This window comes from Vicia villosa, linkage group LG6, assembly GCF_029867415.1.
Source record: "Vicia villosa cultivar HV-30 ecotype Madison, WI linkage group LG6, Vvil1.0, whole genome shotgun sequence".
Classification (NCBI taxonomy): domain Eukaryota; kingdom Viridiplantae; phylum Streptophyta; class Magnoliopsida; order Fabales; family Fabaceae; genus Vicia; species Vicia villosa.
The window spans coordinates 129816379-129888467 of NC_081185.1; the positions used below are offsets into that span (position 1 = coordinate 129816379).

A 72089-nucleotide genomic window follows, 5' to 3' on the forward strand; every position below is an offset into this window, starting at 1 on the left:
GGAGAGACCACCTCAAATGATTGGCATGGAGTTTCGATGAATTCGTCCTCCAACTCGACATATTTGGAATTGCTTAGGTGACTAACCACATATTCCTCTTCGCCATAGACTGTGACAATCTTTCCTTTTACTGGATATTTTAACTTCTGATGCAGGGTAGAAGTTACAGCGTTTGCCCCATGTATCCAAGGGCGTCCAAGTAAACAGGAGTAGGCTGGGTGAATTTCCATTACGTAAAAGATAGAATCAAAGATTTGAGAACCCACTCTGATTGGGAGATTCACTTTTCCGTATACCGTTCTGGTTGATCCGTCAAAGGCTCTTACCACAACATCACTTGGTTGTAACACAATTCCTTCGAAGTCAAGCTTTTCTAGTACTGTTTTTGGTAACACGTTCAGAGAAGAACCGTTATCTACTAGCACATAAGATAGAGTGGTGCCATTACATTCAATGGAGATATGTAAGGCTTTGTTGTGATTTTTTCCAGCAGGGGTTAAATCCACATCAGAGAAACCGAGACCATTGCTCACGGTTAGATTGGCAACACAATTCTCAAATTGGTCGACTGAGATTTCTTGAGGCACATGCGCAGCTTTCAGAAACTTCATCAGAGCTTTGGCGTGAGCTTCTGAATATTTTAGCAGAGATAGCATTGAGATTTTGGAAGCGGTGTGCCCCAGTTGCTCAACAATATTGTAATCACTCTTGCAGATGATTTTCAATATTTCCTCCATTTCTTGCTTTGACGGATCCTCAGCAGTGATCTCCACCGGGGTTTGAACTTGTTCAGCTTGTGGCTTTTTGCCTCGAGCGTTGACATTTTGATTAGGAATTGGGACTCGGACTGGACCAGCAGCAACATTTGGAGAAATTTCTGGTGAAAAGATTCTTCCACTTCTCGTGATCTTGCTGGTACCCACAATATTACTCACAGTTGGAGTAGTTAACTTTGCGCTCTCTTCAGTCGAGGTACCCTGCTTAACTCCATGAACGTAAACATTAGTGTCATATCCCCATGGGACAGCTTTGTCTGAGGAGTATGGAAATGGAGTTGGACTAGCAATGACTACTGATGCCACTTTGAGTGTAGCAGAAATTTTGAATGGAGCTTTGGCAGAGATTTTGAATGGTAAGCTGGAGATTACTGAGGCATCTTCTATTTTTACCCCGTTTGCAAAGACTTCGCATAGTACGTCCATAGAAGGTAGCCTCTCAAACATAATGATACGACGATCCATCCATTTTTGAATTCCTATCCTCAGATTTTCACAACCATTGGGCAGGCAAGAGCAGTAAAAGCAGTCGGGGTCACATCCTGGGAAGTAACCAGCTCGGATTAGCTTTCCTTTGACTTCGCAGAGTGGAGTTGATAATTCGTTCACATCATAGATGTAAACAGTGTCCAGGATAGCGTTAACAGTTTTGTCATGCTTTGGCATAGGTGCAGTGATGACATTTGGAGTTTCTGGAGGATCGAACTCAATTTCACCAGCATCTATCATATCTTGTATTTTATTTTTCAGGGCCCAGCAGTGATCTGCGTCATGTCCTGGAAAGTTTGAGTGATAGGCACATGTCGCATCAGGGCGATAATTCGGAGAGGAAGTGTTGACATTCTTTGGAGGACCTCTTAAGGTGATTAGATCTGCTTTTAGCAAGTGCTGCAATGCCTGAGAGATTGGCATGTTGATTTTGGTGAAATTTCTTCTTGGTGCATCTGGTCGATGCGTATATTTTGGCTGTTGATCTTTTGGAGGTGTAGATGCGGAGATCAGAACTGCCCCTACAGATTGATGCTGCTCACTTTTGCGACTTTTCTGAATTTGTGTTGCATTGACCTCATTTCTCCCACTGATGGGCCTTTTTGTAGTACCAGAGAAGGAACCTATTTGAATTTTTCCATTTTGAATGCCACTTTCGACACGTTCTCCGGTCAGTATCAGGTCAGTGAAACCTGATGATGAGCTTCCCAGCAAATGGCTATAGAAAGGGCCAGTTAAAGTGCCCATGAACATGTCAACTAGTTCGCGATCAGATAAGGGTGGTTGAACCCTTCCAGCCATATCTCTCCACTTTTGTGCATATCCTTTGAAACTTTCTTTTGGTCCCATAGACATGCCCCTTAGTTGAGTACGGGTTGGTGCAAGATCAGCATTGTATTGGTACTGTTTGTAAAAAGCAGCAGCTAATTCTTCCCAAGTATGAACCTTGGTATTTTCCAGCTGATAGTACCACTCGAGTTGTGTACCCGACAGACTTTCTTGGAAGAAGTGAATCCACAATTTGTTATCCGTGGTATGAGGTTGTATCTTCCTCACATAGGATCTCAGATGTAGTTTCGGGCAAGAAACTCCATCATATTTTGCAAAGACTGGAACTTTGAATTTTGGAGGGATAACAACATCCGAGATGAGCCCCAGATCATTGAAATCTAAGCCAGGTATTTTTTGTATCTCCATAGCTTTCATACGGTCTTCCAGCTGTTGGTATTTTTCATCATCCGGTTCGTCCCCAGAATGATCATTTTCCTCATTTGAAGAGAGAGAGGGTTTAGCAGAACCCTGGTTGCTTTGATTGTCTTCTTGTTCATCATCACCGACTGTTTCAGGGATCGGTGGCTTTGTGAACTTTTTGACTGGAATTTTGATCTTTCTTCTTAGGTGACTCACACCTACAGATCCTTTGGGCTTCTTTTTCTTCTTGATTATCAGGGCTTTCAGTTCTTGCTGCCCCTTTGCCAGTTCCAGAATTGCCACTTGAACTTGGGCATTCTGTGCTTCGAGATTCTTGATACTTGCCTCGGATTCCATCTCTTCTGACTGAAATAAACAGCGAGGAGATGAGAAATCCGTCATGAGAACCTGTTATGAAATGTGTATGACTGGATGCCATGTGTATGCAATGTATGAAATGCAAATGTATATGAATGCAATGTATGAAATGTATATGCAATGCATGAAGTGAAATGTGTGTGCAATGTTTCAAGGATCTTAGAGTTTAGATTTGTTAAAGAAGAAACAAACGTTAGTTAATCAATTTATTTCTCTTTTCTTTTCTTCTTTTTTTTTTTGCTTCTTTTTTCTTTGCCTCATTTGGGCTTACAAGACAGAAATAAAAGAAATGAATGATCCTTCAGGTCTCCCGTGGACGCTTTCTCTTTGCCCCCAGGAATGTGTTGATCTGTTGCTCTTCTTGAAGCTGTCCGGTGAGCTCCAATATCCTTCTCTCATAGTCTTGACAGTATGATTTGAAGGTGTCTCTTTCCTCTTTGAGTTGAACCCAAGATTTTTGCAACTCTTCTAGGTCAGTTGGCATGTCCGGGTGTAGAATAACTTGAGGTTCATATCCCTCGACCTCTGGTTCAATAGTCACAGGTAGAACAGCAGGATATGGCATAAGGAGTTTCTGAGCATGAGTGCGGACCCATCTGAGGTAGGGTTCCATAGGAATAGAATTCCATTGCCCTAGAGTGTTGCTTTCTATTCTATAGACACTGCCCCATGCATGTATGAACCTTCGTCGGTGTCTATGAGAATCATTCTCGTAATCAAACACAATGCCATGGATAATCATGTCATGAGGACCGTTGCTCCTTGCATATCCGAATTGGCGTAGAGCTAAAGAGGGATTGTAAGTGATGCCTCCTTTGATGCCAAGGAGTGGCACATTAGGGTACTCTCCACAATGATCAATGATAGTAATGTCTCTTTGAAAGAAGTTGTTCCACCGGATATCTGAATGAGACAAAGACATAATCCTGTGAGACCATTGCATTCTTTGTTCATTTCTCAACACTGATCGGGGAAGATGGAATGTAAACCACCTAGCCAGTAGTGGTATACAGCACATGAGAGTTCCTCGTTTCTTCATGGTACGAGTGTGTAGAGAATGTAGAATGTCTCCCAGCAAGGTTGGTACCGGGTTACGGATTAGGAAAAGGTTGATGATGTGTACACTTATGAACTGGTCGGGATTAGGGAATAAAACCAACCCATAGATCAAAAGTGCCATAACTTCCTCAAAAGCTGGATAACTTTTGTTTTCTAGCAGTAATCGAGCCTTTTCCAACAAGAACTTGGCAAGTAAACCCTTAACTCCACTCTTTGTTTCCCAATTGGACTCGATTTCTGATTTCCGCAAATGTAAAGCAGCAGCAATGACTTCAGGTTTTGGAATCCTTTCTAAACCATTGAAAGGTAATTGATTTCGAACAGGCAATCCCATTAGTTCAGAGAATTCTTCCAAAGTGGGTACCAACTGGTAATCCGGAAAGGTAAAGCAATGATGTTCAGGGTCAAAGAACTGGAACAGGACCCGTATCATGTCTTCTTCAAATTTTGAGGTAACCAAATGGAGTAGGTGACCATGCTTTTCAGTGAATTGAACATTCCTGGGGAATTCTGACACTAAGTCTTTTAGTTCAGATGGTACCGTTGAGATGTTGATTCGGATGTAATCTTTGGTGGCGGGAGCCATTACCTGCAAAAACAAAGGTAAACTCTTTGATCCTTGAAGTGTTTGGTGCAAAAAATGATATGCTTATGATGCAAACATGTGGCACACAAAAACAAATCAAACAAAAGCCTTAGGTTTAAAGGCTTGCATTAAGCTGATAGGTGATACCCTCCCCACTGAAGTTGAGTTGGTTAAAACCTGTCCTAGAATTGGATTCGGGTTCTATGATCCTTGGAAGTAACATCTCAATACGGCGCTCGAGCGGCCGATCAAAATATTCCTCGAGGATAACTAACTTCGATCAATTTCAAAGCTAGCCACTTAATAGGCCACAAGTCAAGTTCAACTAAAAGGTTCTAAGACAAATTAGTGTTTAATGACATTTCGGAAGCCTAATATACTCCTTGATCGTTTTCAAGGGACATCAGTATAAACCAAAGTGTCACACTAACGATGACTACCAGATCAACCGTATCGGTACATGCCGTACAGTTTCCTTGGTCTAATGTCATATACTTAAGGTATCTCGAGATTCGGGTTAGAATCTTTCACACAAGCAAAATACCCAAGCAAACCTTTGAAAAATAAAGCAATCAAATCAATCAATTGAAAACATCGACCTATTCTCTTAAGGTAACCCCTTTTGAAAACATTTTGTTTTTGAAAGTAAATCCCCAGCAGAGTCGCCAGTTCTGTGGACCTCCGATTTTTTTAATTCCGGGCCATACCTCTGATCTGTAGAGATACGTGAACTGACTCTTTTTTTTTATCGCTTAATGCTTTCGCATTTCTGAAAATATCACAGAGTCGCCACCGACCTTTTATTTTATCCAATTAAGGAAAGGTTTATAAAAGACACAGAAAAAAGACCTTTAAGAAATTCTGGGTAAGGGGGTAGGTTATACAAAGGGAAGGTGTTAGCACCCTTTGTATCCATGGTTATCCATGGGCTCTTAAGTTTGCTTAGCTCAATTGTTTGTCGATCATTTTTTCAATTGCTCTGAAATTGCTCATATGTGGTTCCCAAATACTTTTGTAAATTGAATTTTGTAATGACCCCGTGTGTGGATGTATACAAAATGCTTTGTTTATCTTTCGAAAGATATTTTGAAAAGAACGTTAACTTTGTAATAATCCGTGTTTGGACGTATACAAAGTATTGTCTTTTTTAGAGTTTTGTTTTGAAAAACAACAGTGTATGAGAATTTTGTTTGTTTTGATTTGAGCAAGCAAACTAGGAGGTCTACCCTGAGTTGTAAGGTCTTTATCCTATTTCCTTTAAAAATCTATCCTTTCACCGGATATAAAAGCAAGGTTCGATTTTGTACTCAAAACAGTAGAATTTTGACTTTGATTTTGAAAGATTGTGAAAAAGGATTACCTGAAGAGGTGCAAATGTGATTGTGATTGGATTCAGATATTTATCTTTGAAGTTAGTGATCTAACGGTTCAATTTTATCTTGGACATACACGCAGTTTATATGTGCTGGAAATTAAAATGCGGAAATGTAAAGTGCGGAAAGTAAATCTACGCTATTACATCGATTGTGCAGGAAACGTAAACTAGCCTATTTACATGAATTTGACATCCTATACATTTATCTAGGAATTTAAATTGCAAAAAAAATAAAAGGCATGTTTTTGGATTTTTTATGATTTATTTTAATTATAATTAATGCATAATTAATTAAATTAAAATAAAGAAAAAAGATGAAAATAGATTTAAACCTAGAAATTAAGTTTAAAAATATGTACAAAATATTAATTAATTAATTTTAAAACAAAACTAATTTTTTTGGAATTTTTGGAAATTGATTTAAAATTGATTTAAGCTAATTAAAACATAATTATACATATAATTATACAAATAATTAAAACTTAAAGATAAAATTATTCAAAATATGTACAAAATTAGTTTATAATATATAAACAATATTTAATATAAAGAACAATTTTTTTTATGATTTTTTGATTGGTTAGAATAATTAAAAAGCAAATATATAAATATATACTAATTAATTATGTAAAATATTGAAATTTTGAAGAAAAATAAAATATTTTTATTTCATAAAATAATATATTATTTTAGAAGTCTAAAAATATTTTTTGTGTATTTTTTGGATTTTTAAAACTATTTTTAATTAATTTAACAAAGAAATTAAATTAAATAGAAAATAAAATAGAAAATAAAAGGATACTGATCCTGTATGAAATTTAAATGAGGGAGTATGATATGCATGCGTATTCTGAGGCGTTGGATGAGCTGATGGATGGATCAGAAGGCCCAGATGGTGAGGGATCATAGCACGTGGCGCCACGCATCATCTTCAACCTTCAGATGGGTTTTTACACCGTTCATTTGCAGGTGGTGTAAAAAACCCAATCTTTTACACCTGGTAATAATAGCGAATACAAGCAAACGTGAGTATAAATTTGGCGCGATGGTATGGTTGAGTTCGTATTGTTCATGCGAACTCAATGGTGCTATTCAGAACCTGTAATTTTGCCTAATTTGGAAAACCCTAATTTTGGGATGAAGAACCCTAAAATGGTGGTTTCGTGTATACGCATCTAAAACTTAATTAAAGCTCCAGAAATGATCTACACACCACACCAAGTGCAAATATATGTCTACATCGTGTTAGATATGCTTAGGTTATGAGACACGAGTCAATTTTAGTTTGGATGAATCGAGACCTGTAGCATTCGATTCAAGGAGTTTCAGAGCTTGCAAATGATCTGGATATGTTCAGTGAAGCTCAAGGAACGTGTTTGAGTGTTTAGTTTGAATGGAAAGTGACTTAAATTTGGATTTCGAATTTCAAAATTCTTTGAATATTTTGAGAGATTACAAGTGTGTTACAAGCAAGAGTTTTTCTCTCTATTTCTGTCTCTTATTGTTACTGAAGTGCTATAGCCTATTTATAAGCATTAGAGTGCTTAGAAACTAAGCCAAAAGCATTGATGAGTTTTTTTGGAATCTTGACTTTTTCAACATTGGTAGCTTTGTCTTTAAGCCACCATGGCTTGATTTTCTTCTTCTCCTCTGCTGTACTTTGCTTTGGGACAGAGTTGAATGAGTCTTGCTTGGAATACAAGCTATTCTTTATCCATTTCATTTTCTTTTTAATTTTAATCTTAAAATAAGATAAAAATTATGCCAAAAATAGATAAAAAATGATGTGGGCTTAGTCTTGGTCGTGGGAGGCCCATAGTAACATGGAAATGATGTTTGAATGCTGAAAACTTGGCCCCATTTGGAAAAAATGCAATTTTGAACAATGTTGGTTTCATGCATTTTCCAAAATTTAGCCAACTTTAACAAGGTGTAAATCCCTCAATTTTTGTCATATGAAGTAGATCTTGCACTTTTTGGAAACCTCAAAGAGTCCTCTAACCAATGCCTTTGGTCTCATGTCAAAATGATTTTTGAAGCTCCTTGTGTGTCCTTTTAAAAAAAGTGTCTTTTTGTTGACTTTGAAAATGACCTGTAATGTCTTTGATCATATTTTTCAAATGGTGAATCCAATGACCATGGGATCAATGGCATTTGAAAGATAATTGAATTTCCTTCAAAACAAGCTTTGGTTTGAATTTTTTGGATGAAGGATGAGAGAGTTATGATCAGTCAAAGTTGAGTTGACTTTTCAGGCAAAAACCCTAATTTTGAATCTTAGAGTTTTGTTGATTTTTGATCTTTCCTTGATGAATTATGATCATCCAATGATCAAATGATGAATCCTTTGACAAAATATGGATTTTGACAAAAAAAATCATTTTTGACTGTCTGTTGACTTTTTGGTCAAACGGGTCGTCTGTTGACTGTTTGAGCTGCTGACGGTGCGTCTGAGTGAATTGAAGTTTGAAAATTTGTCTGATGGTACTTTGAGATATATGGATGTATATGAAATCCATTTGAGCTCTCAAAAACTTGTTGCTCCTGTAAAAACAAGAAAAACCCTGATTAGGGACTGTTTGTGTAGGAGACAGTTAAGCGTACCTGATTTTTGTGTAGTGTTGAGTCTCTGCTAATCGCGTGATATTCAGAAGACTTCTAGCACAAAAGATCTTGGAATTTTGAATTGTGAAAGATTGATTTGATTGATGGTACAAAACACTGAGAATTGTACTGCCAGCAGTTTGGCTGTCAACTGACTGTCCTGGTATTGAAACAGCAGTTAGAAGTGAAAAATCAACAGTCAAAGTTAATTTTCTTTTTGTTGTTTTTGTTTTATGTTTTATGTGAAAAATGATAGTTTATTTACATGACTTGTTAGAAAAACACAGACATAATAAATAACTAATATTTACTGTTACCAGTACAGTCTGAGTTTCCTGATTCTGCGCCTGCAAAAGATTTAACTCTGCACCAATTGTGTCAGTACTATTTATCTGTAAATAAATAAATAGCATGTGTGAAGTAATAAACAGTATTTGGCGTTTGCGTAAGAATAAATTCAACTGCAAGCCAAATTACTGTATAAGAAAAATTCTAAAAACTAAGTATTTCATATGTCAGGATATTTGTTGAAATAAAAATCCATGATTATATGAGACCCTTAATTTTCAGATTGGAGTTTTCTTGAAAAATATGTGGGCAAATTTTGGGGTATAACACCAAGGATGGGTCGTCATGCCTTTGAATGCCTGCAAGTTTGTTCCCCTCATATGTCCACAAGTTTTTTTTCTTTAGGCTCATCTTCTCGAACAGCTCTAAGAACATTATTTCACAAGATCGCCCATCGTCAAAGTGGCCTACGGTGGTACTTATGACCAAAAGGAAAATATCACTTTGGTTTCTGATCCGGTGTCGCACACGGGTCAAAAACAAGTAACTTTTGAAAATATAGTAATGGTAACGACAACTCGAGTATCGTATCGCAAGGATTCTTGATTATATTAACTAACTGAAAACTGATTTGGGGGGTTGGTTTAAGTTTATATTAAGAAAATAGTGCAAATCAGTGATTATCAAAATAAGTTGAAACGATTAATCTACTATTTTGGCTTCCTAACTTATCATCGACCAAAAAAATTCCCAATTCATAAACGGATTCTATTACTTTTTCGATTATAATAACAACCATACAAGCGCAATTGATATTATATTATGTATGATCCTAATTTCTGAGTTAAGCAAATGGATTAGATATAGCAATCGTGAATTAAGCAAACACGATAAACATACGTGGATTAAGCAAACGCAATTAAAGTATAGGAACATGCAATCATCGAAATAAATCAATCTAACCTTGGATAATATCGAATTAACAAAAAAAACATATCAAAGATCAGAATTGATAGGAAATAGATTAATTGGAAAATATAAGAACATGGAAGTATCGGCGGAAATCGGTTGCAATAGATTAATATGTCGAGTTTAGTTCTCCATAACAATTCATACCAAGCTCCGAAAAAATATTTCATGAATAGTAAAAAAAACGTGATGAACAGTAGCGGCCACCAGCCCTTTCAACAGAATAAGGGTTATAATTACAATACGAATTGGGTCGGAAAATACAAACCAGTCCCATAAAATAATGACCCAAAAACAAATTATTCTACTGGCTGAAACTTCAACGCAATTCTGGAAATTAGGGATGGCAATGAACCAAACTAACTCGAAAATAGTTCAAAACTCGATTCGAAAATTAAATCGTTAAACTAGGTTCATGAACCAAATGAGCTGAGTATGAGATAAAAACTAAGTTCGTTAACTAAATGAGCTGAATTTAAACTATACATAGTTCGACTCGTTAGGTTCATGAGTCAACTCGATTATATATGAGATAGATTATATTGTCTTTAAGAGTAGGTTTAAATATTTGCTCTAAATCTTAGTATCATATTTTATTTTAATCTAACACTTTTAATTGATAATTTATATTCTCTAGTGAGCAAAATATTTCTACAAATAATTATACAAATAAAATTAACATCGTATAAATTCCAATCTTATAACTTTTATTTAAAAAATATTAATTTAAAATGTCAAATATATATGTAAAAAAAAATACTTTAAAAAGGTCTGTGAAATAAGCGAGTTGAACCTAACAAGATAAACCTAACGAGCTGAATCGGGATGTTCGTGAACTTCTAACAAGTCAAGTTTAACCTAAAAAAAAGTTTGAGATAAACTCGAACTCAAACTCGTCCAATTCTTAACGAGTCGAGTTTGAGCTGAAAAAAGTTCATCATGAACTCAAACTCGGACAATTCTTAACGAGTCAAACTGAGCTGAGGCGAGTTTGACTCGACTCGACTCAATTCTAGCCCTACTAGAAACTATGCACTCCGAATTTACCTTTGACTCCAACATGAAAATAGTAGCTCTTTCTCTTAGCTTTATGGTGAATACTAGAATGCATCGATTCGATTCTCGTAGCTCCAGTTATGAATTTTTTATTGAAGGTGCAAATTCTGAAAATTAAATATGAAAATAAAATAAAGGCAAAAAAAATATGAAAACACAATAAACTAACTGGAAATCGATTTGAGGGTTTGGTTTAAGTTTAGATTAAGAAAAATAGTGCAAATAAGTGATTATTAAAATAAGCTGAAATGATTATTCTACTGTTTTGGCTTCCCAACTTATCTTCGACCCAAATAATCCCCAATTCCTAAATGGATTCTATTCCCTTTTCGATTATAATAGCGATCATACAACCGTAATTGATATTATATGATGTATGTTCCTAATTTTTGAATTAAGCAAACGGATTAGATATAGCAATCGTGAATTAAGCAAACACAATAAACATATGTGGATTAAGCAAACGCGATTAAAGTATAGGAACATGCAATCATCGAAATAAATCAATCTAACCTTGGATAATATCGAATCAAGCAAAAAACTTATCAAAGATGAGAATTGAAAGAAAATAGATTAATTGGAAAATATAAGAACCTCAAAGTATCAGAGGAAATCGGTTACAGCAGATTAATATGTGGAGTTTAGATCTCCATAAAAATTCGAAGCTCCGAAAAAATATTTCGTGAATAGTGAAAAAATGTGATGAACAGTAGCGGCCACCATCCCTTTTAACAGAATAAGGGTTACAATTACAATACGAACCGGGTCAGAAAATACAAACAAGCGTCGACCTGATTCTCGTAGCTCCAGTTATGAATTTTTTATTGAAAGCTGCAAATTCTGAAAGTTAAATAAAGACAAAAGTAAAATAAAATATGAAAACACAATAAAATAAAAAAAATAAGCAAGACAACCCATAGAAATGCCTAAGTACAAACATAGAGGAATGTACATTAAAATGCACTGATCAAATTCCCACACACTTGGACTTTTGCACTCCGAGCAAAATAAAATCAAAACTCATGAAACACAACAACACTCAGATACTCATTCTAGGCTACCAACTCTTCTTCGGTTAAGATTGCATCGATAGATATTGATATTGCACACTAAGGATATCGTAAGAACACTACTCCGTAATTGTGCAATCATAAGCCTCCTTCCTATTCAAATCAATTTGAATCATGTTATTATGCCTAAGCCTAACTTATTCATCCTCCTTTTCGCTCTCTTTCATTCTGGCGCAATCACATTAAGCACTTTTCTATTCATACACATGGTAAATAAGCCTGTTAGTAACTATGATCCATATCTTGTCATTCAAAATTAATCACTTTAGCAACAAAAAAATTTTCTTGAAGGTTTCGCAACTGTTAGGCTAAGTGACCGGGTGAGGGTCACCTAACTTAGAAGGAAAGATTCCTATTCAAAATTTTTTTCTTATTAAGCACATGATCGTTCACTTATTTGCATCAGATTAATTACTTAGTGTGTGATTTCTAGATGGTGTCGACTGCTAAATAAACTACTCAAGAGCTATTAAAGGATGAGAACTCAAGCCTATGTCATAACAAGTATTCACATTGATTTCCATACTCAAGAGACTTACGGTGTTAAGACGATACCGATCTTGTGAATTTTTCCAAAGTCTCCACAACTAACCTCAAATTAGTCTATAGCCTAAAACTTTCAAAGAGACACATTTTTTAAAAGAACCGAATATAAAACAAAACAAAGAACAAAGGCAAAGAAAATAAATGATTCCCTCAACCACACTTAAAACAAGCATTATCCTCAATAGAAGGACATAAATATAAAATAGGCTAAATTACCTCCAGTGTCCTTTAAGTTATTTAATTGTAATGATTCAGTCCTTTATGTTTTTTATGTTACATGTGGGTCCTTTATGTTAATTAACGCATGCACTGTTGACCTATTTCTACTTTATTTTGTTCTATTACTTTTATTTTAACTTCTAAAATTCATATTAAATTCGTTTTTGGTCCAAAAATTATGAAAAAATTTCTAAAAATATTACTTCTCATTTTACACTTTGTGTAATTTTATGATAATTTTATTTTTTGTTTTACTATTTTTCTTTAATTTTTTATTTTGCATGCATTTTAATTAGTTTAAAAATACTTTTATGCACTAAAAAATTCTGAAAAATTTTATTATATGATCCAATGATGCTCTATGACTTATGTTATGTGACATATCAGTACCATTAATGTTTCTTCAGCTTTTTTAGAAAGGATTTTGAGAAAAACGTCAACACTGCAAACGTTAGTTAACATAAAGGACTAACATGTAGCGAAAAAGGACTAACTTGTTACAATTAAAACATAAATGACTAATTTGTTACAATTAAATAACTTAAAAGACCCAGGAGGTAATTTAGCCTATAAAATAAGAGTGAGAGAGAGGGAAGAGCACACCCGAATAGTCAAGGATGATAAGTGATCACATAACTAACCTTTCACAAAAAGAGATCTTCTACATTCTCTTCTTCCAGAGTGGGGCTTTCATAAAGTAGCTTTGGGTGATGTCCATTGAACTTGAAAATTTTATTAGTGTCTTCGCCTTTTATTTCAGGATCAAAGAAGAATCTTTAATAAGTAAAAGTGTCGAATGGGCACGTGATCTTCTTTTCCACAACATCAGAGATCAAAAGATTTAGGGGTTTCCTCACTACTTTTGTTTCATCTTCCCCTTCAATTGAGACCCTATGCAAAATCATAGATGGGCTAATAACGGGTATTTCGGTCAAAATCCACCCAATCGCCTTTCTATGCTTCTTCACAACCTGCAAAAGCTTATTTTCTATATTAAAATCAAGGTTAGAAGAAATTATAACCGATAGCTTTTCATTCATCTCTAAATAAGCATATTTAAGATTTTCAGGAATTGGTTTCAACTCTTGGGAATGTGGTTGTTCGATGGATGGTTTGTTCAGGGCAACCGGGATGTCGAGAGCTTCAACTACATAAACAACTTCAATGGCAACCTCATCTGCAGTAAGAATATCAACTTGCAAGGCAACCTCAATTTCAGCACAAACAAAGTAAATTTTAGTGTCTATACAAACATCACAAGAGTAAACATCCTCAAAACCAAACAATGGACGAAAATCAGCTGCAAATAAATCAGTACAAGTATCATCAACAGTTTCTGAAAGCAACTCTATTTGAAAAACATATTGCTCTTCCAAGGGTTGTTGGTTTGATCCTTGAGCTTGCTTCATGGCATTCATCAAAACGGCAAGTTGTCCAATCTGTGTTTGCAAAGTCTGAAGAGTAAAATCTATTTGTTGTTGAAACTTGAGATTATATGATGCCATTTGTTTGACAATATCCTCTAGTGAAGGTTCAGAAGGTGGAGAGCACACAACCTGGAATTCATTCAGATGCTTATGCGGATCCTCACCTGCAAAACCATTAAACCTAGGAAACAAATGAATTAAACCAGATTTCAATTTGAAAGGTACATCAACATCAGGATACTCAATGCATAAAACATTATAGTTCGCATCACGGGAAGCCAACTACCTTAAAGTTCTTTGGCCAACCATGTTATCAAAAACTGTTTCAGAAATACCAAATATGTCCCAAATAGGCAGAAACAAATAGAAAGAAGAAATACGATTAAAATAAATTCAGAAAAATATAAAACCACATAATTTCATCTAATTAGACGAAATACAAATTATGGAAAAAAAATTGGATTTTTTCGAAACTGCAAAAATAGTACAAAATTAATTAGAAATAGAAAAAAGAGGAATTTGGCAATTTGGGGTCGAAATCCCTTAACTTTTCTAGAGTATTGATCGCACGAATTTTCTGCTCACAGTAGGTAAAAAAGTTTTACAATCGGACAAAATTTTCCAAAAACCCAATTTTTTTTTACTCTAAACACGAATTGGCCAAAACCGCGAGGAACCTAGGGCCGAACCGAGAGATCACTAAACCTATGACTCTAATACCAATTAATAACGACAAGAATCCCCAACAAAAACTCAATTTGATCCTCCGTCGAACACGGATAAAAAACGAGTAACTTTTGAAAATATAATAACGGTAACGACAACTCAAGTATCGTATCGCGAGGATTCTTGATTATATTAACTAACTGAAAATCAATTTGGGGGGTTGGTTTAATTTTCGATTAAGAAAATTGTGCAAATAAGTGATTATCATAATAAGATGAAACGATTAATCTACTGTTTTGGCTTCCCAACTTATCATCGACCAAAAAAATTCCCAATTCATAAACGGATTCTATTCCCTTTTCGATTATAATAACGATCATAGAAGTGCAGTTGATATTATATGATGTATGATCCTAATTTTTGAATTAAGCAAACGGAATAGATATAGCAAATGTAAATTAAGCAAACACGATAAACATACGAGGATTAAGCAAACGCGATTAAAGTATAGGAACATGCAATCATCGAAATAAATTAATCTAACCTTGGATAAATATCGAATTAAGCAAACAACATATCAAAGATCAGAATTAAAAGGAAATAGATTAAATGGAAATTATAAGAACCTCAAAATATCGGCGGAAAACGGTTACAGTAGATTATTCTGTGGAGTTTACTTCTCCATAACAATTTGTACGAAGCTCCGAAAAAATATTTCGTGAATAGTAAAAAAACGTGATGAACAGTAGCGGCCACCAGCCCTTTTAACAGAATAAGGGTTACAATTACAATACGAATCAGGTCTGAAAATACAATCCAGACCCATAAAATAATGACCCAAAAATAAATTATTCTAATGGCTGAAACTTCTATTATTCGTATTCAATTGCACGTTTGGCTCTACGAGCGTGCACTCCGCACTACCCTAACTCGTTTCAAGCTTAATGCATAATTGCATCGGCCTACAGTAAATCACATTATTACCAAAATATATTGATGATACTAAAATCACCAACAAAAAATTGTGGCCTATAGAAAACGTTTCATCATTCAGATACCTATGCGAATAATGCGTGAATGATTCTCCTGTTTTAGAATACATATATATATATATATATATATATATATATATATATATATATATATATATATATATATATATATATATATATATATATATATATGGAGCATATCAAGTGAGAGCATTTTTAAATGAGAGATGAGAGGAATAAATATCTACCATTAGATCCATCAAGAGAGAGAATGTTAATACATTATTGTGGCTATAACATTCTCTCTCTTGATGGATCCAATGGTTGATATTTATTCCTCTCATCTCTCATTTAAAAATGCTCTCACTTGATATGCTCCCTATATATATATATATATATATATATATATATATATATATATATATATATATATATATATATATATATTCAAGTTACTATTTTTTTTTCAACGTGTTTGATTGACACTATCCTTATGTGCACAACTTTTTCAGTCCATTGTTTCACAATCTACATCCTCTTTGGTTAGTGAAGCTATTGGCACAAAATATGGTCATAAAGTCAAATTATTATGTTCTCAATAATGTGCTTTGACTATGTCTAGAGTATATGGAGAAATATTAAAATAAATTAAAAAGACTAATAAAATAATAATCGTAACAGGTAGTAGAAGCACAAATTAAAACGATATGACTGATATACATGAGGAAAATATAGATTTGAAAACTTATGAGAAAGTAATGTGTGAATTGCTTTACATATACATAGATTCTAACCGGAAAAAAATCCAATAGTCACAAAACAATATAAAGGATATGGAAAGGTCAATTCAAGCAATACTAACTAGATAACTTACATTACACTAATATTTTCACTTGTGTCTTTGCAGAAGTTATTTGATTTTGTGGAACCATTCTTCAGTAAGGTTGTTGAATTTTCCCCTATCAAATTATTGGAATACTCATACGAAGTTTGTAATGATAGCATTTCAGGAGAATATAAGAAAGGTTTTGGAGGATATGCTATCGACTCAAGTGGTCCTTGTAGCATTTCTATTACTCTATTCATCGATGGTCTATCAGATGGATTTGTTTGAATGCACCATAGACTAATCATAGTAATCTTTCTTATCAAATCCCTTTCTTCCTCTGAGTATGCTAAACCGTTCACAAGGTTATTGCTTAACTGAAGATCCTTATAAATCCAATCTGCAAAGTACATTTCAGAAGTACATGATCCAACAGTGTCATAATTTTTTCTTCCACCAATAATTTCTAGAATCAACATACCATAACTATATACATCAGACTTGTGAGAAATTGCACCAAATGTTCGACTAAATACTTCAGGAGCTATATATCCTATAGTTCCCCGTGTGCCAAGTATGGACACAATACTATCATTCCTTCGACAAATTTGAGCTAGTCCAAAATCAGAAATTTTTGGACAAAAATCTTCATCTAAAAGAATATTCTGAGGTTTGATATCAAGATGCAAAATTCTTGAAATACATCCTTGATGCAAGTAGTCTAGCCCTCGAGCGATTCCTACTGCAATTTGGTACATTGTATTCCAATCCAAATTACAAATAGCATCCGGAAATCCATTTTTGAAGATATACTTGTCTAGTGAACCATTGGGCATGAACTCATATATGAGTGCTCTTTTATTCCCATAACAAAAACCCACTAGTGAGACAATGTTCACATGTGAAGTTCGACTAATGCTAGCAACTTCGTTTATGAATTCTTCTCCATTTCCCTTTGACTCGTTTATCATTTTCACTGCCACTTGACGACCATCAGGTAAACTTGCTTTGTACACAATACCATATCCTCCTCGACCTAATTGATCTTTGAAAGAATTTGTCATTCTTTTCACTTCTGCGTATCTATATTGCTTAATTGGTACCGACAAGTTATAAGTTTGTATAAAATCCTCCACATTGTAGTCTATAGATTTCCTTGTACTTCTGAAGATCAACCTCTTTACTGTAATGGAATACCTCTTACGTTTACAAATAATCACAATAAATATTACAATTCCAACACTGAACATTGATGCCCCTGCATGCCATAAACAATAATGATTTTATTGTGTTATCACAAAAGTAAAAATATTTTTTATAATGGATAAACATACATACCTGCAATCCAAAGAGGTCTAAACCCTGCTGTTTTTGATGTGCCTCCGCCTCGTCCAAGCAAAGTATTGCCTGTGGTAATTAACTTCACCTTGGATGAAAATTCGGGAACTCGTCCAGATAGATTATTATCAGAAACATCAAGAAGTCGGAGTTGAGTCAAAGTTGCAAGACTATGTGGTATTGAACCTGTCAAATTATTGCCACCAAGATTCAAGTTCACTAAACTTGTTAAATTGGAAAATGCCATAGAGATAGTTCCTGTTAAACTCTGATTCCTCAAATCAACGCTCACGATTTTTCCGCTTTGACACATAAACAATGATCCTTCTGAACAAGCATGGTTTACTTCACTTGAAAGATAAGCAGGATATCCAAAAGCTTCAAAAATTTGAAGCAAAATCGTGACCCGTGGATCACATGGTCCAACGCAAAAGTTGTTATCTTCCCAAGTTGCTTTAATATTCTTAGGAAACACAGGCACCGGTCCCTGAAGCAAATTATCATCTATTGAGATATTTTTCAAGGTAGAGAGAGGGAACAAAGAAGGTATAACCAAACCAGTTAAGATATTTGAGTGAAGTTGCAAATCAAACAAATATTTGGAGTTAGACAAGTTAGGAATTGGACCGGTGAAGGCGTTGTTGTGAAGCCATGCTTGAGACAAGAACTTCATTGACGATATCACATCAATGGAACCTGAGAACCGGTCCATCTTCCCTCCTTGGTTGTTGAACCGTAAATACCTTACGGCAGATTTCCCAAGAGACACCGGGAGTGTTCCAGTCATGTTGTTGTGAGAAAGAAAAACAGTATGCAGACTTGGAAACCAATCGAACATTTCTGATGGCAAGGTTGCTAGGATATTTGTAGCTTCGAGATCGAGGGTTTGCATCAATGATGAATCTCTTAAATTCTTAGGGAATAACCATGGTACGAGTTTCAAGTTATTACTGAGGTTTAGCGTTCTGAGATGTGGTAGCCCGCGAAAGCAATCCTCTGGAATGGAGGTGAACTTATTGTGACCAAAGGATGCAGTTTGGAGAAGGGAGAGACCAAACAAATTAGGGAACTGACCTGTGAGTGAGTTGTTGTGGAGATCGATGTGGGCGAGATCAATAAGAGAGTCGAGATCGGGAGGGAGTATTCCAGTGAGGTTGGATGATGGGAGTGTGATGGCACTAACTCGACCTGACATGCAAACAACGCCGTTCCATTTGCAAAAGTGAGTTTTGTTAGACCAACCTGTTGGAGTTGGGGTGAGAGCTTTCAAAAGTTGAGACATGTAATCATCACCTTCATCTGCATTAGCAACAGCAACCACAACCGGAATGATGAATAAGAGGATGGATAAAAAAAGATAACGTAATGTATTCATGGTTGATTTAGAATGCATAAGTTTCTTCTTAAGAGTCAAAAATAACACCAGTATTTAGTTGAATCAATGTACTAATAGACAGCAAGAATCAATTACTAAAATTTTATATAAAATTGCGTCCGCGTTAATCTCGATTGAACTGCAGTCAACGAAGGTGAGCCACTGTGTTAAAATATTACCTCTCAACATAGGCGTGGCCAAATATATATTCATATTTCAGTGGGTATACTTTACTTGGCCAACCATGTTATAAGCTTTTTGTCTCAGTCCAAAATATATATATAAACAACACACATTAATGACCAATCTACCTCATCCCCTTTTGTCAATTATATATATATATATATATATATATATATATATATATATATATATATATATATATATATATGTATAAAAGGGTGATGATTCATAAACTCGATTTAAGTGTTAAGCAAATTAATTTTTTTTCTCATATTTTACTTATTTGGTATGAAGCTCCGACACACCAATCAGAAGGTGTGTACCTGCATCGGATACGTATCGGACAATGACAAACGTACGACGCGTATCAGACACTTTTTTGAACTGTCCAATAGAAATTGGCACATACATCAGTTAGATGTCAAAAATGTATTCCTTCATAGTGAACTTCAAGAAGATGTATATATGGTTATTCCTCCTGGCATAAAAACTTCAAAACTAAACCAAGTTTGCGAACTCAAAAAGTCCCTTTATAAACTCAAACAAGCAAATAAAAAGTAGTATGAAAAGCTAACGTCTACTGTCATTCACAATGAGTTCATTCAAGCTAATGAAGACAACTCATTATTCATCAAGAAATACATTAAATCACTCACCTACTTCTAGTTTATTTATGGACATCATATTTGTTGATAATTCTTTGAATGAATTTGACAAGATCAAATCAGTCCTACACCATCAGTTCTAGATGAGAAACCTTGGCTAACTCAAATACTTTCTTGGATTAGAAGTAGTTCAATTCAAGAAAGGCATCTCTTTTTAACAAGGAAAGTATTGTTTTAACCTTTTATCTGACTCGAGATTAATTGGTTCCAAATATGACAACACACCTAGATACCCATCAATGAAACTACTAAGTGATAACAATCCTTCTCACATGAATATTTCAAGTTATAGAAGGTTAATTGGGCGCCTCCTCTATTTAACCACAAGAAAAAAAATTGAGTTAACTTTTAAAAATAAAACCAAATCAAACCAAACTAATGCGATTTGGATTTGTTCGATTTTTTACGGAAAAAAAAAATATTGAGTCATACATACACATATAAAGGAAAATATAATTTTGTGTCTAGTCGTTCATACATTACCATAAAAAATTTATAATTGTCAAAATAAATTTATAATTTGATACATAAAAATGCATCTTATAATTTTATCTGAGGTCTAAAGAATGATATACATAAAATTGCATTCGTAAATAAATATTATACAAAGAATATGATAAAATATATTTTGGCAAAATAGTATACATAAATGAATAATATTTTATTTTTTATTATATATAAATTAAAATAAATATCATACACGTAATACTATTCTCAAAAAATTTAAGAAATATGTATTAGTAAGATTTTGTAACATAATGCGATTTATTTTGGTTTGATTCGGTTTGCAAAATACAAACCGAAAACCGAATAGCACGGTTCTGTTAGAAAACGACTCAAACACATCCGAACTAAATGCAGTTTTTCAGGATTTTGGTTCGATTTTGTGGTTTTTCATTGGGTCGGTTTGATTTTGAACAACCCTACATATTACAGGTTTTCCTGATGTTGATTGAGCATGGTGTATTGATACTCGAGGATTTATCTCTGGTCAATGCTTCTTCTTAGATGTGAGAGAGAGAGAGAGAGAGAGAGAGAGAGAGAGAGAGAGAGAGAGAGAGAGTTTAAGGGGGAAATAAAAAGAAATAGAGAAGATAGAAGTGTTGTATATTTAAAAAATATTATAATGTCCTAATGAAAAAGGTCATTTTTAATTAAATTAATTTAATTCTTTTAAATTTAATTAATTAATTAATTCTACTATTTATTTTTAATAGAATAAATTAAATAAGTAAATATTGTACAATTTTAATATGAGTTTAAATATAGTGCACTGCCAGTGTAAACTAATTTTACACCATCATCCAATAGAATTATAATATTATGTCACGTCATATCATTATTTTTAAATTAAAAGTGTGACTTGATTAAATACATGTCTCTGATTAGTTGACAACATAAACATATTTTACACTATCAGTACATACTCTTTTTTCTCTTTTAATATTGTAAAAGGTTACTTAATTAATTAATTTTTTATTTTAAAATTGAGTTGTAAATTGTAATGAAAAACATTAAGATTATTGGAATACATTCACTAGTGTTTATACTTTTCTTTTCACAATGTGATATAAGTTCAACACATCAGTGAAGATTGTGGTGGGGGTTGATAAGCTTTGATGTGGTGAGGAGTATTTAACAAATACAAAAAAAAATTATTGGATGAGAAGATACAAATGGAATATCTCTTTTATCTTCTCTTTTCTTTACATTAAGAAAAGAATTTGAAAATATGTGGGTCCCCCACGCTTTTATTCTCTCTTCACTAATTCTCTCCTATGCCAAATTCACTAGTGCAAAAATGACAATACAATTTATAAATTTACACCTATTATACTAAAAACGGGTGTAAATAAGACACAAGATGGCAAATTTGTAAATAAAGTCTCATTTTTAGTATTGACAAGTAATTATAGACACCCTATTTTTAAAAAACGGGTGTAAATTAAAAAAAATTATAATTAAGTATTTATTTACTCCCTTTTTTTCGATAACGGGCGTAAATAAAAAAAGTAAAATAAATTTAATTTTTATTTGTAAAATAGTATAAGTTAATATTTGTATTTCTCTTTCTGCTTTCATTGAACCCTAATTACCATTCTTATGCTCTTAATTTCACCGTGTCAACTTCAAATGTTTCAAACCCCAATTTCACATCCACCATGAATCATTCTTCACAACCCGAAACACCTTCACCCTCTGATTCCATCACCTCGTCACAACCTGAACCGCCACCACCGTCTGATTCCGCCGCCAATCCATCATTTCCCGAACCATCGCCACCGTCCTATTCGACTACACTATCCGAACCACAGTCTTCGTTGTTCCATTCCTCAAATTTTCTATCATGCTTTCGTAGTTTGAGAATTGAGATGCTAACTTCCACTCCGATTCTCTTCATCTTCGACTCGGAGCCACCAACCAACACTGAAACCATCATGTAACAAAAAACGACACCGTTTCGATCAATGGTTAAGGGTTTGCACAGCCAAAATCTCCCCGCCGATGTAGCACATGTCATCGATCAGCTAGAGCGCCACTGCTTGGCTCCCGATGGATCTCTCATCTCCAAGCCTCTCTACAACAATCTACAACTCGTAATCCTTTCTCTAAACAATGCTCTCTATGTGTTTGTTGAATTTCCTCACACAATTGGAAAATGGGTGCTTCATTTTATCATTAAAAACTCGACCCATTTTGTTAAATGTCTAATAAATTGAATAAAAGTTTGGTGGGTACTGAAATTTGCTGTTTGATTTGCAGGATAGAGAGGAAATGTGCAGGGAACGACTTCTCGAAGCCATGGTATGTGAATGTTATCTTTGTTATGAAGCCATGGTATTTTTCCAAACATAAATCATTTTAACTTCAACTCACTTTCAGACAGAATCAATGTACTCAATTAATTTTCTTCACTGCAGAACCAAACATACGATTAGGCTTTTAGTTTATTGCATTGCTTGCTTGTATTTAGTTGCATTTCTGGAAAATCTTCTTGTTGACTGTTTAAACTCACAGGATATTGCAGATTTTATTCACATTGGATGATGGGCTGGTCACTATTCTTTTTTTCTTTTCACATTTATTCTTTCAATAAAAAAAATTCTTTCCATTTCTGTTTTCCATTAAATATGCTATTCTTTGATTTACCTTCATAATAACAAGCCGTGTAGATTTTGGGTCGGCATCTCCTGCTTTGCAATGGCCTGGGTGGATTGTAGTCAAATTGTACAGTAGAGTTTAGATTGTACATTTTGGTAGAAGAAGTTGCATTTACAGTAGAGTTTAGATTGTACATTTAGGTAGAAGAAGTTGCATTTACAGTAGAGTTTAGATTCCGCAAGTGTTCAAACCTAAGTCGTTTATATCCCGGAAAGTTAGAGAATTGAACAGGGAAGGAGCTGGGAAGGGGACTGTTTGCTTTGGGCTGGCATTGTGTGTGGGCAAGACCTTTGTGGGTTGGAGTCTATATGGATTTCATTGCTTAGGTTGATTTAGGTAAGTTGAAAAGCTTGACACTGACTGATATTCATAGCTTATGGCCTTTTGGTTAGTACTCAATCTAATATTTGTTACAAATGGAAATTCAGTAAGTTCTAGTTTTGGAACTCCATAATAGATAAGTTTCTTAACGATTTTTCAGTTTGATTGGGAGCAAGAGGCCAATTAGATCTCTTTTATACTATTCATCATCAAATGTTAATGTTCAAAAACAACTACTCATTTAATATCATACACGGCTTATAGAAGAAAAAACTATATATATATATATTTTTGCAGTATCTCCATGCCTCTTTTGAAGAGGAATCTGGATTTCTTCAGTTTGGAACATCATTAACATCAAACGATGCTAAGGAAATACAGAAATTTCTTGACCAAGCTGTGAGTGAAAGGTCAGTATCAACTCTTCTAGTTTAATTTAAAATGATGTAGGTAAAAACTCTGTCCCCACTTAGTGGAATAAGGCATGGTTGTTGTTGATAGAAACTTCGTGATTTGCGTTTAAATTATATGGTCCATTTCAACACAATTTAGTATACTCTTTATTTGTTTGTTTCTGTTACACTATTGTTAAAAGCATTTGATAGGCGTAAGAAGACATAAGTTTAATTCACTGTATATCTAACTTTCCTTGGTCTTCCAACTTTGGTTTCTCTTGCAATGATTTAACTTATCTCTTGATTTTCAGTTGTGAAGGATTAATTTTTAAACCATTGAGTAAAGGTGCTATATATGTAACTTCCCAGAAGTCGCGCATCTGGCTAAAACTGAAGACTATCAGAATAAGTAGATACTGTTCTCTTTCCCCTTAGTTTATTTGTGTACTGGCTGAGTTCCTTGTATTAATTGGCTCTAGTTCTGCTGCTGACTGTCATCTACAGTAAAGAGTAAAAGGTCATGTTTGCTTGATTTAAAACAAAAGCTCAGTGGCTAATAATGATTTTGAAGTATTACTTTTCACCCAAAAAAAAAATCAAAATTCAGCAGTGCAGACCCAAGTCTTTCAAATCAGCCCTTGGGAGCCCATTTCAGTTCACTGGGAGCTTAATTCAACTCATATTCAAAGATATTAGTTATCATGAGTTTGAATGTAAGCCTCGTCATCTAGTTTAAATCGACATTTATTTAAATCCCGTTGATGGATATGCTATCCATTAGTGAGAGCTAAAGTGTGTATTGTTCTGGTTGTAACTTCTTTCGCCATAGGATATAGAGTTTCAGTGTAGTTTAAGGTAGGTTGTTGATGAAACTAACAATTAACAGTGCTGAAACTTTGCAAAGCTTGTTGAGCTTGATAGGAAACAATTCTATTCTCATACAAAGGGTCACCGTAGTAAGGATGATGGAGCATAATAATACTTATTTTCTCAATAGAGAAGTCTAAACATTAAATGTTAGCTTTGTGGACTATTTACTCATTAGTGCTTCTCATCATAGTTAACTAGTTCAAATTTTAAACGACATATATCTGTTTATCTCCACTAGTCACTGTCTAACCATTTGTTTTGTTTCAGTTGACATATATGTTTTGGATTCTGGGATATAAACTCAATGAAGCTAATGCACTACTTCTGGTAAGTCTACTCAGTACATCTTTTTTATTGTTTGACATTCTAGTATATGTTTATTGAGGCTATTGGTAATTTGGTAGATAATATATTGTACGGCTTAATTGCTTGAATCAAACAGAAGTGACTCTTTCCATTTTTTCTCAAATTGATCTTACAACATTTATAATTTCTATACATAATGATTGGGTAGCAATTATCAATGCTGTAACAGTTATAGTTGTGTCATTATCAGATTGTTCACAACTTACTTATTGGTGAATTATGGAGCAGGATATTTAACCAACTGATAGACTTAGTTGTTTTCCCTCATTGTTTGATAGTATATTTTCCGCAGTTGTTTTACTAAAATACTGGAAGTTTAGTAATTATTTATTATTTAATATCATTTTCCGTTTCTTTACGGCTTAGAATTCTCATTCCTGTAGTTTGATGATCATAATTTTTCTGAACCCGTTTCTTTTGCAATTGGTCAAAAGAGGGAAATGAGATTGAGTTATTGTTGAGTTCTCTTGGGTTTTTTAATTTTTGCAGAGCAAAAGATCCTGCTTTCCAAAACTGGATGCCATAAAAAGTGCAACGGCCAATATTGTGAGTCAATTTATTTTTTATATGTTTATTTGTCTATGCTCTATTGTTTTTTAACTAAAGTTTTTTTTTCCTTTCTTTTCTATCATTCTCATTTATAGCGTGCCAACCATTGTAGTCATAACTTATGAAGGCCAACACATTCATCCAAGTCCAGCTATGTCCCGTTCCGCTTTCGCCGGAGTTCAAATACCACCACCGACCGCTGTTTCCGGTGGGTTTCCTACTAACTTTGGTTCAGTTTTGCAAGGGAACTACTTATCACAGTATCAGCAGCAACAGCACCATCATCAACATAAACAGCTATTGGTTAATACATTGTCCTCTTTGAGTAACCCTTATAATTACAATTCTTCTGCTTTTACTCAAGAGAGGAAGCTTTGTAATCCAGGGACAACTACTTCCTTTCTTAGGGACCATGGTCTTCTTCAAGATGTTGTTCCTTCACATATGTTAAAGGAAGAGTAAATATATGATTTGATAAATAGCTTCATTATTACTTTCTATGTTAGTATTTCTTTCTTTTTTAGTATATTTTCTTGCTGACTTTTTCTATAAGACTTAGGTAACAACTATGTAACTTTTCTTTCTGATATGACTGATAGGTGGTGAGGGTGATATATTACTATAAATTAGTGATGAATGATAATGATCATCTTGTAAAGACCACTATATCTTTATTGCATATAGCCCACATCATGATTATTATGATCTATAAAATTTAGATATCAAATATTCATGAAATAATACATTACTAATTTAATGTATTTCTAATCATATGTAAGTGTTTAAAATCCTAGTGATGGTTCATATCATTCATATCCGCCTCATCTGGTTCATGCAACCTAGACATAATTAAGTTCAATTACACCCGATTTTTATTAAAATAGGATGTAATTAAAACGTAATTAAGCCCAATTACACCCGATTTTTATTAAAATAGGGTGTAATTAAAATGTAATTAAGCCCAATTACACCCGATTTTTATTAAAACAGGGTGTAATTAAAACGTAATTACCCTCAATTACACCCGATTTTTATTAAAACAGAGTGTAATTAAAAACGTAATTACGCCCAATTACACCCGATTTTTATTAAAACAGGGTGTAATTAAAAACGTAATTACGCTCAATTACACCCGATTTTTGATAAAACAAGGTGTAATTAAAAACGTAATTACGCCTAATTACACCCGATTTTTGTTAAAAATAACGGGTGTAAATTCGTTAGACATTTCTCACCCTGTGGATATACACCCGATTTTTATTAAAAATAATGGGTGTAAATTTAAAAAAAAAACAGGTGTAAATTAACATTTTTGTACTAGTGATTGGGGAAATGTCATGTCTTTTTTTCTACTTCTCTAGTTTTTCTCTTGCACCTTCTTCACTTATTCTAAATGAATCATTAGTATTTAATGTTGTAGGAGCCAAACAAATCTACTTATTATTGTCGGTCCAAACAAAATAGTTAAACATCATGTATAAATCAAATTATTGCCCTGCTCTGCCTTTAGTACATTATTTTGCAAGATATCATGTATAAATCTTTAGGTTTAAAAGTATTTTAAAATTGATTTGTTGCTTTTTAACTATGTAGTTGAGATATCATGTTAACATTTTAAAATTTAGTTACTTTTATAAACATGAATTGGACCTCATCCTACAAAATATTAAAGCATATGTATACTAATAGTAATATTCTAACATTTCTCACTTCGCCACTGCAGACCGCCCTCTTCGCTACCAATAGTTCTTTAGGCTCTTCAGTCACCTTTTTAGTGTTTCTAGATGATTTCCTCACATCCTGTACTACATGAACAATGTCATCAACATAATCATCCGTATCTTCACTAACCGCTTCAATCTTCTTAATGATATTTACATCGTTACTAACATTATTTTGGACATTTTCACTAACAATTTTTTCAGCATCATCATTCTCTTCAATGACACCTTCAATGTCATTGACATTAGTACTAACATGCTGACTAGCTTCAATATTTTCATCTTCATTGCTATCAACACTATCATTTTTAATGATTTCTTTACAGACGTCGTTACTAACATTCTTATCAACATCTTGATTTTCCTCCACATTGTCATTAACATCATTAATGACATCTATATTGTATTCTTTACTAACTTCACCATTTACATGCTCATTGTCAGCCACATCTATATTTTTATTAACATCGTCAATAACATCCTTACTAGCATCTTCGTTGACATTTTCATAAACTTTAGGATCAACAACAATGGAGGTATCATGCATGGGGTCGCTAGGACCGGTTTCAACATTTGTGATTTTGTCTATAGAATTATCACTAGGTGGATTATCACAATCATTAATAGTGTCAATGGTTTGAATTAGGTTATCCATTTCATCAATCACATCATTTTTTTACCTCTCTCTGCTCAATTACATCTTGATCCACATTGCTAGCATTCGTAACATCATTAGGGATCATAAGATTGGAAGACTTACCATGGTAAATATTTGAAAGCACTGTAATGAGAAAAGTAATGTTAAGTGGAACTTCATAATGGAATCTCTCAACTAAGAGAATCTTCTCAAGATCTTTGGCAGCTTTAATGTTCTTATGAGAAACAGAATTATCACTGGTTAGGTCAGACATGGAGAGGGGAGCGTGATTAACAAATTTCTTTAACTTCCTATGCTTGAACTCCCTTGTCTTTACAATAGGAGAAATACCTTCAAACTTATCATCAGATTTCTCTCCAATCATAATTCCTTTCATGTGAACACCATGAACATTCATGACAACTTTCATCCTTTTTTGGTAATTTTTTTCTTTATGGTCTTCTTGTCCTTACCTGAAGTATTGTTATCTTTCCTAATTTCAACCTTAGTGTCAGAGCAATTCACAATGTCAGAGGGAGATGAAAGGTTAGTGAGAGAGTTGAAGCACAAAAATGAATGAACAAAAACTTCACTTTTTTAATATTAATAAATTAAAACTGTTGTGAAATTTTCGATTAAGAAAATAGTGCAAATAAGTGATTATCAAAATAAGTTGAAACGATTAATCTACTGTTTTGGCTTCCCAACTTATCATCGACCAAAAAAATTCCCAATTCATAAACGGATTATATTCCTTTTTCGATTATAATAACGATCATACAAGCGCAATTGATATTATATGATGTATGATCCTAATTTTTGAATTAAGCAAACGGAATAGATATAGCAAATGTAAATTAAGCAAACACGATAAACATACGCGGATGGAGCAAACATGATTAAAGTATAGGAACATGCAATCCTAGAAATAAATTAATCTAACCTTGGATAATATCGAATTAAGCAAACAACATATCAGAGATCATAATTAAAAGGAAATAGATTAATTGGAATTATAAGAACCTCAAAATATCGGCGAAAACCTGTTACAGCAGATTAATCTGTGGAGTTTAGTTCTCCATAACAATTTGTACCAAGCTCCGAAAAAATATTTTGTGAAAAGTAAAAAAACGTGATGAACTGTAGCGGCCACCAGCCCTTTTAACAGAATAAGGGTAACAATTACAATACGAACTAGGTCGGAAAATACAAACCAGAGCAATAAAATAATGATCCAAAAACAAATTATTCTAATGGCTAAAACTTCAACGCAATTCTGGGAACTATGCACTCTAAATTTGCCTTTGACTCCAACATGAAAGTTTTATCTCTTTCCCTTAGCTTTCCGGCGTTTACTAGAACGCGTCGATTCGATTTCCGTAGCTCCAGTTATAACTTTTTTATTGAAAGCTGCAAATGCTGAAAATTAAATACGAAAACTAAATAAAGGCAAAAATAAAATAAAATATGAAAACACAATAAAAGCGAAAAATAAGCAAGACAAACCATGGAAATTCCTAAGTACAAACATGGAGGAATATGCATCAAAATGCACTAATAAATTTCCCCTGAATTTTTTTCTATCCCAAAAACCAAGCTCTTGGTTGAGGTGTTTTCACCTTTCTTATCGATGAACATTAACTATTTGATCTTCCTCTTAACTATCCTATTAGAAAGAGCATTGTTTCGGGGAGCAGCTCCCGTAATGGCCGCAATGTGTTGGTTCATCCTATTATGTGTCCCCTCTTATTCACTACTCGCCTCTTTACCATTAGTCGTGGCATCAATTGACTTGGTTGAAGGCTTGCTTTTCGGCGAATCTTCTCGATCCCTCTTGTTACCTTTGGTGTATTTAGGTAGGAAACCTATCTTTATCAGACCTTTGATCACGTCCTTTAGTTAGATGTTGTTATTGGTAGTGTGGCCGCAACTTTTGTGAAAGTGAAAATACATCGTCTTATTTGTCTAGGAGAATTCTCTAACCGAAAAAAGGGTTTTTGATCCTTGTATTCTAGAATTTGGTCTTAACACACTCTTGGTAGATATTATCCCAAGAAGTGTCGATGGGAGTGTAGTTGTCATACCATTCATAGGTCCCGCAGTCAAATTTCTTCCTTCGTTAGTTGGATTCCTTCTCGGATGATTAACAACTTGCATATGTAGTCACTAGGTTGTTTCCCCAGGAAATAAATTATTCTTCAAGATTGATAAAGTATTTTTCCCTGTTCAGCAGCTCTTTCAGAATGTGGGCTTCCTTGCGCCCTACTTTATCCTTAAAGGAGTTATCCTGATTCAAACTATTCTCAAAAATCAAGCATTTGAGGCTTTCGTCGAAGCTTCACACAATGAGTTTTTTTTTCAAATGATTGCTCTAAGGAAGAGTTGTGCAGCGCAATTGTGGGCTCCTTAACTAGGCAAAGAACGTTAAGTATGAGCTTAAGATGTAACAAAATAATGCATTAAAATATAATAAGGTAAAGAAGATAAAGTATATAAAATAACTTGATTGATTGTATGCGTAAAAAATTTACTAGTAATATTTAAAGAGGAAATTATCCTACTGATCATAAAATTGTGGCCTATAGAAAACGTTTCATCATTCAGATACCTATGCGAATAGTGCGTGAATGATTCTCTTGTTTTAGAATACATATATCTATATTCGAGTTACTATTTCTTTTTTTTTCAACGTGTTTGATTGACTCTATCCTTATGTGCACAACTTTTTCAGTCCATAGTTTCACAATCTACATCCTCTTTGGTTAGTGAAGCTATTGGCCAAAATATGGTCATAAAGTCAAATTATTATGTCTCAATAATGTGCTTTGACTAAAGAGTATATGGAGAAATATTAAAATAAATTAGAAAGATTAATAAAATAATAATCGTAACTGGTAGTAGAAGCACAAATTAATACGATATGACTGATATACGTGAGGAAAATATAGAATTGAAAACTTATGAGAAAGTAATGTGTGAATTGCTTTACATATACATAGATTCTAACCGGAAAAAAATCCAATAGTCACAACACAATATAAAGGATATGGAAATGTCTATTCAAGCAATACTAACAAGATAACTTACATTACACTAATATTTTCACTTGTGTCTTTGCAGAAGTTATTTGATTTTGTGGAACCATTCTTCAGTAAGGTTGTTGAATTTTCCCCTATCAAATTATTGGAATACTCATACGAAGTTTGTAATGATAGCATTTCAGGAGAATATAAGAAAGGTTTTGGAGGATATGCTATCGACTCAAGTGGTCCTTGTAGCATTTCTATTACTCTATTCATCGATGGTCTATCTGATGGATTTGTTTGAATGCACCATAGACTAATCATAGTAATCTTTCTTATCAATTCCCTTTCCTCCTCTGAGTATGCTAAACCGTTCACAAGGTTATTATGTAACTAAAGATCCTTATAAATCCAATCTGGAAAGTACATTTCAGAAGTACATGATCCACCAGTGTCATGATTTTTTCTTCCACCAATTATTTCCAGAATCAACATACCATAACTGTATACATCAGACTTGTGAGAAATTGCACCAAATGTTCGACTAAATACTTCGGGAGCTATATATCCTATGGTTCCTCTTGTGCCAAGTATGGACACAATATTATCATTCTTTCGACAAATTTGAGCAAGTCCAAAATCAGAAATTTTTGGACAAAAATCTTCATCCAAAAGAATATTTTGAGGTTTGATATCTAGATGCAAAATTCTTGAAATACATCCTTGATGCAAGTAATCTAGCCCTCGAGCAATTCCTACTGCAATTTGGTACAATGTATTCCAATCCAAGTTACAAATAGCATCCGGAAATCCATTCTTAAAGATATACTTGTCTAGTGAACCGTTGGGCATGAATTCATATATGAGTGCTCTTTTATTCTCATAACAAAAACCCACTAGAGAGACGATGTTCACATGTGAAGTTCTACTAATGCTAGCAACTTCGTTTATGAATTCTTCTCCATTTCCCTTTGACTGGTTTATCATTTTCACGGCCACTTGACGACCATCGGGTAAACTTGCTTTGTACACAATACCATATCCTCCTCGACCTAATTGATCTCTGAAAGAATTTGTCATTCTTTTCACTTCTGAGTATCTATATTGCTTAATTGGTACTGACAAGTTATAAGTTTGTATAAAATCCTCCACATTGGAGTCAATAGATTTCCTTGTACTTCTGAAGATCAACCTCTTTACTGTAATAGAATATCTCTTACGTTTACAAATAATCATAATAAATATTACAATTCCTACACTAAACATTGATGCCCCTGCATGCCATAAACAATAATGGTTTTATTGTGTTGTCAACAAAAGTAAAATTATATTTTATAATGGATAAACATACATACCTGCAATCCAAAGAGGTCTAAACCCTGCTGTTTTAGATGAACCTCCATGATGAGAATCAGTTGCATTTTCTCCTCCACCTCGGCCAAGCAAAGTATTGCCTGTGGTAATTAACTTCACCTTGGATGAAAATTCGGGAACTCGTCCAGATAGATTATTATCAGAAACATCAAGAAGCCGGAGTTGAGGCAAAGTTGCAAGACTATGTGGTATTGAACCTGTCAAATTATTGCCACCAAGATTCAGGTTCACTAAACTTGTTAAATTGGAAAATGCCATAGAGACAGTTCCTGTTAAACTCTGATTCGTCAAATCAATGCTCACAATTTTTCCGCTTTGACACATAAACAATGATCCTTCTGAACAAGCATCGTTTGCTACACTTGAAAGATAAGCAGGAAATCCAAAAGCTTCAAAAATCTGAAGCAAAATCGTGACCTGTGGATCACAAGGTCCAACACAAAAGTTGTTATGTTCCCAAGTTGCTTTAATATTCTTAGGAAACACAGGCACCGGTCCCTGAAGCAAATTATCATCTATTGAGATATTTTTCAAGGTAGAGAGAGGGAACAAAGAAGGTGAAACCAAACCAGTTAAGATATTTGAGTGAAGTTGCAAATCAAACAAATATTTGGAATTAGACAAGTTAGGAATTGGACCGGTGAAGGCGTTGTTGTGAAGCCATGCTTGAGACAAGAACTTCATTGATGATATCACATCAATGGAACCTGAGAACCGATTCATCTTCCCTCCTTGATTGTTGAACCGTAAATACCTTACTACAGATCTCCCAAGAGACCCCGGGAGTGTTCCAGCGATGTTGTTGTGAGAAAGAAAAACAGTATGCAGACTCGGAAACCAATCAAACATTTCTGATGGCAAGGTAGTTAGGAGATTTGTAGCTTCAAGATCGAGGGATTGCATTAACGATGAATCTCCTAAATTCATAGGAAATAGCCATGGTAAGAGATTCAAGTTATTGCTGAGGTTTAGGGTTCTTAGATCTGGTAGCCCGCGAAGGCAGTCCTCTGGGATGGAGGTGAAGTTATTGTGACCAAAGGACGCAGTTTGGAGAAGGGAGAGACGAAACAAATAAGGCAAAGGACCGGTGAGTGAGTTGTTGTGGAGATCGATGTGGGTGAGATCAGTAAGAGAGAGTTCGGGAGGGAGTGTTCCAGTGAGGTTGCTTGATGGGAGTGTGATGGCACCAACTCGACCAGACATGCAAACAATGCCATTCCATTTGCAAAAGTGAGTCTTGTTAGACCAGCCTGTTGGAGTTGGGGTGAGAGCTTTCAACAGTTGAGACATGTAATCAGCATCTTCATCTGCATTAGCAATGGCAACAACAACAACAGGAATGATGAATAAGAGGATGGATAATAAAAGATAACGTAATGTATTCATGGTTGATATGATGCATGAATTTCGTATTAAGAGTTAAGACTAGATGAAACTCCAGAGCCAGTGTTGAGTTGAATCAATGTACTAAAATTGTATATAAAATTGCATCCGCGTTAACCTCGATGAAGTATTGAACTGCAGTCAACGAAGGTGAGCCACTGTGTTAAAATATTACCTCTCAACATAGGCGTGGCCAAATATATATTCATATTTCAGTGGGTATACTTTACTTGGCCAACCATGTTATAAGCTTTTTGTCTCAGTCCAAAAAATATATATAAACAAGACACATTAATGACCAATCTACCTCATCTCCTTTTGTCATATATATATATATATATATATATATATATATATATATATATATATATATATATATATATATATATATATATATATATATAAACTCAATTTAAGTGTTAAGCTAATTAACTTTTTTTCTCATATTTTAATTATTTGGTATGAAGCTCTAACACGCCAATCAGAAAGCGTGTACCTGCACCGGACACGTATCGGACACTGACACGCGTACGACACGTATCAGACGTTTTTGTAAAGTGTCCAACATAAATTGACACATACATCAGTTAGATGTCAAAAATGCATTCCTTCGTGGTGAGCTTCAAGATGTATACATGATTATCCCTCCTGTCATAAAAACTGCAAAACCAAACCAAGTTTGCGAACTCAAAAAATCCCTTTATGGAATCAAGCAAGCAAATAAAAAGTGCTATGAAAAGCTAATTTCCACTCTCAATCACAATGAGTTCATTCAAGCTAATGAAGACCACTCATTATTCATCAAGAAATACATTAAATCACTCACCATACTTCTAGTTTATGTTAATGACATCATTGTTGTTGGTAATTCTTTGGATGAATTTGACAAGATCAAATCAGTCCTACACCATCAATTCCAAATGAAAATTTTTGGCTAGCTCAAATACTTTCTTGAATTAGAAGTAGCTCATTCTAGGAAAGTCATCTCTTTTGACAAGGAAAGCATTGTCTTAACTTCTTATCTAACTTAGGATTAATTGGTTCAAAACCTGACAACACACCTGCAGGCCCATCAATCAAATTATTCAATGATAATAATCCACCTCACATGGATATTTCAAGTTATAGAAGATTAATTGGGCGCCTCCTCTACTTAACCACAACGAGGCAGACATTACTTTCGTCACACAACAACTAAGTCAATTCCGTCACACAAGAGTCCTTCGATTCCTGAAACAAAGTCTTGCCCAAGGCCTCTTCTTTCCTCGTGACTCATCTATACATATTACAGGTTTTCCTGATGTTTAGTGGCGGAGCCAAGGCCCGACTAGCCTGGGCACCTGCCCGGGCTCTTCCTCCGTTCACCATGTCAACCATGAGGTTTCACTCACCGATCATCATCCTATCTCCTCTAACAAATGCACTGTGGAAATTCTCACCAAAGCTTCCCCGAATCACTCTCTCACTATCTGTCGCGGCAGAGTGGTTTGGGACCCTCAGATCCCTTATATCAGCATCAGTTTTGATTCGAGCTTGCTCTGCAATTTGGTCAAGACAGTTCATAATTTCTATGGTTGCTAGCAAAGTTTGAGGTTTTGTTCCTTGTTTTGCGTTTTTGGTTTTTTACGGTAAGCTATAGTTTTGAGTTGTGATATAGTCTGCTTGTGATTCGATTTTGGTGCGAATTTTGGATTGAATTAAATAAACAGCAAGCAAACAACATTATAGCGATAAATGGGATGAGCAAATGCCGATAAAAATGAAGAAAATGGTGATCCCGTCTTCGCTTGCAAGGTGCTCGATAAAATGCCACAACCAGTTTTCTTGATTCTTTTGCTTGTTTCGATTATGCTTCTTGCTTATCATTTCAGTTCAGATTTTTGGTTTGTTTTGGTAGTTCAATAAAAAATCTTTTTTTGTTCTATGGCAAGTTTGGGATTAGCTTAAGTGATTATTCTAATAAGTTATTATTGCTTGCTATGCCTAATTAAATTCCAATTTAATTCTAATGTTAACACTATGTTAAGGATGCTAATGTTGATTTTCATGTTGCTACTTGAATTTGGTTTTTTGTGTTCTAAGTTAAGTGCTTTTTCTAATTAAGTTATTCTAAAACAGTGGCATAAATTAGGTTCTACCACATGCATTCAACACACATCATTCACACTAGCAATATACATGGCAATGACATGAAAAGAAGAAAGATAATGGCTTACCACTGTTCAATGTTGCAAAGTGTTGACAAATTCTCTCTTATATACTATTTTTCAAGGATCGTGATGCATAATATATCACAATTTTATAACTGAAAATTTCATCTTTAGAATTATCAATTTGTTTAAATTATTGGAGAATTTGGTCTTTTTGCAATTTATTTGTTTTGAACATGAAAGTAAGTAGTTGTAGACAACTGAGGTTATGTTTTTCTGCATTTTTTTGCAACATTTTGTCCGCGCAGACTTATAGAATTGGAATGTGCTGTTTATTTCTACCAACTTGTTACTACCGGCTAATGGCTGCTACTTTGTAATCTTAATGGTCATTTACTTGGGAAAATGTGCTAGCTTTTTTGTTTGAAAATAAAAATCAAATGGAAAGGATCCTTTATTATATATGCTAATGGAGAAAGTTGGAGAAAGTTGGAGAATATGGTTGAAAAAAATAACCAAATATGGGAATCCAAATTGACATGGAAAGGATCACTCCTGAATAAAAAATGGGAATCCAACTTGCAGTTTTTAAATTTTTGCCCACGCTTCATAATTTTTCTGGCTTCGCCTTTGCTGATGTTGATTGAGCATGGTGTATTGATACTAGATGATTTATTTCCGATCAAATGTTTCTTCTTAGATGAATGAGAGAGAGAGAGAGAGAGAGAGAGAGAGAGAGAGAGAGAGAGAGAGAGAGAGAGAGAGAGAGAGAGAGAGAGAGAGAGAGAGAGAGAGAGAGAGAGAGAGAGAGAGAGAGAGAGAGAGAGAGAGAGAGAGTATTTGAGGTAATGAAGGTTTAAGGGAAAATAAAAAGAAATAGAGAGAGAGAGAGAGAGAGAGAGAGAGAGTAGATTAGATTTGAGGTAATGAAGGTTTAAGGGAAAATAAAATGAAATAGACAAGATAGAAGTCTTAGTATATTTTAAAAAATACTATAATGTCCTTATAAAAAATAACATGTTTAATTAAATTAATTTAATTATTTTTAAATTCAATTAATTAATTATTTCTACTGTTAAAAAATAAATAGAATAAATTAAATAAGAAAATATTGTACAATTTTAATATTGTAAAAGATTAGTTAATTAATTGATTTTTTATTTTAAAATTGAGTTGTAAATTATAATGAAAAACATTTTTATTTTAAAATTGAGTTGTAAATTATAATGAAAAACATTAAGATTATTGGAATACATTCCTCCGTGGTTATACTTTTCTTTTCACAATGTGATATAAGTCCAACACATATGTGAAGATTTTGGTGGTGGTAGAAAAGTTTGGATGTGGTGAGGAGTATTTAACAAGAGCTATGTTATTCTTACAATTTTTTCCTACACCTACGTATCTTACACCGTATATATCAGCAACTTTACATGGTTTTGCACAGAAATCAAGATAAATAAATTATTAATAAACAAATTTAGTATGTATTATGTATAGAAATAGGGTGTAGGTGTTAAAAGTGGTGTAAGTTTATCATTTCTCATTTAACAAACACAAAAAATTCATTGGATAAGAAGATACAAATGGAATATCTCTTTGATCTTCTCCTTCCTTTGCATTAGGAAGAGAATTTGAAAATATGTGGGTCCCCCACGCTTTTATTCTCTCTTCACTAATTCTCTCCTATGCCAAACGGGAGAAATGTCATGTCTCTTTTCTACTTCTCTCTTAGTTTTTTCTCTTGCATCTTCTTCACTTATTTCAAACAAAATCCTTAGTATTAATCAGGGGTGGCAAAACGGGTTGCCCGCCGCCCGTCCCGCCTTAAGACCGTTAAAAAACGAACGGGGCGAGCATGCCCGTCAAGTGAAATGGGCATAAAAATCATGCCCATTTAATTAAAAGTTTTTAATTAAAATTTTTACCTAATTTTTAAAACAATTTTTTATAAAACCAACTTTTTAACAAATTTTACTTAAAAAAATATTACATATATTTACAAATAAATATATAAATTAAACCATCAAAATTTCGAATTACTAGATTTAACTAAAAAAGAGAGAATTTTGGAAGAGGGGCGGGCTTTGGCAGGCGACCAGGGCCGGCCCAAGCCCTAGGCAAACGAGGCTATCGCCTTAGGCCTCAAATTTTCGGGCCTTTTAATAGGCCTCAAATGCAGTAAAATAAGACCTTAACTTCTATATAATAAATAAGCGGTTCACAAGAAACAACGGAAAACACAAAGGCTTAGTGGTGAATGATCTTTACAATTTTGTTTTGGAACACGAGTTCCAATCTTATTGTGGCTATTAAAACAATTTTTATAAATATTTATATAAATAATATTAATAAATAATAATAATAATAAAATCTATACTATTTATATATAGTTTAAATTTGGTTAAATATTATTTTTAATATAATTTAAACCAAGTTTCGCCTTAGGCCTCAAAATGCGTTGGGCCGGCCCTGCAGGCGACAGACATTGGCGGGGTGGGCTATGGCGGGCGGCGGGTTTTGGCGGGGCGGGCTTTGTCGAGCAGCGGGCCTAAAATCTCAATCCAACCCGCCATTTTTTGGCGGGTGCGCGGGCCGGCCCGACGGACCACGACCCATTTTGCCACCCCCTAGTATTAACTATGCAAGCCTTCTTATTGTTGTCAATCCAAACAAAATAGTTAAACGTCATGTATAAATCAAACTACAGCCCTGTTATGCCCTTTAGTACATTATTTTGCAAGATACTATGTATAAAGGGAAAAGATATCTTTACACCCATTTCAACAACTACACCGTATAAGTTTGCATAAAATATACTACTTTTATTTTTTTATTAATTTATATTATTTTGAAATTTGTGCAACCAATATTTTCCTTTGTTATTCTATACGGTGTGCATACGGTGTAATAAAATGCCAGTGTACAAATAGCACAGCTCATGTATAAATTCATAGTATTTAAAGTATTTCGAAATTGGTTTGTTGCTTTTTAACTATGTACTTGAGATATCAAGTTAACATTTTAAAATTTTAGTTATTTTTATAAACATGAATTGGACCTCATTCTACAAAATATTAAAGCATATGTATACTAATTGTAATATGCTAACATTTCTCACTTCGCTACAGCAGACCGCCCTCTTCGCCACCAATAGTTCTTTAGGCTCTTCGGTCACGTTTCTAGATGATGTCCTCACATCATGTATTTTATGAACAATGTCATCAACATAATCAATTAATCACCCATATTTTCACTAACCTCTTCAATCTCCTTAATGATATCTACATCGTTACAAGCATTATTTTGGACATCTTCACTCACAATTTTTTCAGCATCATCATTCTCTTCAATGACACCTTCAATGTCATTGACATCAGTATTAACATCCAACCTAACTTCAAATTTTTCATCTTCATTGTTATCAACATTGTCATTTTTAATGATTTCTTTACAAACGTCACTACTAACATTCTTATCAACATCTTGAATTTCCTCCATATTGTTATTAACATCATTAATGACATCTATATTGTATTCTTGACTAAACACATCTATACTTTTACTAACATCATCAGTAACATCAAGAGCATATCTATAAAGCTGGAATAAAGTTTTTAAATTGAATAACACATATTTTTAAAGCTGGAATAAAATTTTTAAATTGAATAACATCAAGAGCTTTTATGAAAATGTCAGTTAATTGTTTGTCTTTTCGAACATACTCAAGAATAATTTTATTTTCTTCTACTAATTCCTTGATGAAATTATGTCAAATGTCAATATATTTGATTTAGTCGTGTTCAACGAGATTCTTACTAATGATGTTAGTAAAGACAGAGATGTGGTCGACAATGAGGATGTAAATGTTGAAGGTAGTCAAGAATATGATGTAGATGACACTAATGATGTTAATGACTGTGAGATATTGGATCGAACTCTAGTATTGTCGAAGGGTAGCTTCTTGGTTCGACAGTTCGACAGAGTTAAGCATGAAGTCGAAGGATTGTTCACATGCTGGTGTCGAAGTGTGCATGCTGTAGTCGAAGATGGGTCTAGCATGCAGATGTCGAAGATGCTAGAGTTGTTAGCATGTTAAATTAGGTTTTAGTGTTTAAACCCTAATTTGTTAAGTTAGCTTGTGTATTAAGTTGGCTTGTGTAATGGGCCTTGCTGAAAAAGCCCATTAGTTAGTATGTTAGGTTTTATTATAAATAGCATACTAGTCTCTCATCATTGCTAAGCTGCAAATCCTAATTTAGGGTGAGAGAGGTTATTTGTTATTCTTGTAAACTTGTTCTAAGAGAAAGTGAAAGAATAGCAGTTATAACCAATTCTTGTGTTCTTATTATCCTCTCTAATTCCCTATTATACTTTGTTATTGGTATCGTTTTTCACAACAAATTGGTGCGGTGAGCGTGGAGAAGATGCCTTCAACAAAGTATGAGATTGAAAAGTTCACCGGAGTGAATGATTTCGGTCTGTGGCGCTTGAAGATGAAAGCCCTACTGGTTCAGCAGGGTTGTTTGGAAGCGTTGAAGGGAGAGGCAGCCATGAATGCAGAATTGACGGCAGCGGAGAAGACGAATATGATCGAGAAAGCACACAGCGCAATTTTGTTGAGCCTTGGTGATAAGGTTCTCCGGCAGGTATCAAAGGAGACGACGGCATCAGGGTTATGGGTGAAACTTGAAAGTTTGTATATGACCAAATCGCTGATAAATCGACTCTACCTGAAGCAAGCCTTGTATTCATTCAAGATGATTGAAGACAAAGTATTGGCTGAGCAGTTGGATATGTTCAACAAGCTGATTCTTGATCTTGAAAATATTGATGTGAAGATCGATGATGAAGATCAAGCGCTGTTACTATTGTGTTCTTTGCCTCGATCACATGCTCACTTCAAAGAAACTCTCTTGTATGGAAGGGAGTCCCTGACGTTTGAAGAAGTTCAATCAGCCTTGTACTCTAAGGACTTGAATGAACGAAAGGAGCATAAACCTTCGACTGTTGGCGAAGGTTTGGCCGTTAAAGGAAAACTCTTACGAAAGGATGGTAAGTTCGACAAGAAGAAAGGCAAAAGCCAATCGAAGACTTACAGTGGCGAAGCATCTGGCATTCGATGCTACCATTGTAAGAAGGAGGGTCACACAAGAAAGGTGTGCCCTGAACGCTTGAAATATCATGGAGGTAAGGATAATGGCAACGCTGCCATTGTTCAAGATGATTTCGAATCATCTGATGTTCTTGTGGTTTCAAGCAGTGACTCTAAGAAGGAGTGGATTATGGATTCAGGTTGCACTTGGCACATGACTCCAAACAAAGACTTGTTCGAGGAATTAAGTGATCAAGATGGTGGATCAGTATTGCTGGGAAACAACAAGGCTTGCAAGATTGCAGGTGTTGGATCTGTGAGATTCAAGCTCCATGATGAGTCAATAAGGTTGTTGACTGAAGTCAGGTATGTTCCTGATTTGAAGAGAAATCTGCTTTCTCTTGGTGAATTCGACAAGAAAGGATATGTTTTCCAAGGAGAGAAAAGTATCCTAAGAGTCATGAAGGGTTCGAAGGAAGTCTTGAGAGGCGTGAAGAAACAAGGCTTGTATACCCTTGAGGCTGAAGTTGTAAGTGGTTCGACAAATGTTGCATCCACGAAACCTTTGTCGAAAACAGAAATCTGGCACATGAGATTGGGCCATGTCAGTGAAAGGGGTCTGGTCGAATTAGGGAAACAAAATCTGCTTGGTGGAGACAAAGTCGAAAAACTGAAGTTTTGTGAACCCTGTGTACTTGGAAAATCTTGCAGAGTGAAGTTCAACAAAGGCAAACAAAGAACACATGGATCCCTTGATTACATCCATGCTGATCTTTGGGGGCCTGCAAGGTGTGCATCACATTCAGGAGCAAGGTATTTTCTATCCATAGTAGATGATTATTCCAGAAAATTATGGGTATTCATCGAGAAGACTAAGGATGAAACTTTTGAGAATTTCAAAAGTTGGAAGACTCTGGTTGAAAATCAGACTGGCAGGAAGGTCAAGAGGTTGAGAACCGACAATGGCCTTGAATTTTGCAATGAGGCATTCGACAGTTTTTGTGCTGCCTCTGGTATTGCAAGGCATAGAACTACTGCAGGTACTCCACAGCAAAATGGTTTGGCTGAAAGGTTTAATCGAACTATTTTGGAGAGAGTCAGATGCATGTTGACTAGTGCAGGGTTAACAAAGGTGTTCTGGGCTGAGGCTGTTTCGACAGCAACATATCTTATAAACAGATGTCCTTCGACAGCGTTAGATATGAAGACACCTGAAGAAGTTTGGTCGGGACATCCACCAGATCTCGACAAACTGAGAGTATTTGGCTGCGTAGCCTATGCTCACATTAGGCAAGACAAGGTCGAACCTAGAGCTCTGAAATGCATGTTCATGGGATACCCTGAAGGAGTCAAAGCTTATAGGCTATGGTGCCTAGAGCCAGGTCACAGGAGGTGTATCACCAGTCGAGATGTAGTTTTCAATGAAGCTGAAATGGTTTTTAAGAAAACTGATGATGTTGGTCGAAGTACAGAAACATCTGACGAAGAGCTGGAACAGGTAGAGATTCCTGTTGAGGTGGAGCATGTTGATGCTGAATTGCATATCCCAGATGAAGTCGAAGAAGAAGCAGAAGATGCTGAAGTTGAGGAAACTGACGATGACTACCTATTGTCGAGAGATAGGTCGAGAAGAGTCATCAAGCCACCTCAGAGACTTGGATATGCAGATCTTATAGCTTATGCCTTAATCTCTGCAAGTGAGGTTCTAGACGAAGAACCTAGAGACTATAAGGAAGTTATGAGGAGTCGAAATAAGACTGAATGGCTGAAGGCCATGGATGATGAGATGAAATCTCTTCATGATAATCATACTTGGGAACTGATCAAGAAACCTGTCAGGGCAAGGTTAGTCAGCTGTAAATGGATTTTCAAAGTTAAGGAAGGAATTGAAGGAGTGACGTCGAAAAGATACAAGGCAAGGTTAGTTGCAAGGGGTTTCACTCAGAAAGAAGGTGTCGACTTCAATGATGTGTTTTCTCCTGTTGTAAAGCATAGGTCCATTCGAATGTTGCTTGCCATGGTGGCACAGTTCGACCTTGAACTGGAACAAATGGATGTGAAGACTGCGTTCTTGTATGGTGATTTAGATGAAACGATCCTGATGAGGCAACCTGAAGGGTATGTCGAAAAGGGGAAGGAAGATTATGTGTGCAAGTTAAAGAGATCTTTGTATGGGCTGAAACAATCTCCTCGACAGTGGAATAGGAGATTCGACAAGTTCATGGCACGCATAAGTTTCATTAGAAGTCAGTTCGACCACTGCGTTTACTTCAGATTTCGACCTGGTAATTCATTTGTTATTTTGTTGCTTTATGTGGATGATATTCTCATAGCAAGCAACAATGTTGAAGATGTGATGAGGGTGAAGGCTGAACTCAATAAGGAGTTCGATATGAAGGATCTGGGAGCTGCTTCCAGGATTCTTGGAATTGACATTCGAAGAGATAGAAAGAAGTCGAAGTTATGTCTATCTCAAGAGGCATATCTACGGAAGATTCTTGAAAAGTTTGGTATGTCGAATTCGAAGCCAGTTGTGACTCCAACAAACCCTCAATTCAAGCTGAGTATTGATCAGTGTCCCAGTACTGATGTCGAAAGAGCCTATATGAATAGCATCCCATATGCTAATATAGTCGGTTCTTTGATGTATGCTATGGTTTGTACTAGGCCCGACATAGCTTACGCAGTAAGTCTTGTAAGCAGGTACATGGCGAATCCTGGAAAGGCTCACTGGCAAGCATTGAAGTGGATTTTAAGGTACATAAATGGGTCTCTGAATAGAGTCCTAATTTATGGTGGAGCCTTGGGTGAAGATAGTAAAGCAATAATAGAAGGATATGTCGACTCTGATTATGCAGGGTGTATGGATTCCAGAAAATCTATTTCTGGATATGTTTTCACTATGTTTGGCACTGCAATTAGTTGGAAAGCAACACTTCAGAAGGTTGTTGCGCTATCAACCACTGAAGCGGAGTATATTGCCCTAACTGAAGCTGTGAAAGAAGCATTGTGGCTTGAAGGTTTTGCGAAGGAGCTGAAACTTCAAGGTCGAGGTATCACTGTTAAATGTGATAGTCAAAGTGCAATACACCTGTCGAAGAATTCAGCCTATCATGAGCGAACTAAGCACATTGATGTGAGGCTGCATTTCGTCAGAGGAGTAATCGAGCGTGGAGAAGTCCAAGTGCTGAAGGTTTCGACTGAAGACAATGCTGCTGATATGATCACCAAGACATTGCCGAGTTGCAAGTTTTTCCACTGTATGCAGTTTATAAAGCTGCATGAAGAAAGCTAGTTTGTTCCTTGACGTTGTAGAGTTAGGTCCAAGGTGGAGATTTGTGAGATATTGGATCGAACTCTAGTATTGTCGAAGGGTAGCTTCTTGGTTCGACAGTTCGACAGAGTTAAGCATGAAGTCGAAGGATTGTTCACATGCTGGTGTCGAAGTGTGCATGTTGTAGTCGAAGATGGGTCTAGCATGCAGATGTCGAAGATGCTAGAGTTGTTAGCATGTTAAATTAGGTTTTAGTGTTTAAACCCTAATTTGTTAAGTTGGCTTGTGTATTAAGTTGGCTTGTGTAATGGGCCTTGCTGAAAAAGCCCATTAGTTAGTATGTTAGGTTTTATTATAAATAGCATACTAGTCTCTCATCATTGCTAAGCTGCAAATCCTAATTTAGGGTGAGAGAGGTTATTTGTTATTCTTGTAAACTTGTTCTAAGAGAAAGTGAAAGAATAGCAGTTATAACCAATTCTTGTGTTCTTATTATCCTCTCTAATTCCCTATTATACTTTGTTATTGGTATCGTTTTTCACAACAATGACAATGAGGAGGAAAATCAAGATGTTGGAAAGGATGTTAGTAGAGATGTTTATGAAGAAATCAATAAAAATAATATTGTTGATAACACAAAGATGAATATATTAAAGTCAATTAGGATGTTAGTTTGATGTCAATGATATTGATGGTGTCATTGAAGAAGATAATGAGGTTGAAAAAATTGTGAGTGAAAATGTCTGGAATAATGTTAGCAACGATGTCAATGACAATTTTGATGTCATTGAAGAGACTGGAGAGGTTAGTGAAAAACTTTTCCAAAGGTTCTCATGTGATTAAATATAAGGATAAAGCGTTTTTGCATATCATAAATATTTTCTTCAAGCTTCATTATGAATAGTTCATATTCATTAGTCAATGGGTCCATTCTTGTCCTATTAACCTCAATAGTACCTTCATGGATAATTTGGAGGGTAACCCAGATTTCTTTAGCAGTCACACAGTGCGAAATACGCAAAAACTCGTCAAGACCGAGGACGATAGTGATAATAATTTTATCTTTCATATTACGATGCACTTTTTCTCTTTCCACTTTGGTCCAATCATCTTCCTTTTATTTTACCACAATGGCATTGACTTCATGTGTTAGAACAAATGGGCCTTTTTCATAGTCTTCCACATTTCAAAATTTATCTCTTCTATGAAGATTTTTATCTTCTCTTATCACAGAGCATACCATTCTCTATTAAAGGAAAGGGTTTGTTAAGTTTATCATTTAAAGTCATTTCCTTTCTCCTGGGACGTTTAGTCTTGAATGAAATGTAGGATATGATGCCACTAGTTGAACAAGTGACTCCAAATACAAGAGCGGGTGAATTGTGAAGGGCAGAAATTGTGATGAATTTTTAATAAAATATTTTTACTTTGAAAAAGATTATTTTAGTCGAGATATAAAGCAGAAAAAAATAGAAAGAATGAATTGGAGAGAGAAGAGAATAAATTAACAAAATTAAAAGACATGTGGAAAGAGAGATCCCACCGAAATTTATAGAGGTTTGGCCTACCACTTGGCCTACTTCTCTCTCCAAGAATTTTTTTTTTGAGAGTTACATTAAAATAATGTCTTGAGCCCATGAACCGACCTACTTTGATACCAAAAATGTAACATCATAGTTACGCGTCTAGAATAATAATTATAGCATTAACTTATGATATTGGATGCATTATAAATATATTTCTGGATTTGGAACCAAAAAAATTAGAATGTGAAATGCTTAATTAATTCATCATTTTTCATACTGAAATCTTCTACACAGTGGAAGTATGATCCAACGTGTCTTTAGTGTGTCTTATTTAGAAATAGAAGCTCGAATCTTCCTGAGCGTTTTTGGACTGAGGCAGACAAGGAGCGAGGGGAGGGGCCACAAGAGTCGTCGTAATCCCTCTTGTAAAACCATGTACTCCTAAGTCTTGCTCAAGCGTCCAACGCCAGCGGACAAACGACTTTTCATCCCGAGACACCTCGAGTCCAGAACTAACAATCAAACTCCCTACAGCTACGACCGACAATGAGTATGGAGCATTTTCCACTATAATCTGATCGAAAGAATCATAAACCTCCCCTCACATTGAATTAGGCGAACAGAGAATAACCATCTCGGCTGAAGGAACCATAGTCTAAACACCCCTCAGTAGCTAGAACATTGGTAGCATCCACCAAAGAAGAAATTACTAGTCTTTTCATCTTTGCATTATTTCATAATAGTTCATCTTATCTGCAAGTCAAAATAGACATGTTAGAAAAGAGTCATCAAAAAATCTCAAAGGAGATAGTCACTGTGTCACTCGCCAAGATGATCTTTCGGGCCTCCTTCGTGTCAGCATCTACTAGTAAGTGTGTCTCTATGTAACGCTTCTTTTATTTCTTCGACGCCGCATTAGAGAGGACAACATCGTCAATATAGCCTAGACCTTCGAAGAAGGATACCAATTACCTCTTTAAGTCAATTTCCACTTTAGACTAGTCGTCCATTTTATGGTGGTTCAGAATTTTCCAAAAAGTGACTCCAACATCATAATTTGAAGAACCTATTCAACCATTGATAAGGCGGCCTAGGCTCTATGGTACATACGTTGGCATGAGCTATCTCATTGAGTGGGGAAACAAAGCAATATCAGTCTTTGAAATGCTTCATGCTCTCCGAATAAACATTGAACATTTTAGTACATTGTTTGAGGGGTATTAGACATTGACCATGTGTCAAATTACTAGAGTGGTGTTAGGTTTGATGGGGTGAAAGAAGAGTGACGTGATCAAAACAACATTCTTATACTCCCACAAATGCTGAAAAAAATGATGTAAGCTTGGTTCATCAAATGCAATTCTAAAAGGGTGTTGAATAAATGATTAAGCACGCTAACCTCTAAATCATTTAAGGGGTGGCGTAATCCTATCAAAGAGAAAAGCTTTCATGAAGGGGAACAACAAACTCGTCGAATTTATTCCAGATCCTCTTGTGTTTCTCAAGGACAATCAACCCCCCTCCCCAATATTTAGAAGATTCCACCTCCACAAAGGCACGGTCTAGACCGCCCTAAGCAACAAAGACATAAGCAATATCCAACGTCTTTTGGTCCACCAACACATATGAGTTATCACCTTTCACCTTGCAAATTTTAGCTTGAAAGTCCTTTATTATAAAGATTTTGTCAACACGAAAAGAATAAATACAAATATCTTCCAAAGACAGACTTAAAGCATCATTATTAAAGTAAGTATATGACAAAGGGGTTCATCAAATTGTAAAACAGACAGACCAAAAGCCTATGGCCCTATTCTCCAAAAACCCTAATGAAGAAAACAAGATTAAGAGAAAGGAAAACATGGGTGTTACCTTAATAGAAATAAACTTTTGGTATCCACACACTGAAAAAAGTGGCACAAAAATAGTCAGAGAATAAGACATGTGCAAGGAAGTTGACAACAATGGAATAAATCTCAAACGAAGAAGAGCTTCTCAAATCCACGGGCAGCGAGAAAAGAGAATATCACATGTCCAAGAACTTCTTATTTACATTTTGGTTATAGTAAACTATGTAGTCCACTACATTAAGAAGTGTGAACCCACCAATAGTCGAGATTTTATCATGGACTGTTCAAAGTACTTTACCATCCTAAAACAGAGAGGGTACCATCATCGTCAGACATAAGGACATGTGTCAGTACTTCCCTGTGAAACATCGTTGATCAAGAGAAAAACATTTATCGCACGCATGTTCTCATTGCTAATGATGTCCCATCAAGTCTCATCGCTTACTCATGTTAGCAGTCAGCCTAAAAGTGAAGACGGCAAAGCCTTCATTGTTCATTCTACAACGTAGAAATAAGGTATTTAGGGGCAATTGTTATGGGTTGTTCACAAAGCTCAATAGCACAACCTCAAGTTAAAGGCGTGCATAACATGTAGCATTCGTTTGGTGAGAAATAAGTGATCCCACACTTCAACGCATCAACTACCATCTGATCCAATCAAACGGTTATCTGCACTGCACGTTGCATCACGCGTGAACGATTTCAACCGCTCTTGATATATAAGAGTAAAGCGCGTCATTTCAAATATTCAAATTTATTATCAATCTTACATTAATTCTCATTCTCTTACTGACTTAAGCATTGAAGTACTAACCACGCAGTCAGTCTCCTCTCCATCGTATCAGAAACTTGTTCACCAATCCAATATCTCATATCACCGTTGCACCGAACATTTTGTTCCCTAATGGAACAGAAATCATGTCTTGCAAGGAACAAATAAAAGGCAATACGTGGCCTCAGATTTTCTGGACTTTACATTATGAGAAGTAGTGTATGCCCTTAGACGTGATTATTTCAAGCGTTATAATAGACATGATATACTGATAATTTTAATTTAAAGAGTACTATTTGAAATTTATCAATATCTAATCAAGGCCATTTCAAACATACAAAGTCAATTAAACGTGCACTGTGCAACACCGTTTTTCACCATCATATAAAGGTCCAAAATATTAATGGTGCACTCTACATCTCCTCTCTCCTTTCTCCAACCATTCTCCTTCTTCTTGGATTCACTACAAACACTTCTAAAAGTGACTCTAGAGTTAATTTAATCTAAACCATTAAAAGAAGAAGTAAATGCATGATTAAACTGAACCATTAAAAGAAGTAAATGACTTTTAATGTTTTGTGTGTCTTTGAATCTTGCACCAACAATCCAGATTTACTTGCAATCATGAGAACTAAAATGCTGACAATCCAGGTCCCTTCTCAAGGTGGGGGGCTATGATTTAGCCACTAGAAAGTACTCTTGTGTAGTGGAATGTTATTTTCAGAAGTGAAACGTTATTAGTGCAGTTCCACTCTCATGTTTATGTTTCTGTTATTTGGATCAAGCAGTACCTAAAAATGAAATCTTTGAAATGTGGACAGCTCATAATCTTGAATACCCTATTTACCAAGTTAGGGATTTATAGTATGATTTTGGTTACAAGGATGAACAAACAATTCGAAATAATTAAATTCTACATATGGGATTTGATTATAACAAAACTGGTAAAACTCGTGCGTGATATCAATGATACTCCCTTAAGGTGATACAACATGTCAACATGTTTTTCTTTTGTCATAGAATTTTAATGACTGCGTGCAATCTGATTTCCTCTACCAGAATAAAAAATCAAGTTGTTTCCCTTTCAATTTGTTTCATCTATATTTACATGGGAGGGTAATATGGCAGCAACTTTGCCTCCTATTTGAAGGGTGATTCCTATGCAGCACACAATTGAGAAGCCTCACTAAATTTATACCTGAAAGCCCAATTGCCAAAAGATTTCACCAGTATTTATCAAGACTTCTATCTGCATTTTGGCCAACCAATTGTTAGAAATGTTTTTAGATGAAATCACAAGTTTCCTCCTATCAGAGGCTATACTATTCAAAATCAACAGAGCAGCAAGGACCTACCTTAAGAGATTTACTTTTCCTAAGTCATTGAACTAAGGTATCCCCCGCCAAGGATTGCACTTTCATTTAATAACTTGCAGTCCTAGCATGCATTCACTAAACCAACTCCGATCGGTCAATTATTATAACTTATAAGCATCTAAACTTTCTGCTAGAGATGATATTATTAATGATAGTAATGGGACATCAACTCATAGAACCTTAGAGAGGATCTTTTGTTGTTTAGTTTGACTGGAGAATTTTCAGTATTTAGGGGAGTAGCTTCTAGTGTAATTTTCTTTTCACTATCAATAAATTTGTACCGAATAATTCTCTTTCCTCTATTTTGTTCTTTCATAGAACCATAAGTTCCGTAACACTTTCACAATGGTATCATATGTAGAGCTTCTGAATTTTAATGAGAATAAAAGAAGAAAAAAGTTTCATATATACACTAAATGTAGTTAAACAATTTCTTGTGATAGGAAATGAAAAATACATAGAATAGACGATAAAAATGAGCAATCAACTAATTGACAGAGCATGGGATATGGTAAATCATGAAGCTGAAAACTTCTTTCTATTTCCATCCCACCTAAAACAGGATTGCAAATTTTAATTAATCAACATGATAGGCAGATTTCCAATCTATTACTTGCAGACTAGGGTGATCAACAAATCATTAGAAATGACTTATAATTACATATTTGAAGGATAAAATCCATACATGAAAGGGTGGAAATGACAATCAACAATTGAGAAATTACTACTAATAAAATATGTGATGGAGGGTTACCTGAAGTTAGAGATTATTGGACCCAGAACAAATGGTGCTTCAGATTCTAAAAATCATCGGTAAAACATTGAATCGGGGGGAGTTCAATCTGAGGCTTCCACCAGACTTCTCATTTCCTCATGTGTCAATCAAAATGGTTATATATCCATCATCAAACTTCTCTAACATTTAAGTCAGATATGATTACAATATACATGAGAAAGTTGGTATTAAGATAAACAGAGAAGTAAAATAAAGTTAGTTTCGATGATTAATGTATTACACTTGACCCAAAAGGTTAATTGATCTTGACATCATAACAAAGTAATTTAAGATCCATTGTGGTTTATTCAAGCTACTAGTGCTAATGCAGTAAAGAAAATTGCAGCAAACTATGGCTATTCACAAAAAATCAGAACATCAACCAACTACATAGTTTTTATGGAGGAAGAAGAATCTTACAACAAGGTAACGAAACCCAACCCTACCTATAAAATCCTATCCCAATTGGTTACAGAACAGAAATGGCTCCAGCAGAATGGGAACTTTCCCACACTTCAATACCTTCAACATCTTCTCTGCTAATAAACAACCTATCCCCGCCACCTTCAATCTTCTTGATCACTCCTTTCCTCGAGTCCTCTCTCTTATCGACAAAATTCCTCCTATAAACTCCCTCGCCGTCACTCTCCCTCTCCCTCTCACTCTCGCATTCTACCACCTCTTGCACCCTTGACCAAACCTCCAACTCTCCACCTCTCCCGACAAAAACTTGTCCCTTGTAACAATGTACCACACTGCTAGTACTCCCATCACCACCATCTGTCCATAAACTAGGGTTCTTCTCCTTCAAATAAACCCAAGGATCATCACCCAAACGACGCATATCTGCCATAGCTAAATCCCCCGACTTCGAGCACAGCTTAAATAGTAACATCTTTTCGACATCAACCTCTATAGCAGAAAATGAATCCCCAAACCTACTGCTCCTACCCGACGCGCCTGGTTCGTGTGTTTCCCAAACCACCTCCCCGGACTTAGGATCCCACAACCGGATGTATCCGGAGTAACCAAACGCTCCGCCAGTGACCGCGCTCCCTACGAGAACTCCAGTGGACTGTATCCACGTCAATTTCATGGGAACCATGTGCTTCGCCTGGTTCCCCGATTGTCGACCTAATTGCGACACGATCTGGATCTTAGCCTTGTCAACTTCAAGGATGCAATTCTCCCTGTGAGAACAATCAAATGAGGCGAAAACAGAATTCTCCGATGCGGTTATCGCGTTGACTCGCGCTTTGAAGATTCGCGGATCCGTTGGATCGCTCCAATGGATTGAACCTACGTGGCGGCTACCGGAGAAGTTGTAGAAATGTAAACCGGCATCGGATGCAGTTCCGACAGCCGCGATCTCTGGCCAGACTCTGCAAATCGATTTGATATCATCAAGGTGAGTGCGAACCGTTGCGGAGTGGATTAGGTTCCAGTCGTAGCTGGAGAGTTGACCACCGTGAGCGATCCAGACAGAACCGTTATCCGCGGCGGTGAAAGTGGAAGGGAAGCCTTCGGATGCAGGACGGACGGTTCCGACAATTGAAGCATCGATGCCGGAGAAGGGCGGTGGAGAAGTGGCGGCCTTGAGGTGAGAGTCAATGCCGTAGAAGTTGGCTTCGTCGGCGAGTTCTTGCTTGGAGAAGCGGAAGGCGGTGGAAGGGAGGTGGGTGGTGCGGAGGAGAGAGAGGAGAACGGAGAAGATCTCTGGGTCGCGGTCTATGAAAACCGGGTTCGGGTCGTTGGAAAAGCGGTTGGATAGTGCGAAAAGGAGGGAGTCTGGACCGCCGGACCGGATAGTAGAAAGCGTTGTCTCGAAGAGCTTTCCGCCAACGTTAAGCTTGATGCGGTCACTGGTATTGGACTCTACGGTGGCGTTCGAAGTGCTCTCTTCCTCCATTAGTGTAATCCAAAAAATATTGCTTATTGCTTGCTTATTTTGACCAAACAGTGCCTATTATATTGCTTGCTCCTAACGTGTTATACATATTTTGCCAAATGATTTTTCCGATTATATTAAAAAATATGTATTTTTTTATGTTTATTATTAAAATGTTTCTCCCCCAAATTAGAGTGTTGCTATCCTTACACTATGTAGTTACACCATGTCAAATACAGCAATGCATGAGTACTTTTATATTGGAAAAAGTGAAGAGTGATTATTAAATATAAATAAAATCAAACAAACCGTATAAAAATACGGTGTAGTTGTAAACTAAAGTGTATGAATATCATTTCTGCCCAAATTAAAATGTTTCTCTCTCAACTATCATCTCTCCAACTAAAATATTTTTCTCAAATATTACACCAACATGGTTATCATACAATATAATAAAGTAAAATGAGATTTTTGGCAAGTGTCACAATTATAGAGAGCTTACTATTTTTATTATTTCTACATTAGAAAATCTTACTATAATTGTTAATTTAATAATTCATTTTTTTAAAAATTATTATATATTCACTTTGGTCTTATCATTATTATTTATAATTAATTATCCGCCTATTTAATTTACAAATTTTTATAATAATTATGGACCATTTATTTTTCCAAAAATTGTTTCGCGTAAACCAACGCTATAGACTTCCAATATGATAGTCTTTTACGGCTAAATCAATTCAGTTTTCTATTTCCAACAATTTTCATGCCTTTTGATATTTCCTTCCCACATTAGTCAAAATATTCGTTGATTCAAACAATATTTGATGGCTTTTAGATTTAATATTATTTTGAGAATTTGAAATTTTTTTAACATAAAGTTTAATTTGCATCAAAAGTAAAGTTTATCTTATTAAAAATGTATAAAATAATATATAATAATTTGTATCTATAAACTTTATTTATTTGTGATATTTTTTTCTTAAAAATACATGTAATTAACTATAATTACAAACACTATTAAAGTGTAACAAATTATATTAAAATATTAGTTTATAAAAAAAGTTTGTATTTTTTAAAATAAAATATTAATATTTGTTCTAAAAATTTTAAAAATATTTGATTAATACACAAATTTATTACTTTAAAATTTGATATGGTAAAATTTTGACAATTTATATTCTCTTACTATATTTAATAAAGATCAATAAATTCATTTGATATATTTTATTATATTCAAATTTTTATCTTCAAATATCATAAGAGTCATTTTTCATTTGTGTTAGTAAATTATTTTAGAGGCTAATGTAGTATATAATTTTTGTTTTTGTTTTAGGGTGAGTTTGTTTCAAGTTAAAAAATGTCTTTCCTTGGAATCCTATTCCCGGATTATTATTCCTAGGAATAATATTCCCATGAAAGTGTTTGGCCAAAAATTATATATCCTAGGAATCTTTATAAATTTTATTTAATTTAAAATATATAAAAAGTTAAAAATAAATATAACTATGAGTATTAGTGGGAAGTTATAGTTAGTTGGTCATTATTCCCATGGGAATGTTGGATTCCCACCTTTAAAGCATGGGAATAAACTTGAGAAAATTTATGTGTAACAACATTCTAAGGAATAAAAGATACCTGGAACAATTTTTATGAACTTGAAACAAACATGGGATTGTTTCATATCCAATATCACATTCTCAGGAATATATTTCTAATCCTTGAAACAAACACACCGTTAGTGAATAAGATGATATAATTTTATAGCATAAAACATATATTATTATATATTATTATTATTATTATTATTATTATTATTATTATTATTATTATTATTATTATTGAATAGATTCATATTAAAACAGGTTTTAGTTTATAACTAAAATACAACTTAATATTTATGAAATATTTAAATTTAGTATTAGAAATATGTACATTGAAATTACACATAATTATATACCTATGCAAATTGTATTTATACTAAAAATTGCTATAAATATTATATCTTAGACATGAGACAATTATGATGTATGAAAAACACAACTTTCTTATGAAAAACACAAATTTATCTTTTTGTTATTCAATTTATTTTATTATACATTAAATAAAAGATTTATTTTATACATTTTTTTATTCAATTGCTATAAGTAAGATTTGTAAATTATAAGTGTTTTTAAAATGAGATTTTTTACTTAGAAAATATTTAACCCGTGCCTCGCACGGGTCTAAAGTACTAGTATGAGATAATCCACTTTTATATATTCAAAATCATAAAGCCTTTTAGCAGTTAGCACTCCCTAACACCAACAGAGTTCTCACTTCTCACAATTGTATTTACCAAAAGTACAGTTAAGGCTTATCAGGGATCTCAGTAAAATTGACATAGACCACACTCTCACTTAATATCTGGTTGCCTTAATCATCATTTCGCAATGGTGAGATGAGGCACCAGCAGCAATAACATTAATAGTTAATTCATAACGGGTATGTAGACCACTGTGGAGTAGGGATGGCAAACAGACTCAAATCCGCGGGGCCCACCCGCACCCGAATCCGAGTCAACGGGTGAAAACCCGAGTTGATTGGGTTCGGGTTCGGGTGCCACCCGATATTTCGGGTGCGGGTTTGGGTAGTGTGAAACCCGCACCCGAAACCCGAAATTGCACTCACTTATATATATATTGGAAAGTTGTAGGAAAAATGAATTTTATGTATTTTGCTGCGGGTTTGGGTTTGGGTGAAAAAACCCGTACCCAACGGGTGTGGACGTGGGTGTTATTTTGCCACCCGAAAAGCATTTGGATTTGGGTTCGGGTGCGGGTTTGGGTAGTGTGAAACCCGCACCTAACCCGACCCGTTGTCATCCCTACTGTGGAGGAATGTGTGGCTCCAACGAAGTCCTGCAAGTCAAAGTCTTTCATCTTCAGCAACAGCTTATGAACACAATCCACCAGAGGGGGCGAGTTCTTGGATCCACAACCTCTCTCTAATAAAATTTGAGGCGCTTCGATTCCAAAGAACTTCAAGTCTTCGTCCCTAATAGCCTACGACAGAAAAAACAGCCTACATAAATTCATCACCTCCATCAACACTCAAATGGAAAAATCAGCATCAATGATTCGTTGAAATGCAAGTTCCGATTCAACACTTTCAATGAGGTAGCTCTGAGGTATTACATGAACCTCCCTAGACTTTTGGTAGATAGTTATAAAGACCTCAAGAACTATTTTTCAGCGAGTAAACACCAAAAGGTCTCAAGAACTAGTTTATTCAAAATCTGTCAAGGGCACTCTAAGTCACGACATCGTGTCTCCTTCTACTCCAGAGTGGGAGGTCATGGGAAACGAGCACAACAAGTAGTGCAAGTACCGCAAAGCCAATGGTCATCTTCCCGATTGTTATCACCAATTGAAGAAAGAAATAAAGTACCTTATCCAAAAAGGCCACTTGAAAAAAATCGTCCAAAGAAACCCTCAATATTGAGTGGATTCGCCCTCTATTTCGTTGGCCCGTCATAAAAAGGGGCGGGTGAGATTTTCAACCCTACACCTCTAATTGGTCGACCCTTTTGACATCCATATATCCAATGACTCAAATGAATTCTCAAACCCGTAATTGCACTTGAGTGCATTCGAGTATACGTATGTGTGTCGCCTCCCTAACCTACGCGGGTGGGTGCACGTGGAGGCCTCTATCGTAGCAATGATATGTTTGCACAAAAAGAATTAAATGTATATGTTCTAAATGCCAACTACCTTCCATTCAGTGCCACAACAGAGTTATCCCTTCCTAGCGTATTCACTCAACAGACAAGCTACACCTCAAAGACACTTATTCTTAGGTTGGCCTCATGGATTTCTACTTTAACTTTCCTTGCTTCAAAGTTAATAGCTAAGACTTGGAGAAAATTGTTTCGGGCTCGCCAAAGGCCTAATCTATAAAAAAAATCATATTCACTAACACACATATGGGTCTTCACTTCTGGATACCGTATAGAAACACAGTTTCCTCCCTCATCATCTCGACTGTTGATTACATCCAACCATTTCCCGCACTCTGCGTTGGACAAATTGGAAACAATTCTAACTGTATCTTCTTAAGTGTGCCCTGTGTCACACCTATATATTCTTCTTACGTACAATTGCAAGTTTCACCTAATTCAAACACTAACTTGAGTGTTAAAGTTCTAACCTTTTGCAAGTACCTCCTCTTTTAACCAGAAAAATATAATAGGCATGTAGGAGGCCTTCAGACGATGGTCATGTTCAACATTTCATCTATCTTGATTTCACTACAAAATAGAAACAGCAGTTACCATGAGAAATTAAAAAAAACACATTTTTGTCTTAAGAAACACCCAACTGAGGTTATAGAATCCAATAGTATAATATGGGGTTTGCCACATATCTGGATTGTACAATTTAGATGTGCATTAGATGCTTGTTTGAATTCTACAATTTGAAATAAATGCTTTCAGTATCAGACGGAAAATGATGTGTCTGGAGTCTATTGTGTTAGCGCAACAATTGGGGGAGGGTCGAGTCAGGAGCATTGTTAATTTCAGAGACATTCCACTTGAGCAACACACCTTTGTCGGAGACACACCACTTCTCCACCTAAAACCTTAAGGTGATAGGTGAATGGATTCTCCCATTTATATAGGTTTTTTCTTTACCCACCTCCCTATCGGGGTCACCCCCAGCGAAAACCCCAGTTTACCCTTGCTTCGGAAATGCATTTCCGAAGTTTTTTTTTTTAATTTTCCCAAAATTCGGAAATGCATCTCCGAAAACACCAAATGGGGGGTGTTTTCGGAGATGCACTTCCGAAAACACCTTTTTTCAGATTTTAGTGTAATTTGGAAGTGCATTTCCGAATTATGCAGAAGTCTATTTTTTTTTTTATGCTTTTTCTAATAGTCATGTACGAAAGATATACAAAACGTATAATATATACAAAACAGAAAAGCCGAACAAAACAAACGACATATCAACGTAAAATATTAATATAGTAAATAAAATTCAAATAATATATACAGACCGAGTCATAGTATGCGAAATATATAATCCGAATACAAAAAAAAAACCCGGACCCCTATTGGGTATGCCTAACCCTCTCTCCCTGGGACCTCTTCTACCGCCTGTATGCCGCCGCACGGCCCGCATCAGTGACGATCCTCTCCATCACGGCGACTGCCTCTGGACCGCCCTGATCAACGATACCTCGATCCAACGCGTCCCGCCCAAGCATCTCTATCCGCGGGCAGATCGGCAGAAGATCAATGGCGTGGTCATCCTCGGCCTACTGGTTCTCCAGGATCTCCTCGTGTGTTGGCCTAGGAGTGCCGGGAGCGTCGGGTCTCATCAGAGGATGTGACATCCGATAGAACCATGTGACATACCCCTCCACACTGTGCCAGTCCTGGGTGACACAAATGCGACGATACTCCTCCGGGACCACATGACGCTCCCAATCCTCAAATATGCCAGTGAGCTGCACTTGGGTCACTATGTCGGGAGCAGACTCAAAAGGTGACCTGGGTATCATCTGCACATATTCAAACTTCCGCATGCACCGCTCAAGGAGATACCGCACCATGGTGTTGGTCCCGCATGCCAACCAGCCAGAATATAACGAGATGCTGTCAAAGGGGACAACATCAGTGTAGTCACTGAATGGCCTCCAACAGATGTCATCGTACATTGTGCGGTCGAGATACCCATGGTATGGTCCCACTGCATTGTTCCCCCTCTAGAGAACATATCAGGCGGCCCTGGGCTTGGCGTCCTCGTACGCAGAATCAACGCGAAAGTCGTGGATGCGGGGGAAGTAGGAGATGATCCAGCTCTAAAACACAAACACGATAATGTATTAAAAATAAATACGAAACATAAATAAATATGAAACAATTAAAATGAAACGTACCGTAAATAGTGTGCAGGATTCAGTCAACTGCCTGGTCCTCCAGTTGGAGGCCTCATTCAGCTTCTGGTATAGGTATGCCAGAACAGCTGACCCCCAATTCCACTGGTAAACGGTAGTCAAGTCCATGAAATAGCGGAGGTAGGTCACGTCGACGTACCTTGCACTCTTGTCCACAAAGAGTGCAGCGCCTACCACAAATATGTACCAGCACCAGAGAGCGCAGCCACGGTGATACTGCACAAATAGGGCGTCACCCGCCTCCTCGGATTCGGCCGCCGCCACATGTAACATCCGTAATTTTCCTTAATTTAATTTAATTGGGATTTAAATTATTTTATTGGAATTATTTGGCATTTCTCTAAAAATTAAGGAAAATAATAGAGTTGGGCCGATGTAGTGTTAGTAAAAGGATGGGTGTTAGTCACAAAGTCTTTTTACTGAATTATATTATTTTTCATAAAAGAAGGATAAGGAGGAAATTAGAGAAAGAACGTGAAAAGAGGAGAATAGAGGAAGAACGTGAAAGTGCAGAAGCAGAGAAAGAGGAAGAGTCCAAGAATTTGGCTAAGGTAAGGGGGGACTTATCTGATTATCATCTATTATCGGGTTAGGGGTTGATAATGCTGAATAGATGTATAATTCGGGTCGATTGAGTCATATGATAGGTTTAGGGATTGAGTCAAATTGTGTGATGTTTGATCCTTATATTTGAATCCATGATATCTATGTTGTTATGGTCTCAATTGATGCGTGATTGATGTATTATGAGGTGTTTTTCGTGTTGTTTGAGCATTCTATTTCCCTAGGTTCGTACTGGTATGAATTGGGAGAGTTTGGAATGTGTAGAATGCTGTTTTCTGCAGGTTGGGGTTTCTGAAATCGCCGGTTGGCGCCGCGTGCATAGGGTTGGCGCCGCGAACTGGTGGGCAGAATGCCAGGGTGTGATGATACGCACAGGTCGCACTACGTACCTGTGTTGGCGCCGCGAAGGCGTAACTTTTTCTCGCTTCGCGCCGCGTGCAGATGTTTGCGCCGCGAATAGCTTGGCAGAGAGCCAAGGAATTCTTGGAACGCTCAGTTCGCGCCGCGAACTAAGATGGCGCCGCGTGCTGTTGATGTTTTGAAATATTTTTAAAAGTTCAAAGATGCATAACTTTTTAACTGTTGGTCCGTTTGATGCGCCGTTTTGAGCTAAACGAACCTTATAGAATAATCTATATGATGATGATTGATTGGTTTTTAGAATGATGAAAATACATGTATGCTATTCTTATTGAGTATGATGATTGATGCAAATACGTGTATGTTTTGTATATGATGATGATGGAATTGTGATTGAATGATGTTAATATATATATATGAACATACTTGAATGATGATGATGACGTTGATGATGATGATGATGATGATGGTATAAGTATGTTGTATATGTTGCATTCATTCATGTTCATTGATGATACTGTATCCATAAGGGTGTGTTGGATCAGTGAAGGGCATGATTCCCATTGTGTGGAATCTGTGCTGGCAGGGCCGTATCTTGGATGATGTTGGATCGGTCATGGGTTATTCCCATTTGATGATGTTGGTACCACATGCATAGTGTCAGTTCATACATATGCATAATTTATAACATGATTGGATGTATTCCAGTGTTGTAAATGTTGATGATGTGTTGATTGTTGTTTGACTTGTTTTGAATGTCTGTTTATGAAACAATCGGGTGAATGATGTAACTGTGATGTGTTATTGCTTTATAACCTTATAACATTTGTTAATTATGATGAGACTCACCCTTACATGTTGTCATTTTCAGATTGAGGATAGCGGCTGTTCGACTCGGTGAGGATTAGCTCATGAGTCAGTGTTTTAGTAGCGTCAGGTGTCATGCTCTGATAGTTGTAACACTGGGGACGCGATTGTTTAGAGTTTATGATTATGACTCTAGTTATGTTTTGATGTTTTGAAGGATAAGTTTTAAAGATGTTAAACTTAGTCCGTTTTTGATAAATTTTCGATGTGTTAACATGAAACGTTTTAATTTATGATGATTACCTCAGTGAATGCATGACATGACTGAATGATGTTTATTGATTATGAATTGTGGCACCCTTATTTCATGTACTCTGAATAATTGTTTTAAATTTCCGCGAGGTTAGTAAGGGGTGTTACAATAGTGGTATCAGAGCCTGGTCGGTCGTTATGACCAGAGTCTTAGTGTCAGTTTTGTTTTCCTGTGTATGCGACTAGTAAGAGTTAACTATCGATACTTCTGTTCTGATTAAATTGGTTGTGATTTAAGCAGAACAATGGCTGGAAGAGGAGGAAGAAACGACGATGCTATCGCTGAGGCCCTGGGCATGATTGCTGGTGTGCTGGGAGGAAATGCCAATGGAGCTGCGATTGGCGCTGACAGGCAGCTGAACAGTTTTCAGAGGAACAATCCTCCATTGTTCAAGGGCACGCATAATCCTGAAGGTGCTCAGAAGTGGCTTAAGGAGATCGAGAGAATCTTCAGAGTCATCGATTGTGCTGAGGATCTGACGGTGAGATATGGTACTCACATGTTGTCTGAAGAAGCTGACGATTGGTGGATGGCCACCAAGACTGAACTGGAAACTGATGGTGTGGCTATTTCTTGGGCTGTGTTCAAGAGGGAATTTTTGAGAAGGTACTTTCCTGAAGACATAAGAGGTCGAAAGGAAATTGAATTTCTGGAACTAGTTCAAGGAAGCATGACAGTACCAGAGTATGATTCGAAGTTCGTTGAGTTGGCGAAGTACTACGTTCACTACAACAACGATGAAGCTAGTGAATTCTCGAAATGCATCAAGTTCGAGAACGGTCTCCGTGATGAGATTAAGCAGGGTATCAGATACCAGAGAATCCGGAGATTTGTAGACTTGGTAGACTGTAGTAGGATCTTCGAGGAAGATAATCTCAAGCTGAAGTCATCTCACTCTCGCGAGTTAGTTGACAGAAAAGGGAAGAAGCCTATGGATAAGGGTAAGCCATATGGTAGAGGTAATCCAAAGACTGGTGGTTGGAAGAAGCCTATTGGGGGAGACTCTAGTGCTTTTGTCAGGTGCTATAACTGTGGTGAGGTCGGGCACCGTAGGAATGAGTGCAAGCTGAATCAGAAGAAGTGCTTCAAGTGTGAAGAAGTGGGTCATGTTGTCGCTGATTGTAAGAAGAAGATTGTGACTTGTTACAATTGTGGTGAAGAGGGTCACATTAGCCTACAGTGTCTTAAATCGAAGAAGAACCAAGCCGGAGGAAAGGTCTTTGCTTTGTCTGGATCAGAAACCACTCCGGAGGATAGATTAATTAAAGGTACGTGTTTTATTCATGGCAACCCTTTAGTTGCGATTATTGATACTGGAGCAACTCATTCTTTTATTTCTTTGGATTGTGCTAAGAGGTTGAATTTGGAAATATCTGAAATAAATGGAAGTATGGTTATTGATACTCCGGCATCGGGTTCAGTAACTACTTCGTCTGCATGCTTGAATTGTCCGGTTGATATTTTTGGTAGGGAATTCGGGATGGACTTAGTGTGCCTTCCGTTGAAACAACTCAATGTGATCCTGGGGATGAACTGGTTAGAATTTAACCGTGTTCACATCAACTGTTTTTCGAAGACAGTGATCTTTCCTGAAGAAGTTCATTCTGATGATCTGGAGATGACCGCTAGACAAGTGGATGAAGCTATCAAGGATGGTGCAACAGTGTTTATGTTATTTGCATTGACAAATTCGAAGGAAAGAGTAGTAAGTAGCGAACTACCAGTGGTATGTGAGTTTCCAGAAGTTTTTCCGGAAGAAGTGAATGAATTACCGCCAGAAAGAGAAGTAGAGTTTTCCATTGAATTGATTCCGGGAACTAGTCCAGTGTCAATGGCACCGTATCGTATGTCACCGTCTGAGTTGACTGAACTGAAGAAGCAGTTGGAAGAATTACTTGAGAAGAAGTTCATTCGTCCTAGTGTTTCTCCGTGGGGTGCACCTGTGTTGCTAGTGAAGAAGAAGGAGGGTTCAATGAGGTTGTGTGTGGATTACAAACAACTGAACAAGGTTACTATCAAGAATCGGTATCCCTTGCCGAGGATTGATGATTTGATGGATCAACTGGTTGGAGCATGTGTGTTTAGTAAGATTGATCTGAGGTCTGGGTATCACCAGATTCGTGTGAAAGACGGTGATATTCAGAAGACCGCTTTCAGAACAAGGTATGGACATTATGAGTATTCGGTAATGCCGTTTGGAGTTACTAACGCACCTGGTGTATTTATGGAGTATATGAATAGGATATTTCATCCTTATCTCGATAAGTTCGTGGTGGTGTTTATAGATGATATCCTAATATATTCTAAGAGTGAGGAAGAACATGCGGAACATCTCAGAATTTTGTTGGAGTTGTTAAAAGAGAAGCAACTTTTTGCCAAACTGTCGAAGTGTGAATTTTGGTTAGAAGAGGTCAGTTTTCTTGGACATGTAATTTCTAAGAATGGTATTGCTGTCGATCCTACTAAGATAGAGTCTGTATCTCAGTGGGAAGCGCCGAAGTCAGTGTCAGAGATTCGTAGTTTCCTTGGTCTGGCAGGTTATTACAGGAATTTCATTGAAGGATTTTCAAAGTTAGCATTGCCGTTAACTAAATTAACCAGAAAGGGTCAGGCTTTTATTTGGGATGTAAAATGCGAGGAAGGATTCCAAGAGCTGAAGAAGAGGTTGACTAGTGCTCCTATTTTGATTTTGCCAAATCCGACAGAATCATTTGTGGTTTATTGTGATGCTTCGTTGATGGGTTTAGGTGGTGTACTGATGCAGAACCAACAAGTGGTCGCGTACGCGTCGAGACAACTCAAAGTGCATGAAAGGAATTATCCGACTCATGATTTGGAGTTGGCAGTGGTGGTTTTTGTCTTGAAGTTGTGGCGAAATTATTTGTATGGGTCGAGATTTGAAGTGTCCAGTGATCATAAGAGTCTGAAATATCTCTTTGACCAGAAAGAATTGAATATGAGGCAGAGAAGGTGGTTGGAATTCCTTAAAGACTATGATTTTAGTTTGAATTACCATCCGGGTAAGGCAAACGTAGTTGCTGATGCTTTAAGTAGGAAGACTTTGCATATGTCTATGCTAATGGTGAAGGAATTGGATTTGATTGAACAATTAAGATACTTGAGTTTGGTATGTGAAGGTACTCCTACTAGTGTTAAGTTGGGAATGCTGAAGCTGACCAGTGGTATTCTTGAAGAGATCAGAGAGGGCCAGAAGGCTGATGTCGAATTAGTCGACAAGTTGACTTTGATTAACCAAGGCAAGAGTGGTGAATTCAGAATTGACGAGAATGGTATACTGAGGTTTGGAGACAGAGTTTGTGTTCCTGATGTTGCTGAACTTCGAAGAAGTATTTTAGAAGAAGGACACCGTAGTGGATTAAGTATTCATCCTGGTGCTACCAAGATGTATCATGATTTGAGAAAGCTATTTTGGTGGCATGGAATGAAGAAAGAAATTGCTGAGTTTGTGTATTCTTGTTTGACTTGTCAGAAGTCAAAGGTTGAACATCAGAAGCCATCTGGATTTATGCAACCGATGTTTATTCCTGAGTGGAAATGGGATAGCATATCGATGGATTTTGTTTCGGGTTTGCCGAGAACTGTTAAGAATTGTGAAGCTATCTGGGTCGTGGTAGACAGGTTGACAAAGTCTGCACATTTCATACCGGTAAGAATGGATTATCCGATGGAAAAGCTGGCTCAATTATATATTGAGAGGATAGTCAGTCTACATGGTATTCCTTCGAGTATCGTGTCAGACAGAGATCCGAGATTTACGTCTAAGTTCTGGGAAGGTTTGCAGAAGGCTTTGGGTACTAAGCTGAGACTGAGTTCTGCTTATCATCCGCAGACGGACGGACAGACTGAGAGGACAATTCAGTCGTTAGAAGATTTGTTACGTGCTTGTGTGTTAGAAAAAAGGAGGTGCTTGGGATAGTTATCTGCCTTTGATTGAATTTACCTACAACAACAGTTTTCATTCGAGTATAGGTATGGCTCCATTTGAGGCATTGTATGGTAGGAGATGTAGAACTCCATTGTGTTGGTACGAAGCTGGTTAGAGTGTTGTGATTGGACCAGAAATTGTACAACAGACTACGGAGAAGATTAAGATGATTCAAGAGAAGATGAAAGCTTCTCAGAGTCGTCAAAAGAGTTATTATGATAAAAGGAGGAAGACACTTGAGTTTCAAGAGGGAGATCATGTGTTTATGAAGGTTACTCCTATGACGGGTATTGGTCGAGCTTTGAAGTCAAAGAAGTTGACTCCGCGATTTATTAGACCATTCTGAATTTCGGAAAGAGTGGGAGAAGTGGCATATCGTATTGCGTTATCGCCAATGCTTGCCAACTTGCATGATGTATTTCATGTGTCTCAATTGAGGAAATACATTTCGGATCCGTCCCACGTGATCCAAGTGGATGATGTGCAGGTTAAAGACAACTTAACGGTTGAAACGTTACCTGTGAGGATTGAAGATACAAGACTGAAGCAATTGCGGGGCAAGGAAATAGTTTTAGTCAGAGTAGCTTGGGGAGGACGAGCTGATGGAAACGTCACCTAGGAGTTAGAAAGCCAAATGAAAGATTCCTATCCGGAACTATTTGCTTGAGGTATGTTTTCGAGGACGAAAACTCTTTAGTGGGAGAGAGTTGTAACATCCGTAATTTTCCTTAATTTAATTTAATTGGGATTTAAATTATTTTATTGGAATTATTTGGCATTTCTCTAAAAATTATGGAAAATAATAGAGTTGGGCCGATGTAGTGTTAGTAAAAGGATGGGTGTTAGTCACAAAGCCTTTTTACTGAATTATATTATTTTTCATAAAAGAAGGATAAGGAGGAAATTAGAGAAAGAACGTGAAAAGAGCAGAAGAGGAGAATAGAGGAAGAACGTGAAAGTGCAGAAGCAGAGAAAGAGGAAGAGTCCAAGAATTTGGCTAAGGTAAGGGGGGACTTATCTGATTATCATCTATTATCGGGTTAGGGGTTGATAATGCTGAATAGATGTAGAATTCGAGTCGATTAAGTCATATGATAGGTTTAGGGATTGAGTCAAATTGTGTGATGTTTGATCCTTATATTTGAATCCATGATATCTATGTTGTTATGGTCTCAATTGATGCGTGATTGATGTATTATGAGGTGTTTTTCGTGTTGTTTGAGCATTCTATTTCCCTAGGTTCGTACTGGTATAAATTGGGAGAGTTTGGAATGTGTAGAATGCTGTTTTCTGCAGGTTGGGGTTTCTGAAATCGCCGGTTGGCGCCGCGTGCATAGGGTTGGCGCCGCGAACTGGTGGGCAGAATGCCAGGGTGTGATGATACGCACAGGTCGCGCCGCGTACCTATGTTGGCGCCGCGAAGGCGTAACTTTTTCTCGCTTCGCGCCGCGTGCAGATGTTTGCGCCGCGAATAGCTTGGCAGAGAGCCAAGGAATTCTTGGAACGCTCAGTTCGCGCCGCGAACTAAGATGGCGCCGCGTGCTGTTGATGTTTTGAAATATTTTTAAAAGTTCAAAGATGCATAACTTTTTAACTGTTGGTCCGTTTGATGCGCCGTTTCGAGCTAAACGAACCTTATAGAATAATCTATATGATGATGATTGATTGGTTTTTAGAATGATGAAAATACATGTATGCTATTCTTATTGAGTATGATGATTGATGCAAATACGTGTATGTTTTGTATATGATGATGATGGAATTGTGATTGAATGATGTTAATATATATGAACATACTTGAATGATGATGATGACGTTGATGATGATGATGATGATGATGGTATAAGTATGTTGTATATGTTGCATTCATTCATGTTCATTGATGATACTGTATCCATAAGGGTGTGTTGGATCAGTGAAGGGCATGATTCCCATTGTGTGGAATCTGTGCTGGCAGGGCCGTATCTTGGATGATGTTGGATCGGTAATGGGTTATTCCCATTTGATGATGTTGGTACCACATGCATAGTGTCAGTTCATACATATGCATAATTTATAACATGATTGGATGTATTCCAGTGTTGTAAATGTTGATGATGTGTTGATTGTTGTTTGACTTGTTTTGAATGTCTGTTTATGAAACAATCGGGTGAATGATGCAACTGTGATGTGTTATTGCTTTATAACCTTATAACATTTGTTAATTATGATGAGACTCACCCTTACATGTTGTCATTTTCAGATTGAGGATAGCGGCTGTTCGACTCGGTGAGGATTAGCTCATGAGTCAGTGTTTTAGTAGCGTCAGGTGTCATGCTCTGATAGTTGTAACACTGGGGACGCGATTGTTTAGAGTTTATGATTATGACTCTAGTTATGTTTTGATGTTTTGAAGGATAAGTTTTAAAGATGTTAAACTTAGTCCGTTTTTGATAAATTTTCGCTGTGTTAACATGAAACGTTTTAATTTATGATGATTACCTCAGTGAATGCATGACATGACTGAATGATGTTTATTTATTATGAATTGTGGCACCCTTATTTCATGTACTCTGAATAATTGTTTTAAATTGCCGCGAGGTTAGTAAGGGGTGTTACACCACAAGGTAGTGCTCGAAATAAGCTTTCAGTGTTGTGAACCGGATATGAGGCCCATTTATCGTCTGGCACTCAAAGTCAACAACTTCTAGCTCCATACCCAAATAGAGCGTCATCCACTCACTAGCTTCGATCCTCGTGATCCGGGAGTGGTCCAACAGCAACCCCCTGATCGGCAAGTGGAGAAGACACTGCACATCGTGCAAGGTAATCGTCATCTCTCCAACCGGTAAGTGGAAAAAAGGACGTCTCCCTGTGCCACCTCTTCACAAAGGCACCCTGCATGCCGTGGCTGATGGTGGTATACCCCGTCATGCACAGCCCACTAAGCTCTGAAGCTCTCACCGCGTCGTTAAACCACTCTGCCTCCGGTTTAAAGAGACTGAAAACCTTCCGGGAGTGGTTCACCTGTTTCAAAGTCTCTCTCTCTCCTGTTACAACAAAAACAAATAAAAAAGTATGTTAATTAGACCGTTAAGAAAATGTTAAATAAACGGCTAAATTAAAAATGGTTAAATAATAAAGTCGGGCAAATTATAAAAAATACCTCTCCCCCCAGATACGCCGAGCGACGTGCTCGTGGTAGGTAATCAGCAAGGTAGTGTCATTGGGCCCTCCCGGGTAGCCCTCCTCCTGCTCCTCCTCCTCCCCGTGTGGAGGGTCAACATCCGGTACCTCCTCCGCCTTGTGGTATGTAATTGCCTCCTCCTCCTCCTCCTCTCGCTGGCGGGAAGAAGATACCCGAGCCAGACGACTCCTCGATCCAGATGTAGAAGTACCCTCGTCCATCTGCACGGGAACTCGCACACGTCCTCGTCCCTGCCCCCATCCCTGCGTCGACGCCAGCTGCGCCGCCCGCTTGCGTCTAGCCGACGCAGTCTGGGTCTCTCTACCCTGTCTGATGCGTGCTGGGTTGCCTGTCATGTTCCTGAAAACAATTGAAATCAATAAGAATGCGAAACAATTGAAAAAACAAAAAAAAAACAATTCTTGACACATTTCGGAAGTTCATTTCTGAAACTGGTGAGGGAGGTGTTTTTGGAAATGAACTTCCGAAACACTACTGCGAAGCAGTTTTCTGCAACTTCCATGGCAGACCCCAAAATTAAACTTCAAAACTACTTTTATTCATTCTAAACAACCTAAATAGCAGTACCAACCTACCCCAATATAATTTTTGCAATTTCTAAACACCCTAATAGAGATTTTAATCTTAGATCTAAAAATTGAAAAAAATGAAAAACTTATCAATTGAAGAGATTGGGAAGATTTAGGTTGAGATTGGGAAGCTTTTGGAATGCCTAACTGTGGACTACACACTTGCTTTTGCAGAAATTTTGAAGAAAGGAAGTTTGAAGTAGATTTAGGGTAAAATGAATGGGGGAGGGGGCTGTTTTGCTTAATCTGCAAAACGCGCAGTATTTCGGAAATGCATTTCCGAAATGCTGTTTTCGGAAATGCATTTCCGAAATAAGACAAATTTTGAAAAAAAAAAAGGCGCTTTCGGAGATGCATCTCCGAAAACAGCATTTTCTTGCATTTCGGAAATGCATTTTCAAAGTAAGGGGTATATTTGGTTTTTCACCAGAGGTGACCAAGAAAGTAGGGAGGTGGGTAAAGAAATTACCTTTATATATACTCAAGTCACCACATGCATATCCAATATGGGACTATTATCCACATTCACACTTGCATTATTATCAACATATTGATTATTTGATTTCTATTAGAAACATAAAATATGTACTTTTCAAAGGGTTTTAGTAGGGATTTTTTTTTAAATAACCATGTATTAAAAAAAATTACGCAAATAACCACGTTTCGAAAAAAATTACGCAAATAACCAGGTTTCTGAAACCCTTAACACCAAGGCGCCATCTCACATGGCTTATTCCCCTTTTTTTAGTCCTAGGCGTCATCTGACATGGCACACTCAGTCCCAATAAGCCATGTCAAATGGCGCCTCCCTTCAACTTTTAGGAAGAGGAGTCATCTCATATGGCGTCTCCTTGTATATTTTTGTTCAATTTTCCATTTGAAAATGCACCAAGGCGCCATCTGAGATGGCTTATTGCAGAAAAGTTGTACATAAGAGCCATCCCAAATGGCGCCTCCCTTCATCTGATACAATGATGGCGCCATCTCACATGGCACCTTGGTGTCAATGTTTTCTGAAACTTGGTTATTTGTGTAATTTTTTTTGAAGTATGGTTATTTGCGTAATTTTTTTCTAATACATGGTTATTTAAAAAAAAATTCTTTACTAGGATTTGAAAAAAAGTGGGAATATATAGATACAGAAAACACAGATTAAATCATGATTAGCTAACATCAAACTAGTTAACAAATTTCAATTCAAATCCAAGCTAAAACTAATATAAAATTTAATTCAACCATCACAAAACTATGATATATGAAACCACAAATTAAATTCTGACTCCATTGTATCAGAGTTGAGGAAACAACAAAAACAAGTATGTGCCGAATATTCAAACAAAACCAAACATTTTGATGCTACTTATGTGGATATCTAGTTGCAGTAGAATACAGAACAGTAAATTGGCGAGAAAGAAACAAGATTATCCTAAAGCTGAGACAATTTGATAAGAAGACGGAACAAGATTGACAGGTGAGAAAATCTTCTAAGGTGTTACACGACAACATAAAGACTAGTTTGAAAAATACAGCATTTTGAACAATGACTACCTTGACTAAAACATCATTTACATTGCATTACATTACATAATTCCATGTTTTTTTCTAATCACATTACACAACATCTCATGATCCCGTTGTTGTCTTGCTGTCATCCCAGACGTATCCTTAAAGAGAAATTCTAGCTCAAACTCTCTCTCCTTCATATTCAACTCTTTCTCCTTCAACTTATTTTGTTCATCTTGTATTCGTGCCATTTCTGCCATGACGAGAACTTTTGTCTTTGGAATCTTTTCCACTTCAATTACCTCAACATTAGCCGAAGATGTTTCCTCCGATTTCGACTTTCCCTTTCTTTTCTCAACTTCTGTCTCCGTTGGACAAACCACGGTAGGTGAAGCTGCGTTGTATTCACAACTTGAAGGTGTCTCGAGATTAGACGTTGTCGAGTATGTTCCAGAAGCCGAAATCTTTGGTCTTTTACTCGTTTCTTCAAATGATGCAGCATTTAACCATTTAGGTTCATCTTTCAACAATCGCCATGCAAACTCTAACTTGAAGTGTTCGCCTTCGTCTTGATAATAAAGTGTATACGCATTTCCCATGATATCAGACTCAGAGCTGCCACTTTTCTTTTTCTCAAAGGCTGCTTTGTAGCATCCTGCAAAAATTTTAACTATGTTATTCAACCTATGCCATCGCGATTTTATTTGTGACTCTCCCCTCGGTTTGAAACGGCCACGACACTCATTGTAATTATGTTTCATTCTTGACCAAAAGGAATCTGCTCTTTTGTTTGCCTCGACAATCGCAATCCTGGGAACATTTAGCCATGCTTGGATGAGAATTCTATCTTCTCCCGGCGTGAACTTTGTTCTTGGCTTTTTTTTAGTTGATAGTTGTTCTTCACCAAGCGTAACATTATTCAACCCAAACTGGCTTGAAATCGGTGGGGTTTGAGCCTGAAAAGAATACCATAATAATTACTAAACGTTTAACCCATTGACACTTTCAGCGCTCCTCGGACTCCCTAACATATTGATTACTAATTTGTTAGAGAGCATCAAACTATATTCACCAGAAAATGAAGAACTATATCATGCCTATGTATCAATGGGAAATTTATATAACCAACAAATTGTCAAACTGAAAAATAGACCAAACCAGATAAATTCTAAAATGAATCGCTATGGATGAAAATTTTACACAACTACCAAGAGTCTATTTAATATTCATACCAAAATAGTTCATAGTATTCCGGCACCAGGCTCTGTCCTAATAAAGATGTGGTATCAGAAGGCGCAATCAAAGATTTAGTATCAGCCTAAATGATTTGAATGAGTAATTAGGTGCAATCGATTTATAAAGCAGTTAAGATTAACCACGACACTGTCAAAATTTGGCACAGCCAAACAGCTAACTTTGAATCCAAAAATTGACGGGATTATATAGGGGATTTTTGGCCTTCTACCATTGACAACATTAAAAATAACTGCTGAGCCTAAAAGTTATTGACAAATACCTTAGATAGACCGGTTAACCCATCTCTAGCGTTTGGAATGATCATAATTCCCGGAGGTGCTTCAGGAGCCATATTCCTAAAGGTGAGCACCTGTCAAACAGAAAAGATGAAGGGATTATCAATTGCTAAATCCAATAAAATAGCTTGCTTGCTTGACCAGTATAAGCTTTACTGTGTAAAGAAAAATTAACAAACCAGAAGGTTTTACAGACAATGTGAAAGATTCAGGACTTTCACTGAAACTGGAAAAACAATATAGAACCACATTTCATAGAACAACAATAAAGTTTCAACAAACATTAAGTGGGGGATAATTCCATAAATCATCAGACTCAGACAGTACCTCATGATTCTCATAAAACATAGTAGAAGATCTTTCCTTTTTGATGCTCCTCTTGTCAAACCTGTTCATCACAGAATACATGAGAAAACATTTGTGAATAGTGAATACTATGATTTTAAAAAATTATCAATTAAAAATAAATAAACACAAACATGATAAAAGGGGAAAACAATTCAGCACCATATATCTACATAAAATACACAGGTAGATCATCACATTATAAAAATGTAAGGTTTAAAGGGTTTTTGCGAATCAATGGATGATATCACAGTATAACAGATTTCAAGGGAGAAGAATGCAGGATAAAAAAAAAACCCAGAGGTTTGAAAAACAAGTGGAGAGAGGAGAGTGGGATAAGAATCTTACGTGGATGAAGGATAAGATTCAGAGACAGAGGAAGTAGTAGTAAGAACAGCTTCTTTGTTTGAAGCCATGAGACAAATAACAAATGAG

General features: G+C 36.2%; 5 protein-coding genes across 6 annotated transcripts in view; 1 reads left to right on the forward strand and 4 right to left on the reverse strand.

Moving 5' to 3' along the window:
- Positions 1–16180: 16180 nt before the first annotated feature.
- Positions 16181–19317, reverse strand: LOC131612371 (receptor-like kinase TMK4). The gene is made up of 2 exons (XM_058884168.1): positions 17856–19317; positions 16181–17775 (listed from the first exon to the last, which is right to left on the reverse strand). Exons 1-2 carry the CDS (start codon positions 19246–19248, stop codon positions 16562–16564), a joined length of 2607 nt encoding a protein of 868 aa, XP_058740151.1. The 5' UTR covers positions 19249–19317; the 3' UTR covers positions 16181–16561.
- A 2861-nt stretch (positions 19318–22178) lies between these two features.
- Positions 22179–26267, forward strand: LOC131612372 (DNA ligase 1-like). 2 transcript variants are annotated; one of them, XR_009287360.1, is made up of 6 exons: positions 22179–22675; positions 22842–23576; positions 23859–23971; positions 24268–25153; positions 25682–25738; positions 25837–26267. XR_009287360.1 is itself a non-coding variant. In XM_058884169.1 (5 exons), exons 1-4 carry the CDS (start codon positions 22547–22549, stop codon positions 24389–24391), a joined length of 408 nt encoding a protein of 135 aa, XP_058740152.1. In that variant the 5' UTR covers positions 22179–22546; the 3' UTR covers positions 24392–25738; positions 25837–26267. The 2 variants fall into 2 exon arrangements, 1 of the variants encoding a protein (XP_058740152.1); XM_058884169.1 differs by having other exon boundaries at positions 22842–22883; positions 24268–25738.
- Positions 26268–30826: 4559 nt separating this feature from the next.
- Positions 30827–33991, reverse strand: LOC131612373 (receptor-like kinase TMK4). Its single transcript, XM_058884170.1, has 2 exons — positions 32478–33991; positions 30827–32396 (listed from the first exon to the last, which is right to left on the reverse strand). Exons 1-2 carry the CDS (start codon positions 33880–33882, stop codon positions 31516–31518), a joined length of 2286 nt encoding a protein of 761 aa, XP_058740153.1. The 5' UTR covers positions 33883–33991; the 3' UTR covers positions 30827–31515.
- A 16981-nt stretch (positions 33992–50972) lies between these two features.
- LOC131609990 (protein ENDOPLASMIC RETICULUM-ARRESTED PEN3-like) lies at positions 50973–52679 on the reverse strand. The gene has a single exon (XM_058881839.1). The coding sequence runs from the start codon at positions 52604–52606 to the stop codon at positions 51167–51169; it is 1440 nt and encodes a 479-aa protein (XP_058737822.1). The 5' UTR covers positions 52607–52679; the 3' UTR covers positions 50973–51166.
- A 16989-nt stretch (positions 52680–69668) lies between these two features.
- Positions 69669–72089, reverse strand: part of LOC131612374 (glutathione S-transferase T3-like) — a 2496-nt gene continuing 75 nt past the window's right edge. Inside the window, exons 1-4 of the mRNA XM_058884171.1 lie at positions 72003–72089; positions 71637–71697; positions 71294–71383; positions 69669–70733 (exon numbers count right to left, since the gene is read on the reverse strand). The exon at positions 72003–72089 is cut by the window's right edge and continues 75 nt beyond it. Of these exons, the coding sequence (XP_058740154.1) occupies positions 69855–70733; positions 71294–71383; positions 71637–71697; positions 72003–72070 (1098 nt within the window). The 5' untranslated portion in view covers positions 72071–72089 and the 3' untranslated portion in view covers positions 69669–69854. The remainder of the gene's footprint in view (positions 70734–71293; positions 71384–71636; positions 71698–72002) is intronic.

What these genes read in the sequence shown, in the direction of transcription:
- LOC131612372 (XM_058884169.1), top strand. Translation starts at nt 22,547, where the DNA reads ATGGTTAAGGGTTTGCACAGCCAAAATCTCCCCGCCGATGTAGCACAT. An exon ending in TCTACAACAATCTACAACTC is followed by an intron (nt 22,676 to 22,841) that starts GTAATCCTTTCT and finishes TTTGATTTGCAG; the next exon opens with GATAGAGAGGAAATGTGCAG. An exon ending in GACCAAGCTGTGAGTGAAAG is followed by an intron (nt 23,972 to 24,267) that starts GTCAGTATCAAC and finishes CTTGATTTTCAG; the next exon opens with TTGTGAAGGATTAATTTTTA.
- LOC131612371 (XM_058884168.1), bottom strand. Translation starts at nt 19,248, where the DNA reads ATGCATTCTAAATCAACCATGAATACATTACGTTATCTTTTTTTATCC. An exon ending in TAGACCTCTTTGGATTGCAG is followed by an intron (nt 17,776 to 17,855) that starts GTATGTATGTTT and finishes TATGGCATGCAG; the next exon opens with GGGCATCAATGTTCAGTGTT.
- LOC131612373 (XM_058884170.1), bottom strand. Translation starts at nt 33,882, where the DNA reads ATGAATACATTACGTTATCTTTTATTATCCATCCTCTTATTCATCATT. An exon ending in TAGACCTCTTTGGATTGCAG is followed by an intron (nt 32,397 to 32,477) that starts GTATGTATGTTT and finishes TATGGCATGCAG; the next exon opens with GGGCATCAATGTTTAGTGTA.
- LOC131609990 (XM_058881839.1), bottom strand. Translation starts at nt 52,606, where the DNA reads ATGGAGGAAGAGAGCACTTCGAACGCCACCGTAGAGTCCAATACCAGT.